Source organism: Lolium perenne, chromosome 3 (genome assembly GCF_019359855.2).
Source record: "Lolium perenne isolate Kyuss_39 chromosome 3, Kyuss_2.0, whole genome shotgun sequence".
Classification (NCBI taxonomy): domain Eukaryota; kingdom Viridiplantae; phylum Streptophyta; class Magnoliopsida; order Poales; family Poaceae; genus Lolium; species Lolium perenne.
The window spans coordinates 132,040,091-132,111,565 of NC_067246.2; the positions used below are offsets into that span (position 1 = coordinate 132,040,091).

Below are 71,475 nucleotides of genomic sequence, written 5' to 3' on the forward strand. Positions count from 1 at the left end.
GAATGATCATCACATGAATCATTCTGGTATATGCTCGTAACACTTTAGAGCATAGGACATCTTACGTACTCTGTACATATATATTATTCGTGATCTAAATCACTTCATGTGTTTTTACTCATTGAGTGTCAAATACACTCAAGTCTTGTTAAAACCTCCATATGGAAAAGAACACATTCTTGACATTTTCATATTGAACTACTTCAATATTTACTCTATGTACTTTGACTTAAACTTATTATGCGTTTCAATCTATCTTCATAGATCTTGACGCTAAATATGTTTCAGTCCATATCCTTTCATTGAAGTTAATTCTCAATGAAACCTTTTAATCACATCAAGTACATAATTACATCATTTATAATCAATGATATATCATCCACATATAATATTATAACTATGTCTCAGCGCTCCCACTTAATTTCTTGCAACTGCAAACATCTTCATCGTTTCTGATGAAATCAAAACTCTTTGATTATTTCATCTGGTGAATATTCCAACTTGATCAGTGATACTCACTTCATCCATTTGAAGTTTTTGTACCTATCTAGTATTCCACGGACCAGCAAAACTCTTGGTTGTATCTTGTATACATCCTCAATACACACTTCTGGTAAGCAATGTATTTCTGCCATCCTATATCTCATAAAATAAATATGTAGTGATTACTAGAATAATCCGTATAGACTATAAGCATCACTACAGAAGATCTAATCTTATCGTAGTCAACTGTTTGAACTTTGTCATAAACAACTTTTCGACAAGTCGATCTTCTTCAAGGATATTGTATCCAAGTCCATCAATTTTATAGATCCATTTACTTTCAAAAAGTATTCACCTATCTTGGATTCCTTGGCACTTAGCCATTTTAACGGAGTCAGGGCCCATCATAACTTCTTTGTATATAGTTGGTTTATTATTGTTCAAAATCAATCCTTTGTTTACAAATCATTTATTTGATCACAAAGTAAACCATATCTACAAGGTTCAATAGGTACTTCGATCTCCATGACTATAACACTTTGTAGACATGGGAGCCATGATCGTCGTGGCCGCTTCCGGAACCATTTCCGATGTTGCGCTACTCTGATCATAATGCTCAGGTTCATCAACCTTATCAAGTTCCATTGTCCTCCCACTCAAATACTTCGCTAAAACAATTTCTTGGAAATTAACATCGACAAAGACTTTTGCCTTTGACTCCATAGTGGAAAGAATTACCAACTAGTACTCTGGGACAACAACAAAGACATTCATCCGATTTTGGTTGTAAACTTATTTTACTTATGCTAAGCATACCAAAATTTTAAGAAAGGACTATCAGGGTTTATACCCATGCCATAACTCATATGGTGTCATTTCAACAGATTATGATGACGCTCTATTTAGTGTAAAAGCGGTATCTCTAAAGCATAATCCACAAAAATATAATGGCATCATTTTATTTATCTCATCATTAATCCAACAAGGTTTGGATACGTCTCTCGAATACTCTATCATCACTATGATATTCTAAGAAACGTGAATTGTAGAACAATTTCATAACTCTCTTCGATGTTCGCTAAAACTCGTAATTCAAATATTTCCACCATGATCCAATCATAGATATTTGACTTTCCTATTATGGTAATTTCCACTTCATGCTGAAATTTATTTGAATGCATTCAAATGTTTCAAACTTCTTCCTTATTGAATAAATATATCCTTATATATACACTCAATTCATTGTTGGAAGTTTTCATGAAGTAGAGGAATCTTCCGCACACAACTATGTTAGGAACCATATACATCAGCATATATGTTTCCACTAAGCTAGTTAACCGTTCAACTCTTGCCATACGAACGGTATTTTAGTCATTCTCTTTAGAAGAAATTTGCAAGCACCGAACGATTCAAAAATCGAATGACTCAAAAAAACCATTTGCATGGAGTTCCTTCATGCATTCCTTTCTAACATGACCTAAATGGCGGTTCCACTAATAAGTGGTGTTCACATCATTTTCCTTATGGCATTTTAGCGTCAGTGTTATGCATGTGTGTTTCACCATAAAGATTTATAATAACTTATCCATCGTACATGGAATACTATCATAATTTGAACAACTCATTATTTTCCTTTCACCAGAACAAAACAACAATTATCAAGTTCTTTATTATAAATCTGATGGGCTAGGTAGAATGCCAACGACGAACACGATGACACTTTATTTTGTTCCAGACGTGCATTCCTACCATATTCCTTGTCAGTCACTTAGGCCATTGTATTCTTGTATTGTGTTATTTTGTATGACACTTCATACCAACCAATATGGTACAGATACCCAAGAATTTCATTGTGTGACCAAAAAAAGAATACATTCATAACATTATATCATCTATATACACCTGAGCTATACTTTCTAGTCTTTTCTTTCTTTCTGCCAAAATCTTTTGTAGTTTCTCTTTTAGCTTTCCTCATTTTCAGAAAACACTTCACCATCAATAACTTCTAGGTCCGTTGGTCAAATACCAATAACCTTGAGGTTCTTACTTTGAAGTTGATCATCACACGGTAAGTGTTCCAGATTTCACTATTAGTAACTTTTTAATGTGATGAACAATTTCACTCATAATTTTATCCATCAAATCATGACGTCATTCCGAGACCATGTCTGTACATAGTAGGCTCGTCAAGTTTAACCTTAGTATTCGCATGCGCAAATCTGGCTTGCACCGTTGTATGCACACGTAGAATCTATATATAACACCCGATCATCACGTGATGCTTCGAAATGACGAGTCTTAGCAATGGTGCATACAAAGGACGACCACTTCATGGATATGCGAATATCGTTAGTGCCCAACTAGTTGGAGGATCGGGACGCCTAGCGTCTTCAACCTTCGTACATTCCCATAAAACTTATGGGTTTATGTAGTCTCACTAAATTATATTCTATCATCTTGCACTAAGGTCTTAGATATCACATATATCTCACACCTTGCTTATTTCTGAAAACTAAAATTTCAGCTCCTTACTTTTCAAACAGATTTGAACTTCAAGTTTTACGGAGACAAGATGATTTTAGGTACTAATTGAAACCATTGCTCTTTTGAATCAGCAATGTGAGGTTTACCAAAAGTTCGCAACAGGACTTAATCATTTCTTGATTCTTTAACAATACGGTACCAGTCCGTAAAGTTACTTGTCAGATTTAACAATATTTCTATCTCAATTACTAGACTAGCGCATGGTAGATAACATATGCCAATTCTACAGATAATTCAAAATACTATTCAGACTACGTTCATGATAATTAGTTCAAGTTTTAATCTAATTACTAATGAACTCCCACTTAATACAACATCCCTCATAGTTGTTTAGTGGCACACGATCCATATTCACTACACCAAGTCCGATCATCACGTGAGATTATGTAGCTTCAACGGTGAACATCAACATGTTGATCATATCATCCATATGACTCGTGTTCAACCTGTCGGTTTCCTGTGTTCCGAGACCATGTTTGTACATGCTAGGCTCGTCAAGCAAACCCAAGTATTTCCGCGTGTGCAACATGGCTTACACTCGTTGTATGTGAACGTAGAATCTATCACATCTGATCATCACGAGATGCTTCAAAATGACGAACTTTAGCAACGGTGCATACGAGGGGAGAACACTTTATTATCTTGATATTAATGTGAGGGATCATCTTATAATGCTAGCGTCGTGATCTAAGCAAGATAAGATGCATACATGATTAACATCACATGCAATTCATAATATGTGATATGATATGGCCTTTCTTCTTCTGCTTTTGATCTCCATCTCCAAAGCACACAAGCATGATCTCCATCATCACCAGCATTGCACCAAGTTCCATGGCGCCGCTTCATGGTTGTCCACCATCCATAGCAACTTTTACAACTACTAACTCATAGTAATGAAATAAAGCTATTACATGGTGAATAGACACGCATGTCTTAACAAATTTAAAGACAACCATTAGGCTCCTGCCGGTTGCCATAATACAATAATGATCATCTCATCCATATTCGTCATCACATCATGGCCATATCACATCACCAAACCCTGCAAAAACAAGTTAGACGCCTCTAATTTGGTTTGCATATTTTACGTGGTTTAGGGTTTTCGAGTAAGATCCAATCTACCTACGAACATGAACCACAACGGCGATACTAGTGTTGTCGATTGAAATAGTAAATTGAATCTTAACTATGGTGAGAGAGACAGACACCCGCAAAGCCACTTATGCAATACAAGTTGCATGTCAAGCGTGGACAAGTCTCATGAGACGTGGTCATGTAAAGTTAGCCCGGGCCGCTTGATCCCACCATCCCGCAAGATGAAAAGTACACATAACTAAAGACAACACAAGCATCAACGCCCACAAACCATTGTGTTCTACTTGTGCAACATATCTATGCATAGACACGACTCTGATACTACTGATGGGTTCGATGGAAAACAAAAAATTTCTACCGTGAACATGAACAAAACCAAGATCCAATCTAGGAAGAGGCAATATATAATCTATGAAGATCGAGGCAATGAGAGATATGAGAGACTTACCCTCGAAGATCCAAAGCCTTACGAGATCAGATCTTGTTGTTTATGTAGTCGATCGTCCTGGTGCTGCAATCCGGCAGCACTTCCGTACTCGATCGTGCGTACGGTGTTGATGAAGTCCTTCCTCTCCCCGTTCCAGCGGGCAGCGGAGGTGTGGTAGATCCCCTCGGGATCCCAGTAGCACGACAGCGTGGTGGTGGTGGTGGTGTAGGAGAAACTTTGCAGGGCTTCACCTAAGCCGGAGCAGAAGGTGCGGTGGAGGAGAGGGGGGCGGCCAGGGTTGAGGGATGAGGGAGGGCTGTGCCCCTGCCCCTCCCCTCTTTATATAGGGTGGATGGTCGGTTGGGGTGGCCCCCCACGCCCCAAACCCATCTAGGGCCGGCGGCCAAAGAGGGGGGGAGCTTTCTTCCTCCCAAGTCTTTCCCCTAGGGTTTTGGGGAAGCCCTAAACAGGGGCGGAGCTGGACTTTTTTCCACCCTGATGCATCTTCAAGCAACTCTTCCTTGGGCTGAGAAAAATGGGCTTTCCTGATGCACTCTTAGTGGGCTAAGGTGATGCACAGGGCCTTTTTTGGTCTCAAATACAAGCAAAAAAATTCTGGACCCTGATGCCTGTGCATCAGGGTGAGCCCATTGGGCTCTGCCCCTGGCCCTAAAGGGGTGGCTGGCCTGGGCCTTGAGGGCTTGGTGCGTGATGTCTACGCCCCCCTCCTTTTCCTGTAGACAGTGTTGGGCCTCCAAGAGCAGAGGTTTGTAGGACAGCAGCAAGTTTCCCTTAAGTGGATCACCCAAGGTTTATCGAACTCAGGGAGGAAGAGGTCAAAGATATCCCTCTCATGCAACCCTGCAACCACAAAGCAAGAAGTCTCTTGTGTCCCCAACACACCTAATAGGTGCACTAGTTCGGCGAAGAGATAGTGAAATACAGGTGGTATGAATAAGCAGTAGCAACGGCACCAGAAAAGTGCTTTGCCCAGGACAGTAAACAAGCAGTAGTAACGCAACAGTATTTAGGGACAAGGCCTAGGGATCATACTTTCACTAGTGGACACTCTCAACTTTGATCACATAACAGAATAGATAAATGCATACTCTACACTCTCTTGTTGGATGATGAACACATTGCGTAGGATTACACGAACCCTCAATGCCGGAGTTAACAAGCTCCACAATTCAATGTTCATATTTAAATAACCTTAGAGTGTAAGATAGATCAACACAACTAAACCAAGTACTAACGTAGCATGCACACTGTCACCTTCATGCTAAGAAAGGAGGCATAGATCACATCAATACTATCATAGCAATAGTTAACTTCATAATCTACAAGAGATCATAATCATAGCCTACGCCAAGTACTAACACGGATGCACACACTGTCACCATTACAACGTGCAGGAGGAATAAAACTACTTTAATAACATCACTAGAGTAGCACATAGATAAATTGTGATACAAAACACATTGCAATCATAAAGAGATATAAATAAGCACTTCACTATGCCATTCATAACAGTGAATAAGTATTCTGTGAAATATAGCCTAAGAGACCCACACGGTGCACACACTGTCACCTTTACACACGTGGGACAAGGAGTCTCCGGAGATCACATGAGTAAAATCCACTTGACTAGCATAATGACATCTAGATTACAAGCATCATCATATGAATCTCAATCATGTAAGGCAGCTCATGAGATTATTGTATTGAAGCACATAGGAGAGAGATGAACCACATAGCTACCGGTACAGCCCCGGGCCTCGATGGAGAACTACTCCCTCCTCATGGGAGACAGCAGCGGTGATGAAGATGGCGGTGGTGTCGATGGAGAAGCCTTCCGGGGGCACTTCCCCGTCCCGGCGGTGTGCCGGAACAGAGACTCCTGTCCCCCAGATCTTGGCTTCGTGATGGCGGCGGCTCTGGAAGGTTTCTCGTACCGTGGCTTTTCCGCATCGAGGTTTTAGGTTGAGGGGCTTCTTATAGGCGAAGAGGCGGCGTCAGAAGGTCAACGGGGCGATGACACCATAGGGGGGCGCGGGCCACCCCTAGGCCGCGCCAGCCTATGGTCTGGTGGGCCTGTGGCCCCCTCTGGCCTCTCTCGTGTGTTATGGATGCTTCCGGGGATTCTAAGATCTTCGGCGTTGATTTCGTCCGATTCCGAGAATATTTCCTTACTAGGATTTCTGAAACCAAAAACAGCAGAAAACAGCAACTGGCCCTTCGGCATCTCGTCAATAGGTTAGTTCCAGAAAATGCATAAATATGATGTAAAGTATGCATAAAACATGTAGATATCATCAATAATGTGGCATGGAACATAAGAAATTATCGATACGTCGGAGACGTATCAGTGCGCATGGCCCATTAGGGCAAGGCAACACCCCTCGGCCCATGTGGCCCCTCTTAGGGTCGTGGGCCCACTAGGGAACCCTTCCGGAACATTCTAGAACTTCTCGGTCTTTCACCGGAAAATCCCGAACCTTTTCCGAACCCCATAAATTAACTTCCCTTATATGAATCTTATTCTCCGGACCATTCCGTACCTCCTCGTGATGTCCTGGATCCCATCCGAGACTCCGAACAACATTCGGTCTCCAACTCATATGCCATATCTACTATACAACATCGAACCATAAGCGCGTCACCCTACGGTTCGTAAACTATGCGGACATGATCGAGACTCCTCTCCGATCAATAACCAATAGCGGTACCTGGAGATCCATAATGCCTCCCACACATTCAGTGATAACTTAGTGATCGATTGAATCATTAACATACGAGACCGATTCCCTTTGTCACGCGATACTTTACTTGTCCGAGGTTCGATCATCGGTATCTCCATACCTAGTTCAACCTCGTTACCGACAAGTACTCTTTACTCGTACGGTGGTATGTCATCTCTTGTGACCTTGTCACATGCTTGCAAGATAATTAGACGACATTCCACCGAGAGGGCCTAGAGTATATCTATCCGTCATCGGGATGGACAAATCCCACTCTTGATCCATATGCCTCAACTCATACTTTCCGAATACTCAATCCCATCTTTATAACCACCCATTTACGCAGTGGTGTTTGATGTATTCAAAGTACTCTTCCGGTGTAAGTGATTTACATGATCTCATGGTCGAAGGACTAGGTTACTATGTATCGAAAGCTTATAGCAAGATGAACTTAATGACTTGATGTTATGCTACGCTTATATGGGTGTGTGTCCATTATATCATACACCCAATGACATAACCTTGTTATTAAAAACATCCAATGTTCATGATCAGGAAACCATGATCATCTATTAATCAACAAGCTAGTTATACAAGAGGCTTACTAGGGACTCTGGTTGTTTACACAACACACATGTATTAATATTTCCGGTTAATACAATTATAGCATGGGATGCAAACATTTATCATGAATACTAAGATATAACAATAAACACTTTTATTATTACCTCTTGGGCATATCTCCAACAGTTTTCTTGAAGAGTGACAATAACTTCTAAGATTGTAGATGTGTTGGCCTTACCACTTGGCCACGCCCCATTTCGTTTTATGCGACACTAATAAACACTATTATGTTTATTTGTTATTCGTCAATCCCATTTCAATTATATAAAAAATGAGGAATATTCTCTTGCTAGTATTCTAGACATGCAGATAATATAGAATCAAAAAAATGCATTGATCATTACATGGAATTCTATTAAGATATTATATGAAAGTCGAATTTATTCCACTCACATTCGAGAGTGCGAATACAAGGAGGTATTTTGTGTTTGGGAAAGTACGAAGAAAAAAGATTTTGAATGCAAATTCTTCTACATTGAATGGATAGCTGCATCAATAAATTTTGATCAGCCTTTCTACCCTTCTGCACCTACGTTGAGCAGGTTTAGGTACCTACACAATACCTAACAATATTTTTTATATTGATAAGAGTGCTTATTATAAATGAATTCTTCCAAAAAAATTTTCAAGAATTCATTTTTGCATTTTGAACTATAAAAATAAAAAATAAACAAAATTCATCGTAGTGGATCCATGTGGTAAGGAAAAACTGGTAATCTATTCCTTAAAAAAAAATCTTGGAGATTATGTAATGCTTACTCTCAAACTTTTTGTTTATACAGTAGTAATATTTTTTGTTTCCCTATTTATCTTTGGATTCTTATCTAATGACCCAGGACGGAATCCTGGGCGCGAGGAGGTCTCTTTATCCTCCTACAAATTCTATTTGTTCAATAGACCTTTGTCAATGGAAATACAATGGTAAGAAAACAAATTAGATAGAAAAAGTAAATAAAATAGGGGCTTATATTGGATTGGCACGACATAAATCCAAATAGGACTAAGAAGGAGGTAAATTATGTCTAAATAATTAGAGAACGAGGAATACTAGTGATCTTCTTCTACTTTATTTATTCATTTAGTTCTTCAATAAACTCAAAGTTCTTTCTTTTTCTTTAAAGAATTCTGCCTTCCATAAAATATCATAAACAGTTCTTGTCGTTTGAGCACCCTTTTCAAGGAAATAGAGAATAGCTGGAACATTTAAACAAGTTTGATTCTATTGTTTACTTTACACACATTGCTTAATGCGATAATCTGTTGCTTGCAACTTAATACTGGAAGGGGTTCGGACAATAACCGGAAGGTGGATTATTAGTCATAGACGCAGTTGGATTACGGTCTATGTATTATGTTATAATGCCCAAACGAATCTCATAGTAATCATCTTGTCATGTATGGTCGATACTCTGTCAATTGCTCAGCTTAATTTGTTCACCCAATATTATTTATCTTTATGGAGAGACACCTCTAGTGAACTGTAGACCCCGGTCCTATTTTCTTTACACTGATAAATTCAACCACTGCAATCTTGCTCTTTTACTTACTGCAAAGCTTTGTTCTCTTTCATTACTGCAAACATCTTTTTCCACTCGATACGTCTAATCCTTTGTGTTCAGCAAACCGATGAGATTGACAACCTCACTGTAAGTTGGGACAAAGTATTTTGGTTGTGTTGTGTGCAGGTTCCACATTGTTGCTGATGCCGGTAGTGCGTCCTGCCACTAGTCAGCTAGCAACACCTTTAGAAGTCACGCTTTTATTCTACTAGTCGATTAAACCTTGATTAAAACTTGTTGTTGTGCTCATCACACCTTCCTCTTGGGGTTTTCCAACCGCTTCCACAACAACCGCCACCAAGATTGTCTGGCGCCATCACCAGAGCACCATCAGTCCCCCAAAGCGTCCCCTAAATGGCGCTGGATCGAGCGTTTGGGGGATGTGTTTTGTTCTTTCCGCGTTTGGGGGACGTCGCTCCCGAGCCGCGTCCCCCAAACACCGCCCCAAACTTTTTTTTAACATTAAAATACTATTGTTGTTTTTTTTTGCATTTTTATTTCAATAGAGAGAATGAACATTCCACAAACTAATACATAATTGCGAACATGGTTTTACACAAACTAAGACATAGTTTGGAACATGGTTTCTACAAACTAATACATAGTTAAAACATTGGAAAATGAGGAAATCTAACTAGTGTTGGCATCGCAGATTTTGTGTGTTCGCCGCCAAGAAAGAACACTCCCAGGCACTTCGAGTCACCCAAACTGGAAAATCTAGCTGGTGATAATAGCCATGTTGGTCCTTTCGAGGAAGAACATCCAGAAACCTCCATGCATATTTTCGCTGCGAAGAAACAACACTCGGCATGTTCAATCGTCCTCCTCATTGATGTCGCCGTGGTAGTGCCGGTGGCAGCGCGTGTCGTCGAACACCTTGACGCTCATATCCACGTCGCCAAGGTAGGAGAATGTGAGCACGCAGCCGGCTTCGAGGTCGTGGTAGCGCGCGAACTTCTCCCAGCCGGTGTGGAGGTACATCTTGCCGCGCCCGTCGAAGAGCACGTCCACCGGCAGCAGTCGCAGCCAGCCTCCCGCAGATGCAGAGCGATCGGCTCGTTGCCTGCGATGAAGTCGGCGAATTTGTCCGGCAGCCTCTGGATGCCGAGTGGGTCGCCCTTGGGGACGACGACGAACTCGAACAACACTTGGTCCTACTCCTGCAGGTCCGACGATGAAGACGACGACGTCGCAGGCGACAACGACCGTGCAGCTCTAACGCGGCCACGACCACGACCACAACCTCGGTCTCTGCCTCTGACTCTACCAGCCATGGCGTCGACTCTTGAGATGGTGGCGACTAGGGTTGGGAAGAGAGGTGCTAGGGTTTGTGTGTGAGGGACGATGCGAGAGCGTCCCTTTTTATAGGCCGGAGGGAGACGGTGACGCTCATTAACGCCGACACGCAGAGCTAGGCGCGACGAGACGCTTCGCTCCGTCTCTGCAGAAACTGCACCGTCACTGCGCGCCAATAACTTCCGTCGCGAGGTAGACGATGGTTAGGTTAAACTTGAATGTGTCGTTGACGCGTCGAGCCCGCGTCTCCTCGCCTCGCTTTTTATTGTATCCGGCGTGCCCGAAACATTCCCTGTGTAGCGGAAATGGGCTTGGGCGCCGGACATCGTATTAGGTCGATGTCTGACGGAAGAAAACTTTGAGACGGTTGGGACGAAATTTTATCGAGCGCGTCCTAAATTATTTTGAGGGCCCTTTGGGCGGCTGGAGATGCTCTTATCCCCCGACCGGAATAACCCAAAAACCCTCCCCTTCCATTCCGCCTCCCTTCTTTCGAATTATGGCAGCTGCCGCTGCCGCTGCTGCATCGGCCGCCGCCGCCGCCGCCGCGCCAGCCACCCATCACGCAGACCACCCCATGAACGCCCTCCGCTCTACCGCCCTCCGCCGCTCCACCTTGCACTGGGACGCAGCCGCCTCCTTCTTCTCCCCGCCCTTCCGCTCTCGCCGCTGCCGCTGCCGCGTCTTGGCCCCTCCGGCCGCGGCGCTGCCCGCCAAGTCCCGCTCCAGGGCCCGGGCCAAGCTCCTAGCGGACGTGGCGGCCGCGGACCCCTGGCTCGCCTCCCTCTCCCTACTCCCGGCCGACGACGGCAACGGCGACGCCGCCCCCGCCCCCACCGGCTGGGCGCTTGGGATCGATCCCGACACCCGAGGCGCCATCGCTGTCCTCTCGCCCAACGGATCCTCTCAGGTGAGGCCCGTAGATTTTTGCTGGATTTCAACTAGCATTTCCTGTCGGCAGGTGTGCTTAATCACACCGTTCACGTTTTCGCATCCTGTAGGTGTTCGATAACCCGTTCGTGCACATAATGGTGTCGGAGTTCACCCGGAAGCGCCTGGACACCAAGTCCATCATCCAACTTCTCCGTGGCCTTGATGCGCCTCCCGGTATGGCCACATGTCTGTAGTTGTGCACTCCGACCTATCTGGGGTGTTGCGTGCCTGAAGCCTTGAGTTCCTTGTGTGTTGAGCGCGAGTCCGTTACGGTCAGTTACAGTTTCTGGTGTCTGACCATGATCTGTGGTGCTTATGTTATATTTCAGGAACTACTGCGTATATTGAGAAATCAAGTCCATTTCCAACTGATGGGAAACTGGTTTGCTTCTTGCTTTTCCTCGAATAGCATTTAGCCGGTCACTAGAAACATCCGCATCGAGATTACTGCATACTGTTGTTCTGTGCATAACTTCTTAGAGAACTCATGTCTTTGGATAGTGCCTGCAATAAGATTAGTTTAGGATTACACTGCTGCATTGCAACTTATTACCATCCCGGGTGTACGATATTGTGCAATAAACTGCTGGTAGTAACACTAAGTCTGTGGGCATCTTGAGATCACATATTTCTGAAGATAGCCCATGCATAAGTCGAAGATAAAGTTATGCTCTAGGCAGTGGGATCTAGTTCAAACTTAGTTTGTAATCTGAACTTGAGTAAAACAGGATCTAGTTCACACCATATGAATATTTAAATTTCATGTGAAACATCTGGTATAATTCAAGTTCTATCAACAACCTTGGTTCTGTTAGTAACTTTTCCCTTTTGTTTTATGGTATACAGGGATGGTGGAGTACAGGTTTCTCGTATGGCTTGTGGATTGCTTCTCTAGTGGCATCTGGGTTTTCTGTTGTACCAGTCGCATCACAGACATGGAAAGCTTACTTTGGGCTAACTCGAAGTGAATCACCTAAGGTTTGTTACTCCTGCTATATATCCCTCTCATTTACAAAGAAAAATGGTACAAAGTTTAGATGTTTGTTGATACAAACTTAGGGTTGATGCTGCCATTTGAATAATGATGTCCTACCGGTGCTGCCATTTTGATTATCAGTAAGGTTGTGTAGTAAAATGTCTAGTTAATAGAAATAGGACAACCATGAGTAAGCCAACCTGGTTATGGAATAACTAGCCACTGGGAGAAATAATACAGTGTGCGAATGAAAAAAAGGAGATCAGGCTGGAAGCCTGATTAGTCCGTGGGGGAGTCCTCAAACTCGGGTTGGTGGGTTTAGTCCCCAAATGAACCAGTTTAATTGATTTTGAACTGCTTAGAGTGGAAATGTCTGGGTTGCAATAGTTTTAGACTTTAGATGTCATTGGATTAGATCGGGGGTGCTGTGATCCAAGCTAAATGCAGCAATGAATCAAATTTCAGTTCAACCAATTCGTTGCTGCAGTGGTAATACAAAGATGGCATTTCACTTTACCCAAAAACATTTGCCTCTCATCATCTCAATGTTTCTTTCTAGATCTTGTGTTATTCTAAAGGGTGTACCCAGTGCTGAAAGCTCCTACACACTGTGGGTCTGTGAAATTCAGTATCATATAATACTTATCTTATGATCCTTCTATGTCTGCCAGGATGATAGCAGACAAGCTGCTAGAATACTGTTCCCGGATATGGCTCTATCCCTGAAGTTGAAGAAACATCATGGTACGCATCTTACTACTTTGCAAGTCGCAACAGTAAGTAACTGCCCATAGCTTGGAGTGCCTTTTGTGCCCACATCCTAATATAGATGTAATATTTCCTGACTTTCGACACAACAATCTATGGGTAAGATCATTATCTTGCTTCTTTCTAGCTCGAGCTGATCAGTTGGAGGCATAAACACATGAATAAGCATGCAGTACACGATTCCTTTCTGTGTATTACCTGCCTTGCTTGCAAGATGCATACCAAATCCAATCATACAGATTCTGCTTTGCAGTGTGTGCAGCTACGCACTAGCTTGCACTTTGTTGCAAATTAAGATGTCACGTACTGCCCTAATATATTCAAGCCCACCCAAGCGAATTAAACATGTTTTGATCAGCATTGTTAGCTTAATCCATTAGTTAAAGCTCCGGCTAAAAGAGAGGTGGTGCATTTTCTTAGATAGTTAAACTGATGCGTTGACACTGATGCAGGGCGAGCAGAGGCTCTTCTGTTAGCCGCCTATGGAAAAGGACTCGTGCTACCACCAGACAAGTTCATCAAAACACAAAGAGTACTCAAGCATGAACCCAGCTTGACATTGACGGGGAGGACCGATTGAATTGTCAATTGTTACTGTTTTGTATTGGCAAGGAGCTGCAAATAATTTGATTATTCGGTAGGAGCTCAATCACGTACATAGAAACTCAGCGTACAACTGAACTAACTCCACTCAACTTCCCGGAAGGCCGTGCTGATTTACCGTCGTGTTGTCTAATGTAACAAGCCAGTGTAAATGGGTCATGAATATTGTGTGCCAGCTGAGACCACTGTGCTGATTTAATTGACGCCATTAATTTTGCTCATATTCTCAAATTATATAGAGTGGAAACTGGAAAGTAAGGTTTACTCGGAGAAGAGGTGGTTTTACTGGTCAGGCCGGTTAGACCTCGTCCAAATCACGCCAGCTCGAGATAATCTCACACATGCGGCATGCCACGCTACCAAAATGGGTCATGTAGGGTTAAATGGTACTCCCTCCATCACAACAAAAAATTATGAAATTGAGAAATTATGAAATTGAGAAATTATGAAATTGAGGGAGTAGTTACAAGGATACCACACCGGGCAGGCACCATTGAAATTATGACATTTTTCCTTGTATTTATGGGTAGCACAAGCAAAGACAGAGTATCTATGGATGACAATTTTACCCATGGGTACGAATACTCGCGGGTATCGTACCCGCATGGGCAGGTATGGGTACACTTTTATGCCCATGGGTAGTATCCATACCCTACCCGCTAAGTCATGGGTAGGGCACATGTATAGCCTTGTACCCATGGATATACCCATACCTTACCCGTTTACCCCTTTATTGTTATCTTCTTACGTGACACGTCTACTTTCATTTACTTATGAGTTAGAATATGAGAATATGATTTTTCTATTATGTTAATTGTTATGTACTCAACTACCTATTATTGAGTTGAGATAATTAATTTTTTAATCAATTTGTTATCGATAAATTTAAAATTGTGAGTGCCTTGTGTAAAATTTAACCTACCCACCGGGTACCCAATGGATACGGGTACCCCCTGGGTATGAGTATGGGTAAAGTTTTATACTCATGAGTACGTGTATGGGTAAAATTTTATACCCATTTACTATACGAGTATGGGTATGGTATTGGTATTGCTCTACCCTGTTCATACTCTACCCATTGCCAAGTATCCACCACAAAACTAAACCCGTGCACAAGCAAGGGGCATTTTTCCTTGTATTTATGCATACAACTTTTTATTGCATTATTATTGAACTGAGTTACATTATTCGTATGTTATATTCAGTTACCTTTAAGTAAGCAACCATGTCGAACCTAATCGAGCCATTGAAAACCATCGTTCGTTTTATGTTAGTGCATCTCCAACGGTGCGACGCTTTTCGGACACCCAAAATATCCGCGGGTGTCCGTTTCCGTCGCCTGGCGGACGCGCAAATGGTCGTGCCCATTTGCGTCTGGGGTTGGCTCCAGCGGGGCGACGCATTTTCGGCGCAGGCCCGATTTCAAAAAAAGAGATTATAGCCTTAAATTTGCACGAAATTACAGCCGCAAATTGAGGTTTGCAATATGTTCATCACACTTTGCACAAGGTACGGCGCAAAGTGGAGTAAAAGGGGGCACAACAAGGCTTGAACAACAATAAAAAAGTCCAAAAGGAGGCCAAGGTGTTGGGCGTATGGTGATGGCGATCAGGTGTCTCGCGCGCGGATTTCGGCGCACCTCTTCATGAACCATGTCCTGGTGTCGTCGTCGACGCCGCTCAAGTCGGCAAGCATGATCCTTGTGTCTTCTACATGGATCTTGGCCTCGGCGTCCATCCTCCTCGCCTCGGCGTCACGCAATTTGATTTCGGCGTCTGCCTTTTGGCCTTGACGTCCATCCTTTGGACCTCAATGACCTCCTTCGCGAGGTTGTGGTAAATGGCAGCTGCGGCCTCTTTTTCCTGACGCCTCTTCTCGTCCCTAGCAGCCAAGGCGGCAAGATTCCCGGCCATTATCTTCTCCATGCGCCGGCAGCGTCCCTTTAAGAGGCTCGGACGCCATCTCGCCTTCAATGGCCTGCCACTGCAACGCTGCCTAGCTGCGCACGCTCATGGAAGCCGAGGCGCGCCATTAACGCGGTCCTGCAAAGGCTGCAGCGCGCCGCCCGCAAGTAATGCCGCGGAAGACGAAGCAGTTGTGCCCCTGCCAGGAGGGCCCGCGCGAGGACCGAGCGGACACTTTGCGCGTCCGCGCAGCGTCCGCAGAGACACAAACCTGGCGCATATTTGGGTCAGGTTTGCGGGTCTCCGCGGACGGCCCGGTCACTTTGCGTCGCCCCGCTGGAGCAGAGGTCAGACGCATTTCCGGTCAAGGCGGATGCAAACGGTCGCTCAGCGTCCGTCCGCCGCTCGAGATGCCCTTACTCTGTTTTGGAGAAGCTTTCCGACAAGCTCGGGGACCTGGCCTACAACTGGGTAACAGTAGTAGTGTTGGACGTTGTTGGCGGACCTATGCAGCCCTGAAACTAGTAGCAGCATTTTCTTCGATTATAGTTTGGGCGTGACATTAAATTATGGATGACTTCAAATCTGTGAGAGGGATGATCCACTCCACAAATATCAAGCGAAACTACCCTTGTACAAGTATTCCATTTCATAAAGCACAACAATGGAAATGGGTAGTCAGCATTGGTATACGATCTATTCCCATGTTCCGATCTTTTCATTTTATGTACCCATTTGGTTATCTAGCTTTATTTTGTGGGCTAGTCCATACCAGTTCGCAAATTAGTGGACTAAACTGAACCCGCAAGACAAGTTGGTGTACTACCAGTGCAATTATCTCCCCCAAAAAAAGTCATAACAGTAACAAAAATGTGTACTCCTTTCGATCCATAATAAGTGTTGTGAGTACAAGAGATTTTACAGCTGAATCACACAGCCGAGAGAATGGCCGTAGGTAGATGATCAACAGAAAAAAAAGACACATTCTTTTATTCTTTTATACGTAATTTTATTTGTGTTGGTATTGTACATGTATATTCTGCAACAGGTGGTCACGAACAAACATTGCAGGAAAGGGTTTAGAATTAACAGGCATCGGATGAAGATGTTACAGAGTAACGACAGTAAGAGCAGCCTCATAGTCATAGTTTTGAGGCGCTGGCTGTAACCTTGCTCAGGGCGGTCGCTGCCTTGGACCCAGACTGGCGCCCCAGATGCTTGCAGATGAACTCGCCGGCTGCCATTACCTTGCCCAGATTGACGCCTGTCTTGATCCCCAACCCGTTTAGCATGTATACGACGTCCTCGGTGGCAACATTCCCTGATGCACCCTTCGCATAGGGGCAGCCACCAAGACCAGCGACAGAGGAGTCCACGACACTGACGCCCATCTGGTTGAGCAAAGAACACGGTTGATCTCATCTGGTGGATATAATAAGGTTTCCAAGCACCATTCTGGTTTTGCGTGATGGTTTATTCACAGTATTTCGTCAGATGATTACCTGGAGAGAGACGAGGATGTTCGAAAGAGACTGGCCATAGGTGTCATGGAAATGGACCGCAAGCTTTTCAACGGGAACAACCGACATAACTGCCTCAAGCATTGGAACAACCGTGCCTAAATACATGGAAGATGATGCGTGTCAACTGAGATATTCACAAAGCAACAGTTAGTTTATCTAGAAGAGGAAGGCTGCTCAAACTACATAATTAAGCATAATCTTTCATAAAAAGAAGAGTTAAGATTTAGTGAACTTGGTGATGTACCACTGGTGTAGAATTAGGGACAGTTTTCTTCTATGTTAGTTGTTGGACTTGTTGAGAAGATTAATGTCAGGAAAAAAATAGTTTGAAGATGACAAAAAAATCATCATTAATTTTAAGGAAACACGAAAACCAAATCAGGCCAAATATGCCAAAGCTGTGAGGACCTAGGTATGAAACTATCACCAAATATCATTGCTTAATTAAGTGTAGCAAACTGACGTCCTAAGAGTAGCAAAATATAGCTCCCGCATATTTAAACAAAAAATACGGGCAGTTAATAATGTAAGATAACCTGGAGTACCAACTCCAATTGTATCACCAAGTGAAACCTCGTAGCAGCCCATGTCATAAAGCTCTTTGGCAACATAGGCTACATTTGAAGGTGGTACTGAACCTTCTACTGGGCATCCAACCACGCAAGAAACATACCTACATTGTTGCAGAATAGAGCAACACAATATTAAGAGTCTCAAATATTAATTAGCATGTGTCGCACTAGAGAAACTGCACATATATGGAATCTACTGTCCATACTATATTTCAATCTAAAGGTAAGCCTCAAATATTCACAGTTTCAAATATGCTCCAATGTCACCAGCATAGGTAGTAGAACATCAAACATAGACCATCAATGTATCGCAAAGCTTTCGAAAGTTATGAAAACATTCATGAATATGGATGGTGCATACAATAACATGGGAACCTGCATAATTTATCCAAAATTATGACCACTTGTGGCTTCTGTACCACGGTGGGGTCAGGTGTCCATGCCAGGGGTTTTGGACTAGAGTGATTCAGTTATTCGAGTTAAAGGACCAGATATACATTTTCCTAGTTAATGGACTAAATTGTTCAGACGAGTTTATGGACCAATGGTGTCTTTCCTAAATGTTTTTTTGCATCATATATATATATCAAGCTAGAAAGTAAAATGAATTAGCAAAGCTCCCACCTTAAAAAGCTAGAAAATCAAATAACTCACCCTCGCACAGGAATTTCTTGTTTTTTTGCTGCAAGAGCAACATCATTATAGCGGGCAAGGCTCTCTTTAATTGAACAGTTTATATTTGACTTGGAAAATGCTTCAGAAGCTGATGCAAATATTGCAACTTCTTTTGCACCTGCTGCGGCAGCTGCTTGAAATCCCTGATGATATATGAGCAGAACAAATTATTAAAGGGGGTAAACCAACAATACAAAATCCAGTTGATTAGAAATAATTTACCTTAAGGTTTGGAGTCAATACAGGAAAGTTTACACCCGTAATATTCCGAACCACTTCCATAACATCCTTTGCATCAGCTAGCTACAATTATTAATTTCATATCATTCAGCAATGGGATGTCAAATACATGATTGGCAAGATGAACTCACGGACATGCAAAACAAAAAGTAGACTTGAAATAAGGGCCCGGTAGCATAACTTAAGAAGCATGCAAACCACACAAATTTGAGGCCACAAGATTATGAAGGCTGTTTCGCTAACAGTCATTTTTCTTTTATTCCTTTGTCAGATGAGAAGTTTTCAGTTAGACCATAACAGAATGTTACATATTTAGACCACAATGCTACGTAGACCATCCAGCAATTAAGTTTTCAGTAGGCACTCCTGTATAAGTTTCCTTCCCTCGCTTCATTGCTAGGTAGTACTCCTGCCAAAAATAAAAGGAGGATGACTCAAGTCTAGCATAATGTTACCCAGAGGCACATTTCAGTCCTTACTTGTTTCAATAAAAAAATGTTATTACAGTCCTTGCTCGGTGGGGTAATGTTAGGCACATTTCAGTCCTTACTGTTATTTGTGGCACTGGACCTGTATCAGTCTGGCTGAATCTTAATTGCAAGGACTATTTATTTGGCTGTAAAACCAATTATCAAAGGTCAATGGCAGTTCACATTTATACTTATTCACAGGTAAAAATTAAGAGCTTGTGCACTATTCGCCCCATCGGACACTAACTTCACGCAGATAACACTGCCAATATCCAGCAACCAGCATTGCGGCATATATACAGAGGCAACCAAATTGGAGAAACTCCAACCTTTGCATCAGAACCGTTATTCATTTGATGTAGGAGGAAACTTTAGTTCTGAAGCTACAAAGAAAACATCCAGAGGATCCACTGTACCACTCATGGCCAATCCAACACTTGACTCCCAACATTTAAACAATGGGCACATCCCTTGTTGGGTTCTGCAGCTTCCCAGGCTAAATATCATATGGTATGTATCTCTCTGGCCGTGGAAATATGTTAGGGTTACAAAACCAAACAAATTTCTGTGGTGGTGAAGCTCCACTTTTAATGCAAGGTAATGTTCACACTTCCATTGACCTGGCAAGAATCCTATACAAATGACTGCTCATAATGCGTAAAATTCCCAAGGTTTGGAAGAGATGATACAATTTATGCTGATGCTAAAAGATATTGTACTGTACCATATGGACACAAGCTAAGCATGCTAGCAACCAATGGGCCCAAAAGCTGCTGTTGTTCCATAATTTTGCAGTCTATAAATGTAACTAGCAGGTTTCAGTCATAAAATGTAACTACCAGCAAGTTTATTTTATAAATAGATAGATGGTAGAATTCTTCCAGATAGTGTGGATCAATAGATTTCGAAGATACAATAACAGGGTATCAGAGATCTTCCGAATTATCAACTCGTGTCATAAATGCATAAGGATCAAACTGGTAAACGGTGTTACCCTTATGGAAGAAAAAACATTAAGAAGTTTACCTGCGGCACCCATTTCGGGGAGACAAAACTCGTTGCCTCAACAACTGATAATCCAGAGGTTGCCAACCTCTTTATGAGCTCAATCTTTACAGGTGTGGGCACTGTATCTTTTTCGTTTTGCAGTCCATCTCGCGGTCCAACTTCTACAATTTTCACAAACCTTGGCAGATCATGTATAATCTGGAAAGAAAGAAGATGTTTGATCCAGTTAATGTGCAGGAAAACTTTGGTTTTATTCTACTTATGCAATGATGATTGCAATTCTTGGGATAAAGATGCCAAGCTGATTCATACATGCATACAAAGAAACATTAGAAAATGACATCCGAAGTTAACCAGAATGGTAAGTTAACAAATGAGGGTATAGATGGAAATACACACCCTGTTTACAATCATTCTCTCTTGGTCAGAAGAAGACGAATAGTATCTGCATCTCTGTTGGTTTTGTGGAAGATAACTTCCATACAGAACATGGTGGTTCCCTCCGATCAACTTGCCTCGATTAGGCAGTGGATGTCTTTGATTTGTTCGTCTGCTGCTGGCATGCTCTTCCCTATTATAAACACGGAATTTCAGCCAGAGCAAGTAATTATGAAAGAAGAGTGCCGAATTACAGAGTCAATTCATCTTCGCATGATGAAGGTAAGAAGTTCAATAATCATTATTCGCTGGAAACAATGATAACAGCGCAGTGAATCAGACGGTTCTTGCAGCAATAACCTAATCAGAATTCTGAGAATGTCACAAGTACATGCGACTGGAAAGTAACTGCATTCTCACGATGACATTATCCAGATTTTTTTCAGCTCGAGCAGTCGAGGTTCTTAATCCCGATGCCAGGCATGAGCATATTGCAGCTTCAAAGCAAATACATACACCGAAGGACATTCACCTAAAATCGCCTGAAGAAGAGCACGGCGGAGGCGGCGCATCGGCCGCGCGATCCCCCGTGCCAGCTAGACCGGGAGGCGCCTGCGATTTCGGAGAGACCTGCATCACGGACCTCTGCAGAAGGGAGCTCGCCGCCGCCGCTGCAGAGTGCGGGGAAACCGGCGAGGACGGCGACGCGGACCTAGACCAGACCCTGGACGCCGCCAGCATCCTTCGCGCCGCCGCGGAGGAAGCGGCAGGGATCAGCACGCCGCGTCGACCTGGGCTGGCTGGGCTGATGGAGCTGGAGCGGGGAGAGTGCTTCTAGAAGCTTCTACGGATATTGGGCGTGAAGCCTGGGGAGTCAGCAAGGAGCGGAGTGACAGGTTGCGTCCGGACACTGCGCACTCTTCCATCGCGGCATTCCAATCCCAATCTTCGGTCTACAAAGCGGAGTAGTCGGTTTCATCTACAGTAGTACCGCCACTATCGAGTTCGTCTAAGTTAAAATTTAGATAAATCTCCAACATTTTCTTATCAATAGATGAAGTATTGCGTTGGTGTTTTGGAGACCGAACTACATGTAGCTTTTCTTCAATACTTAAAATTTAAAAAAATTAAGACAAAATGGTAGCCATCGATAAATGCTACAATGGTGTAAAATCTCGATACATAATGGTTTGTATTTTAGGCTACACAAAATTAATAAAATCTGAGAAATTTTATAGTATTGAAATATTTTTTATGTAGTTTAGAATATGAACTAGCTTGTATTGAGATTGTACACCATATTATACATAATTAGTTATCTCTAGAATTTAAAACTTTAAAATACGAATTCTAAGTGTTTGTAAATAAAGGGTTATATGCAGGTCAGACTTTATTTTAAGTTTTCCAAGTGTACTTTCGTTTTCGGATAGAAGCAACCGAATTTACCAGAGAGGAACCGAACCAGGATTGACCGACTAATTGAAACCAAACTTCTCAGAAACAACATTTCTTCCTTTTCTGGACACGAAGAGCGCATTTTATTCCGATATAAGAGGAGTTACATCATTCAGTACATCAAATAAAACAGAATCAGGAGGATAATTCTCCCAATTAATAACATCATTTGAATCTAAACTCAGTCTGGCTAGATTGTGCGTTGCCTTGTTTGCCTCTCTAGGACAGAATTTGAAAGAGATTCTTCCAATACTATGAGTTATCTGGAAGCAGTCTGCTAATATAGCAGTGCAGGAACTCCAGAAACAACAGTGGTATGAGCAACAGGGGCGCATACGCTTGCTAAGGAACGAATGGGGGTCCTTGCCTCGTTGGTTAACATTTTTTTAAGTCCGAAATAAATTCGTCAGAAAATGGCTTGTGTTCCTCACAAGTCACATCTTAGTAAACGCACTACACTGGTAGATTTTATTATTTCAAAAGAAAGAAAGCATCGACCAACATGGGCAGGCAGCTAGTGAAACTGAAGAGTTCAGAATGTACAAGCCGGAATTCATCCTCTAGAATCGAGAGCATAAACCGTATATGACCAGCATTTTAAACTCAAATTCATTTAACTGTTTCAACTCCTACACAACAAATGAAGGGTGCCCATATATCTTGTGCGGTATGTAACAACTGCATGCTGCAACAAGTCATACAGCCATCGATGACGATGGGCTGTGGCCTGTAGTCTCACTCATTATACGATGTATCCAAACTTCCAAATACAGATGGCTTCATGTATCTTCTGTGAGGAATTCGTCCAGAAAAAATACCGCATCCTGTGAAAAGTAACAACCGAGGTGAAGGAACAGTTTTGCTCAAGGTATCTATAGTATCTAGCTTATGAGCCAGTATGATATAGCATTCAAGTTTTAGCAAGAACATTGTAATACCAACAGCGCACCTTGACTGAGCCTAACTGGGAGTCCACAGTTACTACCAAAATTTTAGGACCTGAACTTCACAAGTCATGCCGCTTCATCTATCATCATCATGCATTGTCCTAACTAAATTGAAATATATGCAACTCTCAGATGTTACCATTGTGTTACTCAATATTTTGGTTATTTGCCAAATACGTACAAAATTTCCACAGAAAAAATGGTGTTCTATTCAAATATTTTTGATAGCGCAGTTTCCCTCACACTTCTTGTGTTCACCATTTTTCTCATTCATCACCCAAACAAGTGCTCGACAAGGAAAAAAAGTGTTTCAAAAGTTTTGATGGTGCAAGTTCACAGTTATCGACATTTCCAAATGTGACGAGGTTATGAGCAAACAGTACAAAGTCCCATAGGTCCATGTGCAAACATTTTTTATATGTTCAACACATGTAACAAAACAAATTCTAAAAGGGGTAATCCCCGGCCTCGGTCAATGCGGAGAGCCAATTTAAAAATAAGCAAACGGTGCAAGTTCCACATGCAAGTGATATTATTACCTCTATAAACATGTTTCTTATTCTGCAGAATCAGAGTCGTCATCGGCATATTTGGGAGCTGAGTTTCTAGGCAGGAATTCTTCATTAGGATAAGTATCTGCGAATAACTGCAAGAAAAACAAGAGAAACTTGTAAGGTGAAGCATGTATGTATGCTGATATCTAGCTTTTTCTCTTGTTAAATCGCAATATATTATGCTAGACAGAGCTAGTGGCGTTACAAAATTATTGACGAGCTAACCTCCAAACCTACATGAAATACAATGTAAGACGAATCCACACCAGCACTACATACATATGCAAGTTACTGTTTCTTCCATTTGGAGCATGTTAATACTCGCTGCTGGCATGAACAGTTCATTTCTGAAGCTTCCATGATGAGCCAAAATTCTGGCCTGCTATTTCATGCACATGCAAAATTGAGAATAAAATGTATCATCACAGAATGTAATACCTTTTTTGTTGATTCCAGTGTATTCCTGTAGTCCAGATTTTCATCAGGCATGGGGCATGATAATACAGTACCAGATGTTCCCTGGAAGTGGAAGATAAGACAGCGGATGTTTTTAATACAAATACATAAATGTGCACGTGAGCAGCGCACACTTTTACCAGTGCTGGAATACACAACACAGTCATAGTGCTGATCAAATAAAGGCACACCTGTGTGATCTCTTGAACATACACACAATTCCAGATTAGCGTTGGCTTTGCATTCTCAATGTTTTCACTGGTTGTCTCCAAATGGCCTTCTGAATCATCTGAACCCTGAGCACCGAAAAGAACCTCTATTGCTTTGTTTATGCATTGTTTTCCCAAAAAGGCATCAGTACAGGGAGTAGACAGATATGCCATGAACCTGCAAGTGAGATAGCTTGTAAGCGAAGTTGCTTGCCTACATTATACGGTGATAATTTTAATTTTTAAATGCAGTGATTCCCAGGTTAGATGCAGCAAGTAAACACTAAAACTGGATATGTAAATGATAGGATATATAAATGTTTAACTTACATTCCGGGAGGGCATACTGCTACATTGCTGCTCAACTGAAGCACCCGAACAGCAGCCACCTGCTGCTCTTGTAGTGCTAAAATGAAGAAGACAAATGAGAAGAAAAAAAATCACCTATTCAAGCAATGTAAACATTATTGAGGGGAAACAACTGTTCTTACATTTTGGGGGGAAAACAACCAAAACACTTGATTTTCCCTGTTTAATAGAGCTGCTGGTTATGCATATTCCTCTAGCAACTTTTCTTGGCGAGTTTGAGTCTGAAACATCAGATGGGATGTCCAAGGAAGGAATTTTGAATGAAGGATCAAGAATCAACTGCTGGCACAAAATATCCTGACCAGATGCCAATCTGGTGCCAATATAACGCTTCTTTTCCTGATCAAGAGAAAGTTGATTGTCTGGTGCTAATCATAAATTATGGAATTGGTCGTGCAGATCCCTAACTAAAAGCATGCAACATCTCTCATAGACAAATAAACACATAAAACGATCACTGATTTACTGGTCCTGATGATTGATATGATTTATCAAAAATATGAAATGAGTCAGTACCATGATTAATGATTGATCTAATATATCAAAATATATAATGAGTCAGTGCCATGCTTATCGTAAGAAAAACAAGTTTCTCTCTTGCCTGTACTTAGAACAAGACCCTCAAATCCAGATGCAGATTGGACAAAACACTTTGGAGAATTGTTCTTGTTGAGCCCACAACTGATAGATGGATAACCTTTCTGGCTGCCAGACAAACTTTCGCCAACTAAAGATGCCAACAAAGAAAATAGGAATGTTTGGAGATTTTTTGCACAGGAGCACCTAAAGTATGGTAGCAGTAGAGTTTTGCCTATTCACTTTTTTTCTATCTTTTCTGAACCAAGTGGGTGTCAATGAACCTTATCCGAATTACGATTTTCCGAATTACGATTTGTTAGTACATGTTTGAACATGACAATGAAAGCTATAATGAAAAACAAATATTTAACAAGCAACAAACCAGAACAAATCATATTGTATAATTGACTATGTTAGATAAACAAACAATGGTGCAAACATGTCTGACACCGAGCTTAAATTTTATCATACCTGGTCCAGGAGAAGGGCTGTGACCGGCATCCGCAACACCTGATTGACAGAAGAGAGATATACAAGAGGCTAAGCATCAAAAGGTTCATAATAGACAATAGTTTGCAGGATAATTGACCAAGTTTTTTTCTTTATAAATGCAGGTCATTTCAGTAGAGAGGTGCCAAACCCTTGGCCTAGCACATCATCATTACCAAATGATTAGGATCCAATCAGGTGGAAGAGACACTTAGAAACCAACCATGGGGATAGAAAGAGGATGTAGCTACATGATTATCATTAAGACAAAGCTACAGGGTAAAACCAAAGCCAGATATACTTTGTGAATAAGATCTTACATATAGGGCACCTTTAACAGCAGCAAAGCGGCAGAAAGCTTGCGGCAGCTCGCCATGCCCATACATAGGATAGATGAAAGCACCTTCTGCATTAGCGAACCTGTTAGAGAAAAAAATAAGCACATGTCAAAAATTTAGACCACATGAAGGCATTTATATAACAAAATCACAACCACAAGCTAGACAAAAGTAAATAGATTACTGAACAAGGTATACACATGATAGAAAATACATCTTCCGAAAGAGGACCAAAAAGGTTGAAGCGAGCAAAGTGACCTCTTAATAGACGACAAATAAAGAGCTATGCTCTTGATTCCATCTCTCGTCGTTAATAATTTCTCACAGGAGTCCGCGGCATCTTGATCATAATCTGCCATGGCAATGGCATATAACATAACCCTGCAAACAAGACACAGAAGCCCGCATCAGTCACATTGCTAAAAATAGACTACAGCTAGACCAGTTGAGAACGCTCTTACGCGCTTATCTTCGGTGGAAGCCTCTGTTTCTTGAGGAATTCAACGAAGGGGAGGTCCAGGTCCTCCTCGGATATCTTACCCGAGGCCTCTCCCTCCCCCTCCTCCTCATCGCCAGAGGACGACGCGGCAATGTGCGACTCGACAAGCTTGAAGAAGCTGAACAGGAGGGTCTTCATGCCAGGCTTAAGCGTGCTGTCCATGAAGATGGCCCCCTTGGAGTCCGGCACCGGGTAGAGGGCGCCGTCCCAGTAGAGGAGGCTGCCCCCCTCCACGCTCTTGAACTCCACATGGTTGTTCCCACCTGATCTGAGAAGAAGGTCCACGGCCTCGTCGGCGCAGTACAGCACCCTGGGACCCACCAGGTCGACCGTGAAGCGGCCGGACGGTTCGGGAACCGTCCCCGAGGTCTCAACCTCCGAGTACAGACAGCGGCGGTCGAGATGGACGGCGGTTTGTGAAGCGGAGGAGGAGGTTGCGGTTGAGGGAGGCGGGACGGGGGCGGAGGAGCCGGGGGAGAGGAAGGAGGGGAGGGACGGGAGCGGGACGGAGGAGTAGAGGGAGCCGTAGAAGGGGTTGGGGTCGACGTGGAGGACGGTCTTCCCGGCGGCGGCGCAGGCGGCGGCGAGGATGGACTCCGGGAGCCCGGTGCCGCAGACGACCACGTCGAATGAGGTGGGGTCGATTGTGGGGTAGTCGTCCGGGAAGCCGCCGGCGGAGGCGTCCGCCATGGTCAGCGGCGAGTCGCTTAATCAGATGGAGATCAGCAGCAGCACCTGGAAAGGGGAAATTCCACACGATTTAGCTGCGCATTCACGCAAACACGTTGGAGGCACAGCTCAGCTCGATTCAGGTCAGAGAGGGAGCGGCAGCTCACCGTGCGTGTGCGTCCGCTCCAGCCGACGCCGGCCACCGACCCCCGGCGAGACTCCCGGCGAGCTGTCAGCCGCCCTGGCGCCCTGCAAAGTACAAACTGTGGCGGAGGCGCGAGAGCGAGAGACCGTAGAGCGTGCGTTGGTGTGGGAAGAGGAGAGAGATCGCCGCCGCGACTTGGATTTGGAGGAGTGCGATGCGGACGCCTCCTATACAATTTCGTTGTCGTAGCTAAGTCTATTTATCTTTTCAAACGTCGTAGCTAAGTCAAAATGAACATGATTTCCAAGGGAAGAGTTTGAAGGAGGATCTTATTCGTTAGCAACCATGAAAAAAGTACAGATTGTAGCATCCATTTGACGAAGTGCAGATTTTGGGAGGCTGAGAGAGAGAGAGAAGAACCTCTCTTGAGGTACTAAGTGTCAAATCAGTCAAGCACCTGAGTTTGTATCTAGTGCAAATGTGTTGCACTAAACCAGAAAATAAAATGCTTTACAGAAACCATAGTTCTGAACTATAAACTTTACGGTGGTCCCTTTTTTTGACAATTAATACCACATATATTCATAGTAACAGATAGTATACGGTAGAGATACACGAGCTGACTCTAACGATTAAAAAATAAATTTTAAAAGATACTAACAAATTTTCGAGATCTTCGAAAATTTTCTTTTTCCGGACACAATCTTCTACTCTTTTAAAGGTAGCCAAAGATAAATAACGAACCATAGACCTATAAATATCGACGGAGGTTTTCCTATCATTTGAATTTGAGCTGCAATGTCGAAGATGTGTGCACTCGCGCAACTATTAAAGTAATCAATCAACATCGGCAAGACTATTAACACTAGAATCTCAGAAAATAACAACCGACCAACCTTATCGACGTCGCTGGAGAGCCGAGAGTATGAATCACCACTGTCGAGGACGTAGCAGCCGGGACAAAAACTGCGAGGATAATTCTCCTCGCGGCAACCATGAGAAAAGATCCAAAATCGATCTAGCGAAGCAAGACCTGAAAAAACCAAACCTAGAGAATTGTAATCTTTCAACATCACTGTTGATGTCGGGAAGGAGATCTCATCGTCGAACCATAGGTCAAAGATCACTTATTGCATACGATACCATCTCAATTGCGGGGAAACTAAGAAGAAGAAGGCTACCAAAATCGTAACATAATATACTGGAAACACTGCTTTTATTGGAAACTACACGCATAGATCGGGTTCCCCACTCGACCCAACGACGGCGAAGCTGACCGGAGGAGAGGAAACCGTGATCTATGGAGGAGGCTGAAGTGAAGGCGGCTAGGATTCCAAGTGGCGGCTAAAAAATGTAGAGGAGATTTTACAGTGTTCCCCTTCTAGTTTGCATGGTAGTTGTTAAACACATATCATCTAAAACAGGCTACATCATGCTATTTACAAACTACATTGACCTCTTCGTCCTCTCATGAGCCGCTGAAGTAACTCTTCAGTGACAAAATCTTCGACGACAGCGTTCTGATCCCATTTCCTCGTACTCTGATTTCGTGACACACATCGATTCAAAATCAGGGCTGGACGCCAAGATAGATCCTCCTCTTCAGGCACCAAGAATTGGCCTAGACAAAGTAGCAAAACATTAGTATAGCGTCCATGCACACGAGGCAAGGGAGATTGGGAGAGAGACAGAGGCAAAGAGAGCTACATACTTCTCTTGAGGAATTATCTTCACCTGATACTCCCCAGGCACAATAGGTCGAAGTTCTCTTTGCCTGTTGACACAAATAACATGATCTAGGTGAACTCGGTGCAATGGGAGATAATCATATGCTAACGAAACAACTTACAGTCTTTCAGCAAAGCGAGGGAACAATGTGCTTCCGCCTGTCAAGATAATGCTGGAAACAATCCAACACATGTGAACAAGAGTCATGCAATCAAATATTAACATAGGCTCAGATGCCAGCATTACTGATACCTTTCAAAAAGCACTGGTTGAATATATGGATGGCAGGCTTGCACAGCACGAACTATACACTCAGCAAGGCCAGCTTGATCCATACCTACAAACAAAACATTAGTAACTCCAGTTTCTTACCCTTGCAAAAGAGAATGGGGTAAGGAAGACATGTACCACTTGAAGAAAGAAAAAGTGGTAAGAAAGTTATTCACCAAGCAGAAGAGGAATTAATGAAGATATGAAGCAATAGGTCAATAGATTTTCTGCAGCTTAGTGCCAGAGTTATCCTAAAATCATTGAGCTTAAATTTTCTACAGGTGCTGCCTTTTCTTTGTGGTAATAGAACAAATCTACACACCTGATCCAAAAGGCACTAAGGCTTTATTGAGTGGAGAAGGTGGAAACAGAAGGATGTACAACTATCCTGGTGGTAATGATTTCCCGAAATAAACAGAAAATAAGAAAATAAAAGGTTAAAAAAACTGACTGATTTAATCTCCACACATAGTATTTTGCTGTCCAGAAATTTTGAGAAACCAATGTGGCTGTAGTTCCTGTTAGGCTGTGGCCGTAGACTCTGTGTTTTTACTTTTTTGAACCATAGATAGTTATCTAGCATCAGAAAGGTAATATCTGATATGTCTGGTTGAGAAATCATTTTCATGAAGGACGAGAATTTAAAATTAGGTTATCATCATTTCTGGTAGCCAGGAAGGTTAGCACAAGGGTATGTTCTCGCATATATCAGATTAGCAGGAGTGGAGTACAGATGAAGAAAATATATGAAACTGTTACAAGCGACACTAACCCAGATCAATTGGATGAAAAAGCATCTCCGGGACAAGGAACCTCTCATTGGTCAAAGCAAATTCCTGCCGAATAAAATTTTCATTAGATGGCACCAAGTAACATTTGACATGCATAAAAAACACAGGATGTTACATTTTGACCTAATTCAGCCTTTTTCCGATCATCGAACTTGTTTATGTCAGTATCACCAGGCAGAGAACAGTATCGACGTGCTTCATCCAAGTCTTTAACAAACCCTTTCTTGTACATTATGCCATCAGGGAGAATGTATGAACATCTAAAAGGGTTCTCTTTAAGAGATAACCTGAAATAATTGCAGACCATGCTGTTCAGAGATCGGAGCAACTAATAGACCGAGGTAGTGTTTGAGCAACTGATCAACGAGACGGTTAAAAGGTGGTTGAAAACACAATGACATGATGGCATGCACATTTCCTCACACAAGAAAGGATTCAAAAAGACAGAGCCCATGCTAGGATAGATGACCGGACATCCACATGCGTATTCAGCCAATTAACCAACTAGTAAGTCTATATATAACCATCGGAGCTCGGTAGGGATATTCTTATTCGACTTTAATAATGAATAAGAATATCCCTACCGAGCTCCGATGGTTAAATTTGGAAAGTCAAGCCTTCCTCAAATTTGATTTGCTAGAATCACAGACCCCAGCATTCAATAACTATGTCTTTGCTCGTCATCTCTTCTCAACTGAACATAACCAAATACCTGACCATTCAACTATGCCCTAGTCAAGTTCAAACTCTAAATATGATGACCTTGCAGTTGCTTAATGTTTGGTCTTCTTCCAGGGAGATATGACCTATGCCCCCAGGCAACTGAAACTAACACATGTCATGGTATCTGTTTAGGTCGAGGACAACATTTATAAGAGTGTTCAAAATATCGGTTGATTCAGCGATTAATCACTACTTGGTGAGTGAAGGGCAAGCTGATTAACTGATTTATCAGGCGATTTGCCTATTAATCACTAATCACCAGCCGATCGAGAAGTAACCGGTAAACGATTTCCTCGACATTGTTTATAAATATACTTTCCCAACATAGTTTAACCTTGTGATTGTGATTACATAGTGTACAGTAGGATACAGATGTTAAGACAGAGTATTTGTTTGAAGCTTTCAAAACCATGACCATTCTACATTTTGAAGATACAGCATTTACCATTTTAGCTACATCGATACCAGATCAGCACATCTGGTTAAATTGCTTCTCTCAACAGTTAAAATTACAAAAGGTGACATTCCTAGCTGAACTTTCCAGATAAAGGTGTCAATTTAACTTTCAACTAAACCTAAAATTTGGTTGCAGTCCGACCTTACGCAAACAAAATAAAAGGCCAGAGTTTAATATGTTCTTATCAAGATCGATGAGGGAGGCAGCAGACCTAGCGAGTTGAAGATCACAAGGGACATCAAGGGACACAAAGCATAGCTTTTCCTTTGTATCATCAATGAGCAGGGTCTCATCCATGACATTAAGGGAACGGTATGAAACGATCTCCTTGAGATAGTTCGTGAGGGCCTTGCCACCAAGGTCCATGCGCCGCACAGCATAATTCAGGGTAAAGTTCTGAAGGACCGGGCATGCATGGGTGAAGGAGAAGCCACAGTCAACAACAAGACTGCATTGGGATTTCAAGAGCGATGGCTGGCGACTAGCCTCATAAAGGTGGACAAGGGAGGAAGAGTCTGCAACACAAAGAGATTTGAACGCAAACTCCTCAAACACCAGTTCGTCAGTAGCATGCTGCAGTCCTGGAGGGTTGAACTGTGGCTCCACCAATAGCAAGGATGAATTTGTAGGATCCACTTGGAGCAGGTTGCGCAGAACCCGTTCCCACACCTCCCGCTGCACCTCTGTATTGATAAGATAGCCACGATCAACAGGACGCCTCAATGTCATACCAGTCACATCAATATCTTGTGCCTGCAGTTGGTCAGCCGCTAGCCATTTCTTTGAATTTGTGCTGGAACCAGGGGACTTTGCTATACAGTTGGGGACAACAGCAATTGGATCCTTGTCCCCACCAAAACCAGCCTTCAGAAGACCACCCCCATTGTCTAGCACCACCACACCTGATCCGCCCGTCATTCAAGATCCCTCCACTTCTCCCTTATTATTCAAGCCTCACCCTTTAGAGCTGAAAACCAAGACGATTACTTGAATTTAAGAGGGATCCTATATGGAGAAGAAACAAGGAATAGAAATGTTAAATTGCTCGAAACTGTGGACAAATCTTCTCATGTAATGTCATATAGACATAATACATAAAATGACTTAGGTAGCTGCGGCTCAAGTTCAACGTGGAAAAGAAAAACAGGCTAGCGCAACTTCCCACTCATTACACACTCATTACAAGACACTGGATCCATAAACATCTACAATTTTTTTCAACATGAGTTACATCGCAAGCAAGGAAAAAGACCCTTCTAGGGGTAACAGATAGTACATTTGTAGTCTGAACCCTAGAACCCAAATCTTTAATAAGCGGGCCTTCATTTCAGCAACTGATTCCAAATAAGCCATGCAGCTAAAAATACCAAAGAATGTTCGTTTTTGACGCAAATGGTTGACGAGACAAACATCTATACTTTTTCTTCAACGTGAGTTACATAGCAAGCAAGGAAAAAAAACCCTTCTAGAAGTAACAGATAGTACATTTGCAGTCTGAACACTAGACCTAATCTTCAATAAGTTCTTTTTTAGAACTTCGGAAGGGGTTTCCCCGTACCTGAGGCAGCTCAACGTTTTTACAATAAATTTGAAGGAGCTAAGGCAGCTCAACGTTTTTACATGCAAGAGGGTACAAGGTGGGAAAACAACTAGGAAAAAGTACAACACAAACAATGAGTGGAGATTTATACAGGACAATCTGAAATACATTGCTGAATACCAGATTTCTCCTCTTTTTTGGCCCTATGAGCCCAATGTTTGCAGGTGTCCATGCATTGTTTGTCCACTATACGAACTGGGATTTCCACATCACCAAACACGTTCCTGTTTCTTGCCAACCAAGTGCTCTACAAAGCAGCGGTAATGACTAAATCGCAGGCATTTTTTTTTCTGGACCGGGCATTTCTCTCTTGGTAGCGTCGTAGATATATTTGTAAGCTCTTCACAACTGGTTAAGTTAATCCCTAAAAGCGCAAGTATCTTCAATAAGTGAGTATTCATTTCAGCATCTGATTCCAAATAAGCCATGCAGCTACATATACACCAGGGAATTCGATTTTTACGCAAATGGTTGACGAGATAAGCAATATGTGCAAGAAATTCCGGCTGCTGCTTCGACATACATACATACGTTCCATGGGTTCAGTAATACTTCTTCAGATTGTAAGTTACAGTGTTACACGCAGGGCCGGCTCTGGCCCAGGGCAAGAGGTGCGACGGCCCGGGGCCCATCCAATACAGGGGCCCATATCTGCTACGTATTAGGTACAGTGTATAGTAGATGGTAAAAAGGTCCATTTCTTATACGTATCGCACACAACAAGGCCAGCCGTCCAGGAAACGAAACATACTCATTGATCGCGATTGACGACTCCTTTCCCTCGATCGAATCATCGCACGGAGTTCAACATCGTCTGTCGTCTCGCCTCCCTCGCCCCACCCCTGAAATCCCTAGTCCCTGTTTTGCTAATCACATACCGCCATAGATAGTCTGAGACGGAAGCACGGGATTGCTGGAGAGTTCAAGATCGGCAAGTAAATCTCGATTCGAAAACTCAACAAGACGCAGCTGGCCAGCTATAGTTTTTGTGCTGATCCAAATTATCAATCTGTGACAGCTTGTTCTTTCTTTGTACAACAATAGCAGGCTACAACTGCTTCCGTTCAGCAGTCCATTCCTTTCAGCTCATTTGTGGAGGTAACAACCTTGCTGTGTCAACAAATGCACCGACGTAAGTCTAGTTTCTCATGATTACTCGAGGTTTGAAGGTTTGTTGGCACAATTTTCTCTTTTTTATTCACTGTAGCATCTATGAACATTGTTTGAAACAAAGGCGTATCAGATTTTTTATACGACCGAAGAATGATCAGTGTTAATTAGTTCACACAAAAATTATCTGTCCATGTATAGCAATCGATTTTTTTCTCCGCTGGGCCCACTGATAGAGTTTGCCCTGGGGCCTTCGAAATCTTTGAGCCGGCCCTGGTTACACGGGCAAAGTATAAGCATGGGCATATCAAATTGCCCCGAGAATAGCCCTTCTATGCAGTGAAATGCCGCAATGTATTGACTTAACCCGAACTAAACAAGGAAAAAACAACGCACGACCTAACCAGCAAAAAGGCAGCTCGACATTACCTCCGTGGTGCTTGATGCGGCCGGCGAGAGGCCGCGGGGGCTGGGCGGGCGGTGGATCTCGGGTGGAGGACTGGAGCCGAGAGAGAAGGAGCGGGCCGGAGGGAGACCCGAGGGGGCAGCGCCGACGGCGGAAGAGGAAGCGGAGAGGAGATGCCTGTCGAGAGTGTTGACTGTCGTTCTCGTGGAGAAGATGCTACAGTTTTTATTCCTATAAACCACGTCAAAATAAACATGGAAATAAGTCCTGAAATTTTGCGGTAGAAAAAAAATACATAACTACTTTTAGGGTTTCTTTCACCAGCCACCGTTAAACTCCGACACCAACTTCACGCGTATTGGAAGAGACGTCGAATCTTCACCATTGGCAAATCGAAAAGAGCAATATCGTCAAAGAGATTTTGTGAATCAACATATGTCGCTGTCGTACGTTTCCCTGCTTTCTTTTGGACCAAGATCAACCGCATAATCGGAGAATAACCACAGCGATCAACTCAGGACTAACATTTTGCTCCAAAGCATCCACCTCGTCCCGTCCTCAACGTCGTTATAGACAACGGACATAGAGAAATAATTCTCGCCGGATCTAAGAATAGCGAAAACAACAAGCTGCTGATATGAAAGATCGACAACCAATCATAATTCAACTTACAAAAGGAAGTAAAAATGAAGCTAAGAAAATTATTTAGAATTCGTTACCGGATGAAGTATCTTACTATTTAGATTAGTTAATACATCTAAGTCAGAGACCTTTGTGGCCTGTGCCACGTAAATAAATAAACTAGGGAAATTGTAAAACATTACACCCTCCAATCCCAAATCAATACATCTGCTCCCTCCTTCCGTGTTTTTGGTATATCTAAATTTGTATGGAATGTATGGAGTAGATTTTTTGAAAAATAATAATGATTAAACCTACACATTAAAATATGTCTAGATGCATGTGTATTTAGATTAGTAAATCTAACCAATGCTGCGTTGGAATTGTAAAATTTTAGACCCTCCAAATCCAAATCAGTACATCTGCTCCCTCCTTCCGTTTTTTGGTATATCTAAATTTTTGTGTCATGAATTATGAAATGAACGGAGTAGATTTTAAAAATAATAATAATGATTAAACCTACACATTAAAATATGTCTAGATGCATGCGTATTTAGATTAAATCTAACCAATGCTGGCGTATTTAGATTAAATCCAACCAATGCTGCGTTAGCTAGCTTGGAAGGAACTAAGGGCATGTATAATGGTGATGAATCAGCTATCTGTAAGAGGTAGTTATAGGTGATTTTGGTGATGTGGAGGAAAGAGAATGAGGAGAGAGAAGGAGCTTCTTACGGACAGCTTACGGACACCATTTTTGTTGTTGTATGAAGGATGCCTATAATTTATACTCACATATAGCTATGGCTAAAAATAGACAACTTACAGACAAACTATTGTATACACTGTCTATATCATTATCTATAGATGATATGGAGTAGTACTACAGACACCATCAGTCTAAACCAATGTACATGCCCTAAGGAAGACAGTACCCAAAGTTGATCAATCCTCCCTTTTTATACTAGTTGTCTCTATAGGCTATCAATTGTATAAATTTCACTCATGCAACTGAATCACGTGGGCCTCACGAAAGAAAACGTAATACCAAAGCAAAGTCAATTGTCAATGTTCCTTGTACTGGTGAGTGGTGGCCGGCAACGTATATCAAAATAATTTTCTTAACTTCTAATACTTCTGCTTCCTCGTAAGCTAAGAACATTATGTAGAATATGTTGCTAGAGGGAGTATTTTACTTCCTTGGTTTTAGATTAGTTTAATGCACTCAAATTAGTGATAACAAATATAAAACAAAGGAGCATAAAACAAATCACTAGAACGATCTCAAATAACTTAATGTTGTTATTTTGTATCACACAGGTCATATGTGGTCATTTCAACAAGAAAAACACTCCCACTGTCCATAAACGATGTTTTATACTTGTCTAAATTTAGATGTATCTGCAGTGTCTAGCTTTTGCTTCGGTGTTTTTCCCTTTTCAAACTTTAGTCCAATGTGAAAGCTATGATCTACTAATACCTCTTCCTGGACTAACGTACATTTTCAACTTTAGTGGTTGGAAGGGAGAGCGAGGACACCATAGCGCACTTATAGTGTCTACATAAATCTAACTATAGAAAAATATAAGATATTTTTTATAGATAGAGTGAGTGCTATAATTTGTATTTGTTCTGGTACTGAAACACGATAAGGCCACAACAATGACGATGTAAAACACAAAACACTATCCCGGTTCAAACGGTGGAATTTTTAAATGGGCATGCCGAGTTTTATGGTGGTTTTGCTACCAGGCATAGAAAAAAAAGAGCAATATTAGTCAAAAGGAGATAATACAATTAAGCCGGAGCACAACTTTTTAGTTGAAACTATAACCACATAATTGTTTTATCATGATCAAAACCCATCGATGTCATAGCTGCCTAGGAGCAAATGAACGGCAACATAATGGAGTCGGTTTGTGTTCTGCCTATTGGGAACTTTAGTACTCCTAATTGATTCTAAATGCGAGTTAAATACAAAACCTCTTGAAAGTTATACAAAAGCGAAGAACCCTAAGCTGTCAGCCAAACAACCCCAAGGCTACATGTTGATTCTTTCCTTAGTCAAAGAGAAAATAAGTCGTCCAGAACGTCCTCTCAACCATTGAAGACAATCACACATAGGCAAGGAACCGATAACATACAGAGGTGTATAGAAAGCAAAAGCTTAGCATAGCTATCACACAACACTTCCAAGTAACCGAAGACCTGTGCTTGTCATATTTCAGTAGCCAACAGTGCCCTTAAGGAGTTACAAGATTAGTTGCATATTCCAACATCGACACAACAACCAAACAAGGTTTCAGATAGTTAGGAATAGAGCTCCAGTCGTGCCGCATTCAACAACCAAGCCCGTGCAGAGACAAGTTTACTGTTTATTACTTCACACAAACTACATTACTATGAGCTTGACATGTCAGACTTCACTGGCTGCTAGATTCATCATGCTCTGGCTGCATCTGGCTCAGCACAAAAGCTCCCTCAAGGTTCTTATGGACCTCAGCTTTCATTTTCTCCTCCTTGGTCCCTCTCTTCAGTTTCATGAGGATGTCAAACTTCGCGAAGTCCTCAACAACCTGATAAATGGAAGAATAGGAAATACGACCTGAGATGAACATATTATACTCTCAGAAATAACAGAGGAGAGTTAAAACACAATTACAAAGAACAAACCTCTGCCTTTGCATGAATGATTTCAAGAAGTTCATATGGGAAAAGGGAGTTCGACCTCTGCTGGATTGTTTTCACAGCATGGTCTGCAGCATCTTTGACTACAGGGTCATGTACAGGCACATCACGCCATCCAGGCTCATGGTCCCCTGAAATATGGCTAACTTAAATATATGTACCAAACTGCAGAAAGCTAAATTATAAGATCTAACATGTAACACAAGTTCATGTCCACTTATTATCACACATACAATATGCAACATCTAATACTCAGTGACTCCCTAATGTGTTCACTGGGCATCAGTTTTCATCTAGTTTCCCGTTATAAGTACCAAATAGAAAAGGCGAACATATGAAGGGAATGGGCTGGTATGCTTTCAGAAAGAATATATGAATTTTTTACAGAAACTAGAAGATAATCAAAACATGTCACAGTTACATTATCATACTTTCCTGATTATTCATAAACCATGTAGGGATGCAGAAAATAGGGAGAACATATGAAACAAGTGCAATAATGTGAAGCATGTGCCAAGATACTATAAGTTAATATAACAAAAGTTAGCATCGAGTTATATGATGCAACATAACTTCTATATTCATCCCATCTATCATGCTACACCAGCACATCTTCACTATCCGAAATGAACATTGTTTCAATGCTGATGTAGGACTACGAACTTGTGTGAACACCCACAATTAGTGCTGTAGTGGCAAAATTTACAGTTATGTGAGAATCCATGCCAATTACTTGGATTTCATTTGGCGCCCCAGAGATATAACACCAACTAAACTACATGATGATAGTGCAACTATTACATACTCAGTTACAGCAGCTCACTAAGTTCTTGGGAAGAAAACATTTTCTACTGCAGGATTGTACAAAAGCAACTAAGAGGATGATAAATAGAAGAATTAAATACATTGATCATATATCCCTTGGGGAAACCATCATGCAAACACAAGATAGGTGTTATGGTGCTGCTAGAGGGATGGCGCGAGAGGGCCGGCCGGGGGCCTTGCCCACGGCCGGTGGCAAGAGGGAAGGGATTTCCTTCTTAATTCTTGCTTGATTAGATTGATACGTCTCCTCTCCTTATATAGAGAGGTTTACTTAACCCCTAAGAAAACGACCCTTATCTCGAATTAACCCTAAGACTAATGGACTATAGCGTCAGCCCAAGCCCATTACGTACTCTAACACTACACCCCACGTGGACAGTCAGCTCATCCTCGAGCTGCAACCTAAACAAACCATGACTTGACGCAACACAAACCTAACACCTAAAAACGAGCCTTTTACATCTCAGCTTATTTTATTACTCTCAACCTGGGACGCTTTATTGTTGACCCCTGAACATAAAGTGGACACCATCCGCTCGTCAGACGTGCTGTACAGCCACCTGGATCTCATGGAAACCAGAGGGACAAAAGGAGCCCGCGCGACGACCGGCGGCGAAATGCAGTGGTGCTACGCGGTGCGCTCCTGTCGGTGACACCATGCCTTCTCCCCGCCGAATGACTGTCGATGGCGCAGACTTTGAGGTCGCTGCCCGCGGGAAAAACAACATGTCCACCGCCCGTTGGGGGGGGGGGGGGGACCGTACGCCCAAAATCCCCGACGCAGCGGACGAGATCGAGATCCGTTGCGCAATGAAGCGCAACTTGAAGGAGCTGCAGCTGCAGATCACGCATCTCCCGCACACGCCGACGCACTAGGAGGCCGCGCGCAGCAGCTTGCAGCCTCACCGACACGTGGCGGATAGCGATTCAAGCTGGAAGCAGTGACGGCGACGGAGGGAAACAGACCTGGTGGAAGGGCAACCCGGACGGTGTCGATGTAGAGCCCGGGGCCAAGGTCGCTCCCACACCGCCGAAAGGCAGGGACAGCGTCGGGGGCGGCAGCAGCCGCTGCTGCGGTGTTGGTGGCGACGGCAGCAGCTGCTGCTGTTGCAGTTGCCCACCGAACGACAGGGACAGCGTCAGTGAGGACAGCAGCTGCAGCGGTGGCGTTGGTGGCGGCGGCAGCTGCTAGCGTCTCGGTGGGGAAGAAGGCGGCCGACTGCTGGAGAAGAGGGACCCCGGCGCCGAGGTATGGCCCGGCCGGAGATGATGGACAGCGGCAGAGGGGACTGCAGCAGCCCGACGTTGGGTGGCGGCGACGACAGCAGCAGCGTCGGCTGCCACGGCAGCAGCGCTGCCGGCGGCGGCGGCCCGTAGGGACCGGCCAGGAAGAGGCGGATCTCCTGGACAGCAGTGGTGAGATCGCGGAGGGCTGCGGTGATCTCCGCCGGGGAGAGAACGGCAGGGACTTCGCATGCGGCGGACGGCGGGTGGGAAGAACTCGGTGGAGGACTGGACATGATCGAACCCGGGAAAGCTGATACCAAGTGTTATGGTGCTGCTAGAGGGATGGCGCGAGAGGGCCGGCCGGGGGCAAGAGGGAAGGGATTTCCTTCTTAATTCTTACTTCATTAGATTGATACGTCTCCTCTCCTTATATAGAGAGGTTTACTTGACCCCTCTCCTTATATAGAGAGGTTTACTTGACCCCTAAGAAAGTGACCCTTATCTCTAATTAACCCTAAGACTAATGGGCTATAGCGCCAGCCCAAGCCCATTACGTACTGTAACACTACACCCCACCTGGACGAGCTGCAACCTAAACAAACCAAGCAATCAATCAAATTAGCTAAACAATAGGTGCCTAGGGACAGAAGTGACACTGAATTTGCAGATGAAATGCCGTCTAAACTGTACCATCAATCAAATTACCAGTGGCATGGAGGTATAATAGTCCTCATTTTCTCTAAGGCGCGAGTGGAAGAGTCAAGAAGAGTCGTGAGGATTGTGGTGTAGGTGCAGCAAACGTTGAGCAAAGTCAGCACTCATGTGACAGTAATAACAATTTAATGGTTATGTGGTGTTAGGTAGTAAGTAGTAACTGAGTCTGCTGCAGCTAGATGAGGCATAAGTTTCTGGAAACCATGAAACAGTATGAAGAAAAAACTGGAGATCAACAAGTGGCACAGCGTTCTGAAGCTTAGGAGCAGCAACTATGCTGGTTTCAGCTTCCCAAGGATATGATCAAATGTATAGCTGTAATCCAACTATGACCGATCCAGGTCAAGTAACTTACTAAGCTGAAGGAGACAGATGCTGCTATAATAATCAACTAAAAGAGAAATACCCATTCACAGATCACAACTAGCGAGGCCGCATATCAAACCGAAAGTCCTGATCATGAGAACTTATGTTCATCTCACTTAACTTAACAAGTAGCACTTTGTTGACCATGCATTCCACAACTATCGAAGTTAGGAATATGAGTAGGTACCATTTAACTGAAAGGATTTACAATCCATATTCACAGCTACCACTAACGCCTGCTCAAGGAATTTGTGAGAAACATAACTGTCGAATTTAGGAATATGAGTAACTATACTGTTCCATCTAACTGAAGGAATTACCATCCCACATTTCCAAGCTATCACTGACGCCCACTACAGGGTTGGTGATAAAGCAAATCAATGCTATGTATAATGCAAGATCGTTGGATCAGCCAAGAAATCTCAAACACTAGAGCAAATGGTTAACAGCTTCTCGTGCAAATTAGTGAGTTCGTACTTTCATCCACCACACGAGGCATAAGTTTGTCGAAACCATGAAAAAGTAGGAAGAAAAAATAGCTGTCAGCCTGTACTCCAACTGTAACCGATCCAGGTCAAGTAACTTACTAAGCTGAAGGAGACAGATGCTGCTATAATCAACTAAAAGAGAAACACCCATTCACAGATCACAACTCACGTGCCCACATATCAAATCGAATGTCCTGATCATGAGAACTTTATGTTCATTTTAAATAACTTAACAAGTAGCACTTCGTTGACCATGTGTACCATAACTGTCAAATTTAGGAATATGAGTAAGTAGCATTTAACTGAAGGAATTACAATCCCATATTCCCAGCTACTCATGCTCAAGGAATTTATGTGAAAGCCTGCCATAACTGTCAAATTTAGGAATACGAGTAACTATACTACTCCCACATTTCTAGCATTCCACCTAACTGAAGGAATTACAATCCCATATTTCCAAGCTATTGTTAATGCCCACTACAGGGTTGGTGGTAAAGCAGATCGATGTTATGTATGATGCAAGTTCGTTGGATCAGCCAGGTAATCTCAAACACACGAGCAAAAGGCAAACAGCTTCTGGTGCGAATTCGAATACTAGGCAGCAGGCATTTCTACAAACACCTACCGGTCACAGCATCACAGGTATTTATTTTCAGTCATATAGGAGATCTCAAACACAAGAGCAAAAGGTAAACAGCTTCTCGTGCAATTTAGTGAGTCCATACTTTCATCCAACATCCCACCCACCTCTATTGGGTGACCTAGAACACTGATTTTTGCAGCCAAACATTCTGAACGGCAAAAACGGAATAGAATTCGAATACTAGGCAACAGGCATTTCTACAAACAACTACCGGCCAAAGCATCACAGGTATTTTCTGTCACATACGACACGAGCAAGCAAGCAACGTACAACAGATCGCGCCGATCGGACTTGAGCGGTGGGCATATACCTTTCTTGGCGCCGAGGTCGGAGGCGGTGAAGGAGGTTGCGTCCCCGGTGTGGACGAACTCCTGCAGCTCCTTGAAGTTGAGCCATGGCTTGACCCAGACCTTAGCCTCGTAGACCTTCTTGCTGCCGGCCTCGAGCGCCTCGAGCGTGAGGTGGTGCACGGTGCCGGCCACCACCTGCTCCTTGGCCTCGACGACCCGCACGAACTCCAGCAGCGCGTTCTGCAGCACGCCCAACTCGGAAATCAGAACCCCGATCGACCGCCAAATTCATCGCGGTAGAAGGAAATAGAGCGCCAGAGAAGGGAAACGGGAGGGGAGGGGGGACGAAATCGCGTGACCTGGCGCTTGTTGTGCTCGTCGACGGCGAAGCGGGCGAGGCCGTCGGTGTCGAGGCTGTTGGCGGCGGCGGGGGTGTCGGTCTTGCCGCCGAGGACGTGGCCCGCCATGGCTCCGGCCGCGAGGGAGGCGGAGCCGGCGAGGAGGAGGATGGCTAGGGCGGCGAGGACGGGAGCGGAGGAGACGGGCCGGGTTGGGGTTGCAGCAACGCGCATGCTCTGGAGGTTGCGGTTTTGCTTTCCTTGGTGACTGCCTGCGTGTGGCGTGTGCGTGGGTTGGGGTTTAGATTCTGCGGAGAGGAAACGGAACGTGGAGATGGGCTTCGTCGGTTCGTCGGCACGGTGGTTGCGGGGACGTGTCGGGACGCGTGGTGATCCACGGATGGGGTGGACGGTTGGTGCACGTTGCTTAGCATGTAAGCGATGCAAGAATTAAATTCGATTTAGCTTGTGGGCGGCGTTCGTTGCCAAGGCCCATTTTGGTGCACTCGTCTCGTCTCTGGACTGCACACAAGATTACAGCGGCCTGGTAAGTATGTTTTCCGGGCCTCAAAGTCCTCCAATTAGAGCGGCCATGCAAGGATTCTGGGCTGGGCCAGCTAAGTCTTCATTGGATCCTGTTTTTTCAAAAGGCCGTCTATCTGACTGGATCTCATACAAACTCATGTCAAGTGGGCTTTCTTTTTCATCTCAAAAAGACACATGGGTACCTTTCTTTTAGTAAAAAAAAGTCATGCGATATTTTTATAGAAGGCCGCAAAACAAGTATAAGACAGCTACAGCTTTCTGCGAATGACAAACATGGCATCAACTTCACATCGGCTAGTCTGAAACTCCGAATATAAGCCACCACCGACGTTACAACTCCAAAGCAAAGGAGGCTATCCTAAGCCACGGGAGGATCCAATGCATTGGCCAGGGGCAGCTGTCCCCCACTCAAATCTACAATCCCTTTGTAAAATAAAGCTTAAAGAGTGGTTTACCTCCACTTAATAACATGAATAAGTTCTCAATTCTAATACTAGGTGGAGAGTATGGAGCTGCTTCTTTGGACATGCATCAAGATAGAACTATGAGCTTTTACTATAACTATACCATAGGATACTAAGAGATGGTTGTGGCACCGCGCGTCGAGGAGAACTAAGCTAGGGAACATTGGCAGTCCGTCATCACCATGTCATCAAGATGGAGGGTTGGTTTCGTGGCCTTGATGGGATGGTGCGTGCTGGTGGTGTCGGCAGGGCCGCCATCGTCGAGCCATGCCTAGCGCACGCCCGGCGCTGGAGTATTAGGTAAGCGCTGATCCCAACATGCTAGTGTCTTTGTAATCTGGTTGTGTTCCGTTCGAGTTCGAGTCACTTCCATTAAGTTCATGATCCATCCAAACCGCGCTACAAATGGGGTGTTTCTACGAATTGTTTTGCCATGCATAGCGAAGCAGTGCAGTGTATGAGAGAAACATCTAAAGATTGATTTTGAGGATGTTTTAGATGTTTGCGCGTCTTATGATCTACTACCTCCGTTTCAAGGAATAAGGCACCCTTGTTTTACGAGCTTTTTGTTTGACCAAGAACTACTTTAAATAGATAACGGTCGTTTATATGAAATTAGCATCATTAAAAAGTGATTTTCAATACGAATCCAACGATACTATATACATATAATATAATTAAGATTGTGTTGCTCAACTTTTATGGTCAAAATTCGCCTTGCAATACGTGTGCGCCTTGAAACGGAGGTAATATTTCTTTAGAGTAAAATACATGGATGTGCGCCACTGTTCATTCCTTTAGAGAATATGCCCTCATAGTACGATTACCTATCTAAACCTGGCTAACAAGTTTGCAAAATATAACACCATGCAGGTGCTCATACTTCTCCACCGGATCATACATTCTCCCATCCTCAGGAGCAGAATCCGCTCCAATCTAATCTGACCCAATGCAAGGGGAAGCTGAAGACATGTTCCGAAAAAGTTGACGACCTAGAGGTAACAAATAAAATAGTGGGCATTGTTGCCAGAATTACTGGCACAATCGTTGCAACGACCACAGGGATATATCATATATGGCTTTGTAAAATGGTACGGCCGGATTGGAAAAAAGGACGAAGAGAGCCATGTCGTGAAGGACCAACTTTTTGTGATGAATTGTGAGTGTAATTTTTCTTTTTTTTTGCGTTGTATTTTATTTTACTCCATGGGTATTTTACTATATGTTGTAGATATCTATGATGGAGAACAGTGGCGGAGACAGGACATCAACCATGTGTTGTCAGCATAATGTTGTGTAGTCAAATACATGTATTTATATGATTTTTTAGTATTTTTTTACACACTTTTAACTTGTTTTGTCAAAAAACTGTGTAGTCATTTGACTACACAGCCTAGGCTTGGCTCCGCCACTGATGGAGAAGGCAGAGCGGGAGGCATCCACCCTCAGCGTGGACCATGTTGCCGCCTGCAGGAACTGGATGAAAAATCACCGGTAGCATGTGCGCAAGGACATGATGAGGTAACCACCAATCTTAAGCCATGGAGGATCCAATTCATTGGCAAGGGGCAACTGCCCCCCCCCCCCCACCCACCCACTCAAATCTACAATCACTTTGTAAAATCAAGCTTTACCTCCACTTAACAAAGAATAATTTCACATTCTTGCCCCCGCTCAAGTTCTGAATTCTAATGCTAGGTGGAGAGCATGGAGCTGCTAATAGCACAGATTTCTGGACTGCTTTGTTTGGACATGCGTCAGGTCAAGACGAGGACGAAGGGGAGATCACCGTCGTCTGTGAGACTGTAGAACCTTCAAACAAGGCTGGCAACGCCGGCGGTAGGGTTCGAGTTCGCTAAAGCTCGGTCAACAATGCATCTTTGTAGTGAGCAACCAAGGCCATGTAGAAAAGTGTTTGGTTTGAAGTCCACAAGTCACATGTCAAACTAATATGCTCAACATTTCTAGGACTCGTCTTAAGAAGTTCCTTTTCATATTCACAAACCTTTATGCACTCATTTCTAATTGTCTTTCTACCAATGAACTTGTATTTTTGATTCATATGCTTCATCAAGATATTAAATCATTCTAAAAGGATAATCATGCACAATTACCATCTTAGCAATGATAGTGTGGGTTTCCTCATGATTACATTTAGTACTAACAGAAGCAAGTGATGAACCTGAGGCTGAAAGCTTAGTGTACCTTGATCTTGGATATGCCCCTTCAGTAAATCTTTGTAATCTTGACATAATTTGTTATGCCTATTCATACTAGTTGTTTGCTGGCCTTCCTTGTAAAGAATTAAATCCCCACAATAGTTGCACTTGGCCTTTGGTAAAGGCTCCCCTTCAACTTCGGTCAGTAAAATGCTGCCAACATTTGGAAGTTTTACCCCAGTCGTGTCTCTCAACATGATGCTCCCAGCGAATTGATGACATCGAGGATGCCATCATTAGGCTTATCTAACTTCGTAACTAGGCTTTCGTCCAGTGCCGAACTGAAGTGAGAGCGAGGGAAATGCCAACGCATTTCCGGTTTCGCCTACAAGGAGGGAAACGACACCACGGGCTTTGTCGCCGCCGGCACCATCTGAAGAAGGGCGAGACTTTCGTTCGTACCGCCGCACACCCCGCTCACTTCTCACAGGAATGTGGCAACCATCCCTGTTGTTCACCTCGCTGCCACTTGAATGCCAAGGTCATGGTCAGAGCCCGCCTTTCTTCCATCTCTAATATGTCGCAATTTGCAGGAAAGTCACCTCTCATTAAAGAATATTCCACGTTTACGAAACGCTAAATTGAATCTTAAGGCTTGATCTCTGTTGGATTGAGAAGTCATTGCTCTCAGAAAAATCCAACCATAAGTTGGTTAAAAGCTGATACAGATCTGAATAATTTGTGTGCCACTATGCGTGGTCAAGTTCACGTGCTGGCTGCAGAAACGATATTTACCCAAACCCGGCAAGCACTGACGACAGCACGCGGTGATCGCTGCCGGTTAAGTCCAAAACACCATGGTTTTAGCCAATAGCAAAGCTCCTTGGTACAGAAGTACAGAGCATAATATTTCAGCTGCAACGAGCCTCGTGCTAATTCCAAAGATCGATGTTCAGTTCTCCATGACAGCTCGTACGATAAGCTGGACGGATCGCGTCTGATCCTGCACGCACTTTACGTTAAGCCAAGGAAAACGCAACGGCGATGCTGTGTCACCTATACCTGCGCGGCTACGGCTACGCCTAGCTGAGCTGACTGAACTTGATCTATCACCAATAAATATCAGGCTCCGTTTGGAGTTAGCGTAAGGCCAGTCTTTGGAAGAGTTTGTTAGTATTAACTCGGAGACTGTATGTGAACTCCCCAAGATGTTCTGTTCCACCAAAAGTGTCTTCGACAACTAGACATTCCTCTAAACGGAATGAAGGCCCAACTAATCAAGGCCACGTTCAGTTGTTCTCTTTTTGTTTTGCTCGCCAATCCTACGTGACAATCTTATTAGTAGTACTCCTCGGATTCCTTGGTCCGGACTCATCAGCCACCGTGGCTGCAGATCAAGCAATATGTATTTTGTTCAGGAATATTACAGTTATTAGATCTCTCTGTCTTCTGGCTGAACATGCTCCTCCGCCGCATGATCCCTCGCCGACAACTGTCTGCAATCAAACCATCAGGCACAGTAATACTGTAAGCAATACTGTATTAGACGATTACATAATAATCATGTCAAGGACAGCAGGTCAGGCAAGCAAAGTCCTGGCTCCACGAGGACCTGCCAATTAGAGTACCTAATCCGGCCTTTATCAATCATAAATTCATAATACGTCGCGCATAATCAGCGGAATCTTGGACTAGTGTCGCCTGATGCACAGCACAGCATTAGTCGATCTGCAGGTGCCGTTGCACATGGACCAACAGCGGGTAGGGCACAGGATGATATGCTGCATATGCCTTGTGTGTGTGTGTGAGAGCGGTCCAACCAACTCTGCATTCATGTGTTGAAGCCACGCAATCTCTCTTCAACTTTTTCAGGAACAAGCTAAGCTAATACTATGAATACATGATGCATGCATGGACCCAGCTAGCGCAACTTGGGTTTGTTATTAACGGGAAGCGCTGGACGGTTCAATGCGATCATAGCTGGGGCTTCTGGAGCAGGTCCATTTAGTCAAACCAGCGTAGCTAACTTGACGTACTCATTGACCTCGACTGACTTAAACAAGCTGTCTTAAGGGAAGTTCACGTGGGGAAGATACGTATTGCTCATGTAAAATGCCAGCTAGCTACAATGCGACGAATCTATCTACGCAACAACAAACTGCTAAATTGGCTAAACACGTAAGCCTATAGCCCAGTCCCCATCGACCCAGGGCGGCGACAAGGGGCAACCCTAGCCACCAGCATCTATTACGTGTTTGGTGGTCTAGGCTAATTTTAGGGCTCATTTGGAACATGTTCTAAGGTTTTAAGCCCGTTTAGAACGAGCCACGGGTCATAATTGACGTGTTCGATTGGCAAAAATACTTCCGGTGTTTGGTTGCATGTAGCCAAGCCCAAATCGCGACGGAGATGCGACTTCACTTGTTTGGTACAATCCAGGCAAAGGTTGCGGCGGCCTCTTCTCTTGACTGGTGATCTTACCATATTATCACCACCATCACACACAAAGAAGCTACCAGTTCATCAGTTCAAACCTAACAGTACGATAGTTCATAAGCAGATTCCCTAGCTACTACGAATGGCAGTTCATAAGCATAGTCCCTAGCTACTATGAATGAGGGTTTAACATTAGAGTAGGACGGTAATCAAAATGGTAGTTCAACGAGAGGGATCAAAGGGAAGTTCATGAAAGAGGTTCTTCTTCTTCTCGAGTCTGTTGTCCTTTGAGGCTTCATTGTCGCTTGCCTTCACGCCATGGCCAGTCTCGCCTCCATCAAGAACAACAATTACTTCGAAGTACGCATCCTCGCCCCAACCTAAGGGGCTATTTAGATTGTGGCCACCGGTTGCCATACCAAAATTTGGGCGTTGACTAGTATCATGGGCTAGCATTTGGATTGAAGCCGGTCCTATATCAGCCACGCCAAAATTTTGGTCCCTACACTAGTTTCTGCGCTCCCACGCTGGCAAAAGTGGGGCGGGCGAATCCTTCGCCAATATTTTGGCATGCCCTTGATTTGGCGTGGCTGGCGGAGGCACAAACCAAACAGACCCTAAAATCCAGTTGTGAATAATGCAGCAAGCAAGAACCAGCTAAACTTGAGCGTCGTACTTGTGGAAGCGTTTCTGGTAAAGAACCTGAAACCTATTCTTCAGAGCTACAAATGCCCTCTCAATGCTGACTCTAAGGTTTAAGTGTCTGAGATTGAACAACTCTTTCGCATTTTGCGATCTTTTCCTTGCACTGAACTCATTGAGGTGATACCTTGTTTTTCTGAAGGGTGGTAGAATCTTAGGTCGGCATGCATGTCCAGCATCTCCTAGGCAGAACTTGGCATCAGGGATTTTCAGCCCATCATGCCTGAACAAGCTGTCAGCAAGGATGCTTGCGTGAGGAACTGAACCCTCCCAACCAGCAAGCACATATGTGAACCTAAGATCAAAATCCAAAAGAGCTAGGACATTCTGGACGGTGTAGTTCTTCTTTCTTCGGAATGTTGAAGATTCTGCTTTGGGCACCATTGTGGTCACATGAGCACCATCAATATTCTCAATACAATTATGTGAAGTAGCGGATAGATAATCATGTTTGTGACCATACGACGCGTGTGATGAATTGAACGAACATGAATTGTGCTAACCCTGAAATACAAGAACCACCTATAGATGTGCTTGATCTTGGATGGTGTGTTGTTTGATGGTGGCTTGATCATTTCGGCTCTGAGCTCCCTGATACGTCTCCAGCGTATCTATAATTTCTTATGTTCCATGCTACTTTTATGATGATATACACATGTTTTATACACACTTTATGTCATTATTATGCATTTTTTGGAACTAACCTATTGACAAGATGCCGAAGTGCCAATTCCTGTTTTCTGCTGTTTTTGGTTTCAGAAATCCTAGTAAGGCAATATTCTCGGAATTGGACGAAATCAAGGCCCACGATCTTATATTTCCACGAAGCTTCCAGAACACCGAAGAGGGACCAGAAGGGAGGCCCAGGGCCCCCACACGTGGTGGCAGCGCGGCCAGAGGGGGGGCGCCCCTGGTGTGTGGAGCCCCCAAACCCCTTCCGACTCCGTTTCTTCGCCTATATAAGTCGTCGTGACCTAAATCTTCGACACGGATTGACGAAACTCCAGAAAACCTTCCAGAGCCGCCGCCATCGCGAAACTCCAATTCGGGGGACAGAAGTCTCTGTTCCGGCACCCTGCCGGGACGTGGAATTGCCCCCGGAAGGCATCTCCATCGACACCATAGCCATCTTCTTCACCGCCATCGCTGTCTCCCATGATGAGGAGGGAGTAGTTCTCCCCCGAGGTTGAGGGCTCTACCGTAGCTATGTGGTTCATCTCTCTCTTTGTGATCTAGTTGAATATCATCTATGTGCTACTCTAGTGATGTTATTAAAGTAGTCTATTCCTCCTCCATGATGTAATGTTGACAGTGTGTGCATCATGTAGTACTTGGTATAAGCTATGATTGTGATCTCTTGTAGATTATGAAGTTAACTATTACTATGATAGTATCGATGTGATCTATTCCCCCTTTCATAGCTATTGTTGATAGTGTGTATGCTATGTTAGTACTCGGTCTAAATTGCGTTGGTCTATCATGCACTCTAAGGTTACTTAAATATGAAAATCGAATGTTGTGGAGCTTGTTAACTCCGGCATTGAGGTGCTCTTGTAGCCCTACACAATGAATGGTGTTTGTTATCCAACAAGAGAGTGTAGAGTAGTTTCAGTTATGTGATCAATGTTGAGAGTGTCCACTAGTGAAAGTATGATCCCTAGGCCTTATTTCCAAACATTGAATCTCTGTTTATTTACTGTTCTGTTGCATGTTTACTCGCTGCCATATTTATTTCAGATTGCTATTACCACTCATATTCATCCATATTACTTGTATTTCACTATCTCTTCGCCGAACTAGTGCACCTATACATCTGACAAGTGTATTAGGTGTGTTGGGGACACAAGAGACTTCTTGTATCGTGGTTGCAGGGTTGCTTGAGAGGGATATCTTTGACCTCTTCCTCCCTGAGTTCGATAAACCTTGGGTGATTCACTTAAGGAAAACTTGCTGCTGTTCTACAAACCTCTGCTCTTGGAGGCCCAACACTGTCTACAGAAAAAGAAGCGTGAGTAGACATCAAGCTATTTTCTAGCGCCGTTGCCGGGGAGGTAAGGTAAAAGGTATTCACATCCTCCGACTACTAAGCTATTTCTTAGCACTGTTGCCGGTGTGTGAGTGCTCGAAGCTATTTCCTTTAGATCCTGCAATTGCATCTTTTTGTTTCTTGTTTTTATTTTCACTAGTTAGGCTTAATGGAAAACAACAAAAAAATTAGTGAGCTTTTTAATTTATTTCCTAAGTTAAGACATGAATTGTGTGATGCGAAAATTAAAAAACCTATGGAACCTTATTTGCATGCTAGTAGCAATGTTATTAGTATGAACGCAATCACTGCTAATGCTATGGAGAAGTCTAACCTTGGGGAAGCTAGTTTTTATGATCTTTTTAGCTTCCCATCTTTAGGGGAGAAAATTTGCTCTGATAATACTTTATCTCCCATATGCGATAACTCTAATGATGCTTGTGATATTTTAAATCCACCTACTGCAAGTACTGCTTTCAAGATACCCATGAAAATTATTGAACGTGTTATGGATAACCGCTATGAAGGGGATGGAACTGTCCATCCTGGAGATCATTTACTGTTTTTGCATGAATTATGCGGGTTATTCAAGTGTGCAGGTATCTATATGGATGAAGTGAAGAAGAAACTATTCTCTATTTCGCTGTCCGGTAAAGCGGCGCATTGGTATAAATTGTTGAAGAATAATCATTCTCTTGGTTGGGAGGAAATTGTACCTCTCTTTTATTTTAAATTTTATCCTCCTCATGAAGTGCATACTGATAGAAATTACATTTATAACTTTTATCCTCGTGATGGAGAGAGTATTTCCCAAGCATGGGGGAGATTGAAGTCACTAATGCTCAAATGTCCCATTCATGATCTCCCCCGTAATGTTATTATTAATAATTTTTATGCAAGGCTTTCAGGACACCACAAGGACTATCTAGATGCCTGTTTGGAGGGATCTTTCACAAGCAAGGAGGTTGAAGCTAGGTGGGATCTTCTTGATCGGATTGAGGAGAACGCTGAAGATTGGGAGAACGACAAAGGTAAAGAGTCAGGTATAAATTATGATTATGAATGCATTGAAACTTTTATGGATACTGATAAAATTCGAAATATGAGTGCTACTTATGGTCTTGACTCTCAAGTTGTTGCAAATCTTTATAAAGCTTTTGCCTCTCATTTTGAATTACCTAAGAAGAATTTTGATAAGTATCATGAACCTTTTAAAGATGCTTGCATGAAGGATGAAATTGTTGTTAATGATTGCAATAAACATGCTCAAACTCCTAAGAATGCTATTTCCTATAAGCATGTTAATTTTTGTGGAATGCATAGACCTTGTGGAATTAATCAAATCGAAGATGAATATTGTATCCATCATATTAATGAAAAAACTCGAAAGTGGTCTAGGGCTCTAGATGATCTTGGTAAAAAAGCTTGTGCCATCTATCCTTTTATTTGTGAACTTTGCCATAGAGTGGGTCATTTTAATTTTCAATGCTCCTCCAATGATAATTCGAACCCCATGAGTGCTGCAAAATTGTATTGTGATGATGAAATTACTCCTAATCAGCATGATGAACTTACTTTATTTTTGTGGTGTGAAGAGTTATAAAGAAAAATCTCTTTGTTACATATGAGTGATCTTGATATTGATGATGTCCTGCATGGGTGTCTTTCTTATTGCATTAATAATTGCCATACAAATGCTTACATACAAAATATTTTAGAAGATGACACTTTGCCAAAATATGATAGGACCGCTGTGTGTTTTGAACTTATTAATGAAAAGGAATCCTCCCAAGTTTCTTCTATTGTTTCTGGAAATAAATCAGGTTATGTGGAGGAGCCTCCCATCAAGCCTCTCCCTCCTAAAGAAGGGAACAAGGAGAATGAGAAGAAAAAGAAGGGAATGAAGAAGAAGAAGAAGAAGGGGAATAAGAAGAAGATTTCTTGCTGTCACGAATTTGGGCAGGGATCTCTGTAGGTAACTCAGAAAAATCTTCCAATTTACGTTCTTGATCCTCAGATATGTACGCAACTTTCATTAGTTTTGAGTTTTCTCATCTGAGCAAGTTTAGTGCCCCAGAAAAATTCGTATTTACGGACTGTTCTGTTTTGACAGATTCGGCCTTTTATTTTGCATTGCCTCTTTTGCTGTGTTGGATGGATTTCTTTGTTCCATTAACTTTCAGAAGCTTTGGGCAATGTCCAGAAGTGTTAAGAATGATTGTGTCACCTCTGAACATGTGAATTTTTGATTATGCACTAACCCTCTAATGAGTTTGTTTTGAGTTTGGTGTGGAGGAAGTTTTCAAGGGTCAAGAGAGGAGGATGATATATGATCAAGAAGAGTGAAAAGTCTAAGCTTGGGGATGCCCCCGTGGTTCATCCCTGCATATTTCAAGATGACTCAAGCGTCTAAGCTTGGGGATTCCCAAGGCATCCCTGTAATGTCCCAGGTTTAGAGACGATCGAGGGGTAGATTTTAGAAAGGGATGTGCATTGCATAGTAAATTCTGGGGAAATTTCGCGCTTTTAAACAAAAACTGCATCGAAAGGGGACAAGTTTCTCTCTTGACACCTTACAGGGTTAGGGTTTCGAGAGTGCGACAAACTTGCATCTCACTCAACTAGTTTAGGGTTTGGAGAAGAGAGGGGAGAGTTTGCATGATTGAATTATTTATAAAGAGACATGGTTGAATTCAAACCAATGTTGGATTTGAATTTCAAATTCAAACATTAAATACTTAACCTAAATAATTCAATTGTGAGGAAATTCATTAAGTATATAATCAATAATAAACAATATGAACAATTATAATAAAGTAAAGCTCATTAGGGAAAACTTTGAGCTTTATTGATTAACACACAAGATACATTGTCTTTACAATATTCATAATGGAAATAAATGAATATTACAACACATCACAAGAATTGGTGAAATTGAAAAATAAAAGAAAATAAAAAGAAAAGTACAAGGATGTATCCTAGTCTAAATACTACAAGATCATCTTCACTTGATTCTGGATTGGATGACCTCCATGTCTATTTTGATCAATTGTTGATCCCTGCACAAAATCACAACAAAAAGAAGTTATGCCATAGCCACTTGGCAGGTTAGAAATCAAATGAAAATATGAAATGAGCAGATAGGACCAAAGTGGCCGAGCTGATCCATGCCATAGTCAAGTTCCAGGTCCAGGTGCACAAAGACTGCTGTCTACACACACACACGGCTGCTCACATGGCTGTGTGCATGCAGCACACACACACAGTGAGTCACCAAAGTGACCAAGCAAGAGCTGTCGACCAGGGATGCAATGGCTGGCCACATATAACCTTTTCCCAGCCAAAACCCTAGTCATATGCTTCATCCATCGACAGGCAGCAGTGGTAAGCCACCAAGAACAGCAAGAATAGCTCAAGAACACCAAGAACAGATGAACAGCTAAAGCTGTTTTATCCACTCCACAATCACCAGAAATTAAACCAAGACCACAAGCTTGCTAGGAGGAGCAGGGCAAGCAAAAGATCATCACTAAAGCAAATCCTCTACACCAACAAATCATCTAGGAGCTGGAGTGAGGTATAAACAAGATCAACCTGAGCAAAACTCTGTTTTGCTCATAAATAAGCATGTGCATAACATATACACAAGCCAGAGGGTGTGGTTACCCTGTGTGCATCATCATTTGGTGATCAAACTATTTGATGCTGGCAAAAAGGGAATTAAGCCAGAAGAAATCATCCCAATGAAGAAATGGTTAAGCCCATTGTGTTAACACTGGGGTAAACCAAAGAATCCAGCAAGGGAAAGATTCACAGCTAGCCTACCCAACTCACCTAGCACTACATGGTTTGCTAACCATCAGATAGATAGGCACTTGTGCCTATTCTAGTTTGTCAACAGCAAAGAGCACTTGGAAAACCAACATGGTTTCTTCCGGTGAGATATTCACCAAATCACGACCAGCCAACAAAGGTGGGAGCTACTCTAACAGCAAAGCTTTGCTGTCAGGGCCACCTCAACCACTTCACCAAATCCCACAGAGAAGCCATGCACAAATATCATCACCCAGATGGGTTCAAAAAGGAGCTAGGGTTCCCAATAGATGTTGGCATCCCTCTAGCTCAATCTTATTAATATTAAGATGATCATTACTGATAAATAGCTCACATCATTTATCTATTTAGCCAAGCAAAGAATTACAGATAAATGAAACAGACCAGTAACCAAGCCCCAACTCCTTGCCAGTGAACCAATGGCTCACTGCAAGCATCATATGATGCTTGAGCAAGCATTACCATTCACTAGCACAAGTGTATGCATCACACAGACACTAGGAGAGCACAAGCTTAACATAAGCATGAAACATCAGTCAGTCACCAAGCATCTGATGATTATAAGGTCATCAGAGCTTGGCAGAGCATGCTAGAGCCAAGCCTAGCATCAACACATGCACACTATAAATTAATTGGTCACAGAACAGGAATAATGGCCTAAGCAGACAATCAAATACATGTTATATAAATGTATACAGAAGCAAATCATCAAGGGATGGTGTGGTTTAGCCACAGGCATGCTCAAGTGAGCAAGACTATGAATGATAGCACACTGAAGAGCACCCATGTGCACTGGTTCTTGCAAATTTGCAAGAAATTGTACAATATAATCAAGCCAGGGACAGAATTAAGCACACACAGTATGCCCAAGTGACAGTAAAAATAATAGGAGCCAGCCAGTAAGCCATGAGCATCACTGGATGCTCATAAGCAATCACAGGAGGGCCACAGCCGGAGATTACCATGAACAGAAATAGCTAGGAAGCACAGAAGCATGGTAGTAACAGCACAGTAAGCAGCATACGCATAGCTGTAGAGCAAGCACACTAGCTAGGAGCCATGGCGCATGTAGGCAGCAGCCGTGAGCACATCCACAGAGCAGCACAGGCACAAGGAACAGCAAGCAGTGGCCAGAGCTAGCTTAGAAGGAAAGGAAGAAAGGAAGAACAAGCAGTAGAGCAGTAGGGAGGCGGTGCGAGCTTACCAGTTAGACGGAGAAGGGCATGGCCATGGCGGCATGGCGGCACACGCCGGTCGAACGGCGGCGCCAGGCCATGGACACGCCAAGCCAGCTCGTTGCCAGGCGCACGGGTCCTCAGCAGCATCACGACGAGGCACCCGGCCGCGCCAAGTCACCAGGAGCAACGGCGGCGACGAGGTCGCCGTGGATCCACCGACTAGATCACAGAGGGCTTGGGGAAGGACAGCAGCGGCGAGGAAAAGTAGATCGACGCGGATCAATCGAAGCGCCGTCAAACGGCTGTTCGATTGATACCCATCTCACCGCCGGCGATGGCCGGAGTTGGCCGGAGAAAATCGGCGAAGGCGGCGGCGACGCGGGAGTCGCCAGAGCTCAGAGGGGTTAGGGTTAGCGCGTGCGTGAGAGGAAGGGGACGGGTGCGTCCGACCGAGCCGGACGAGCGGCTCGGGTTAGGGTTAACCCGCTGGGCCACCCTGACAGGTGGGCCCAGGGGCAAAAAGGACTTTTCATAATTCAATAAAAACATGAAACTTTGAAATTCAATAGAAAATTATTAAAAGCTCTTAAAAATAAATTAAAAATATGAAAAAGGATCAGCATAAAATTCTCTATTTAAATAAAATATCAAAAAGAATTTTTGAAGACAATTAAGAATAAGTCCTATTTTAAAGATTTAAATAATGATTTAAATCACATATTATTTTCAATAATAAAAATAAGTCCATCAATGCAATTGGACTTTCAAAACACCTTGACAATATTTCAAGGTTGAATTTTACTTTAAAGCAAGTATCCCCAAATTATTCTTAGTATCAACCTCTTACATGAAATAAAAACAACATCGGAAGGGGGGAACAAACTCTAAAATTGGAATCATGCATAATTGCTTCTTTAACCATTGCCCTTATCGGACAATGATGCTATTTTTCAGAGACCGAGGACAAGGGTCAGTCCACACCTTCCAACTGCAAAACTTTGCAGTGTTCAGGCAAGTTCATCACTTGCTCATGTCATTTGAGTATTTTTATCAAATTACTTGCAAAGTATTATGGTTATCACTATTGCACAAAAATCAAAACCACTACTTTCATAACTATGAATATGACTATGTGGTGGGCAATGGAACCATGGATTGTGTTGATATGGTGGAGGTTCCATTGCACGGGTTTATATCCATCTAGGATTAAACAACAAATGTCGCCAGTGATTCTTGTGCCGTAATACCCGTGTTAACCATAAGATCCGGAGTGGGACGGAATAGTCAAAAGTGTTTCCACCTCTCGTTCATCAACGGATGCTCATTACCGGGTGCTCATGATCTTGCGAGACTTGATGCAGGGGTGGGAACCCGTAGAAGTCCCAACGGTAATGAGGTCTATGATGGGTTGCATCTGCCGGCGTAGGAATGTATGGTAGAGCCCTGCATTGACGTCGTGGTCGGAGTCCACCCTGAAATATATGGGAATAATGGGGCCGGCGTGGACCCAGGGTCGGAGTATGCAACAAAGGGTGGGTGTTCGAGGTAGCAGAGGAACATGATTGGCTAGACCTTATACCGGGCCTCACACCTAAGGAAGTGTGGACGGGAAAGCTGCCCGGTTGGCACCAAGGTTAAGATCTCTTATGGGTAAAGCAACACACCTCTGCAGAGTGTAAAGAATTGTGACCTGTCACTCCCTGTTCCGGGATGAGGAACTGCGAACGCGGCCGGAAAGGAGCTCTATGAAGTTCTAGTAAACCGGTGAAGGCTGACGGACATAGCTCTTTGAAATAAAAGCAATCTCTTGAAGAAATGTTTATCAAAACTTGCATTGGTATTAGACTTTCTGGTCTAATATCGTAGCTAGTGCATTAAACACCTCTTATCTATAATGAACTTGTTGAGTACGCTCGTACTCATACCACTCTTAAATCCCATGCTTAGATTGTCTGAATCATCTGGAGGAGGACTACAACAACAATGAAGGAGCCGAGATCATCGGCTACGAGGAACCAGACCTCTCAGGAGGTGTTGAAGGCGTAGACTATCTCATAGTCTACGGATCCGGGGAGGCTTCCGGAGGAGATCAAGCCTAGAGATATCCGATAATAGTAGTAACCGAGCAGCCCGAACTCTTAGTATTTAGCTGCTCGATGAAATAAATGTTTAGTTTAATGAGACTCTTGTATTGTAAGTTAAGTTGGGTTCGCCTCGAACCCAGGAGTATTCCTCTTAGGACCCAAGAGGAGCTCCAAGATGACATGTGTATGTTAATTGTAATAATAAGTGAATGAGTTATGGACCCTGCTATGTTCTGTTGTACTACTCTGAGGGATGTAATATTTGCGGAATGGTACTTCGTGAATGTTATATCAACGACTGGCATACTACAACATGCAGTGGTATGCAGGGTCACCACAGTTGGTATCAGAGCAAAAGCTTTGACCTTAGGTTGGAACCTAGTAAATGGGACCAAACGTTAGGAGTCAAATAGGACTAGTAAAGAATTCTCTAAAAATATGGTGTATATTCAATTGAGAATATAACAATCATATCTTTTAGTGCGATAATTCTTTATTATCTCTATTATGATGCATTATTACTAATCTTATAATCTTTCTATTTCTACAGCCAACATGGCAAGTTCACGACCGGGAAGAAACATGAAAGTAATGGATTCCACACTAAGCGAATACCAAGGAGGACTTGCAGACATCTTACGAGCCATGTTACTTGAATTTGGGTGCGATCCCCAAATTCCAGTAAAGAAATACATGTTCTATGATGGTCCGGTATTGGCCAAGTGCAGAGTAGGACTGCGACTTCCCGAATCTTTGGGAATGAGCATAGTCATGCCAGCAGGGGAAGCTAGGACAACCAACACAGCCTACCATATAGCTGTTATGAGAGCCATAACCGACATACGGGAACATAAGACGAAGGAGCTTATGGATTCCGAGTTCTCCCATATTCCTCATAATCAGGAGGAAGAAGATCCCATGCTCAACCACTACAAATATGCCAAACGCAAACCCATAGCAGCGGCAAAATATATGGATAATAGTCGCAACTTCATATCATTACTCTTTCAGTTGAACCATCATCTGATAGGAGCTATTGATACGATGCTAGAGGAATTTACTGAACCCAAGGAGGAGAGTAGGGGGAAAGAACCTATGGAGAATGTGGTGCACACACCAGTTTACTCAGCTGGTGATTACATCAGTATTGATCCACTTGAGTGTGAACCTACACCTGTTACTCCTGGGAACTATCTAGGTAGTTCCTATGGGGGATACGAGGGTGGAGAGGAATCCGGAAACAATCAGCGTTCCGAGACTCCTATCGAGAATTCCACGGGTTGGCGTTGGGGATCTGATACTGGAACCCATAGTACTTCTGTGTATTATGATGGGGATATGAATGATGATGCAACAACCCAGAACCAGAGCTATCCTAGTAATGAAGGAGTTGATGGAGGGTATCCGACACAGGTTGAGTCGGGTATGAGTTTTGGTAATACCTATAGTGGAGCTACAGGGGAATACACCCGATGGGTGGACTATGATGCACTTAACGATCAGTTTGTAAACACTGATTTCTCCCTAGGATCATCATCGGATTCGGATTACCAGCCAACGGGGAGACCTTATGTTCCAGGGTCTATCAGGAGGACGACACGTTCGACCGGATGGAAGCCTGGAATGTACCGGGAGTGAAGATCGACTAGAGTCCACCAAGGGAGGCGAGGCTATAATACACAAGTACCACGTGTATTATAGTATGTAATATTTGTATAAATTTGTACATATACTTTAATAAGTGAGTTGCATACTCACATCGACTTGAGTATTGTAATAAGACCACTTAAGTATGTATATACATGATATATGTTTTGTATGATTTGGATTTGCTTCTTGATTTCCATTGCGTGACTAGTTCTGTGCACAAAGTTGAGCTCAGAAAACTTGCGCATGGAGTAATTATGAGTATCATCTTGTGTTGCAGAACTAGGGGGTTATGTCGGGAACGTTAGGAGAGGAGACCGAAGCGCAGCGCATGGAGCGCGAAGCAAAACAAAGGGAAGAGGCTGAGGGAGCAGCCAGAGATCAGTTTCCACCACCACCACCACCCATGACGCAGCAAAATTTTATCCAGTACATGCAGCTGGTAGAGGAGCGACAGCGTGTAACACTGGAGCAGCAGAACAAATTCTTTCAGGATTTGATGCAGCAAAACAGGGTGGAGAGACCTGAGAACCCGGGAGTCACATTAGCAGACTTCCAAAACACCAAGCCTATATCTTTCGCATACGCGCCCGAGCCAATGGACGCGGAAGATTGGCTGATGGATAGTGAGCGAAAGCTCAACACCGTTGGATGTAACGACCAAGAGAAGGTTCGTTATGCTACCCATCTGTTGTGTGGACCTGCCGCATCATGGTGGGACAATATTGTAGCCGTTTATCCGGCTGGAAAGGTATTTACCTGGGAGGAATTCACGAGGAAGTTCAGGGAATCCAATGTCCCTGAAAGTATTGTGGAGCTGAAGCGTCGAGAATTTGAATGTCTCGAGCAGAAGGACAAGGCAATCCTGACCTATGTCAGGGAGTTCTCTAAACTGTCCCGGTACACTGTTGAAGAAGTCAACACCGAGGACAAGAAGAAAAAGAGATTTCTGAGGGGTTTAAGTCCCCAGTTCAAGGTTCAGCTCCGTATGATGAGAGCGACAGAGTTTCAAGAGTTGGTGGATGCAGCCATCACTCTAGAAGATGATTTCAAGCAATTGCAGGAGGAGAAGAGGAAAAAGGCCAAGTTTGAGCCTAAGAGGTTTGTTAGTAACAAGCCTAATACCAGCTTGAGTTTCAAGCCCAGATACAACAACAACAACAACAACAACAACAACAACAACAACAACAACAACAACAACAACAACAACAACAACAACAACAACAACTACTACGGTAGTAGGAAGAACCAAGCATTCCAAACTGCAAATCAAATAGTTTGCAGAAGCTGTGGAGGTACGGGGCATTTCTCCAAGGACTGTAAGAAACCCAGGATCATATGCTTCGGGTGCTGTGAGGAAGGACACATGCTTAGGGATTGCCCTAAGAATAGGAATAAAGGAGGACAGTCTGGAGGAGGTGGAGGCCGAGGAGGAAACACCGGAGGCAACTGGAAGAATAAGAAGCCCTTCGGCAAGCTGAACTGTACCAGTCTGGAGGAGGTGGTCAACTCTGACCAGGCGGTGATAGGTACGCACCAGATACTCACTCATCCTGGCAAAGTACTTTTTGATACTGGTGCAACTACATCATTCATTTCTCAACAATTCATCACCAAACATGGGATTAGTTGCACTAAGTTAGATACACCCATAACCATACTTTCTGCGGGGGGAACGATAGTAGTAACCCATACCAAACAAAAACAAGTCATCATGATCAATAAGTGCGCATTTGACGCGGACCTGTTCATTTTACCGATGAAGGACATTGATGTCATTCTTGGTATGAACTGGTTGGAAGCTAATGGAGCATTGATCGACTGTGTGAACAAAACGGTGTCTTTGAAAAGCCCCTATGGAAGTAGAATGATCTACCAAGGCGACAAACATACACAAATTGAAGTTGAGCTACAGCTAAACAGCATGAAGGAGGTGAAGTTAGAAGATATACCTGTAGTAAACGAATTCTAGGATGTGTTTCCTGCGGAATTACCCGGTATGCCACCAGATAGGGAGATAGAATTCACTATCGACCTAATTCCAGGAACAGCTCCGATTGCTAAGGCACCATACAAGATGGGGCCCAAGGAGTTGAAAGAACTTAAGGAGCAACTGGATGACTTGGAACAAAAGGGATTCATTCAAGAGAGTGTTTCACCATGGGGATCACCTGTGATCTTCGTGGATAAAAGAGATGGAGGAAGAAGGATGTGCGGAGACTACAGGAATCTGAACAACGTCACAATCAAGAACAAGTACCCACTTCCAAGAATACAAGATCTATTTGATCAAGTAAGAGGCGCGGGAGTCTTTTCCAAGATTGATCTAAGATCCGGTTATCACCAGATAAAGATCAAGAAGGAAGACGTTAGAAAGCGCCTTTGTCTCAAGGTATGGACACCATGAATACCTTGTAGTACCTTTTGGATTGACCAATGCCCCAGCAATATTCATGAATCCCATGAATAAGATATTCATGCCATATCTAGACAAGTTTGTCATCGTATTTATCGATGATATCTTGATATATTCCAAGAACAAGGCTGAACATGCCGAACATCTAAGGTTAGTGTTGCAAACACTAAGAGAACATCAACTCTACGCCAAATTCAGCAAATGTGAATTTTGGCTAGATCAAGTGGAATTTCTTGGTCATGTCATTAGCAAAGATGGAATCGCTGTTAACCCGAGTAAGGTAGCAGCAGTTCTAGAATGGGAAGCACCCAAGACCGTCAAGGAAATCCGAGGATTCCTAGGAATGGCAGGATATTATCGGAGATTCATTGAAGGATTCTCTAAGATAGCAGGACCAATGACAAAGCTGTTAAGGAAGAACATACCATTCGTGTGGTCAGAGGAGTGTGAGAAGAGTTTTCAAACTCTGAAGGAGAAACTCACCACGGCACCGGTGTTAGCAGTTCCAGAAGTTGGCAAGGATTACACCGTGTACTGTGACGCATCCAAGCATGGATTGGGTTGCGTACTCATGCAAGATCGGAAAGTGATATCTTATGGATCAAGGCAACTCAGACCTCATGAAGTGAATTATCCAACACATGACTTGGAATTAGCAGCAGTCGTATTTGCACTCAAAACTTGGAGACATTTTCTCTATGGAGCTAAGTGTGAGCTCTATACAGATCATAAAAGCCTCAAATATTTCTTCACTCAGAAGGAACTCAACATGAGGCAGAAAAGATGGCTAGAATTGATCAAGGATTATGACCTGACAATCAATTACACACCAGGGAAGGCTAATGTTGTAGCAGATGCCCTGAGTAGGAAGAGTACCGGAGGAGTGGAACAAGAAATATCACCGGAATTGAGGAAGGAAATAAGTCAAGCCCAAATACAACTTTGGGAGAAGGAAGCTCATGAAGGACTATCAGCGTTACAAGTAGCCGATGAGCTAAATGTCAACCTGAAGAATGAGATAATGATGGGTCAGCTGGACGATCCATTCATCGTGGAGGAGATGAGAAGAATAGATGAGGGAAGACCATCAGAATTTCACCGCGGAGAATCTGGATCATTATGGTTCCAGAAAAGAATTTGCGTTCCGGATATTGCTGAAATTAAGGAAGTAATACTCCGGGAAGCTCATCAAACACCATATTCCATACATCCGGGAAGTACAAAGATGTACATGGACTTAAAGGAACTATTCTGGTGGAATAACATGAAGAGAGAGATAGCACAATATGTGGCGGAATGCCATACCTGCCAGAGAGTGAAGGCTGAACACCAGAGTCCGGCAGGGAAGTTACAACCTTTACCTATTCCAGAGTGGAAATGGGAGGAAATAGGGATGGATTTCATCACCGGACTACCCATGACCAATAAAAAGAAGGACATGATATGGGTAATCGTGGACCGGTTGACGAAAAGTGCACACTTTTTAGCGGTAAACCAGCAAGATAAAGGAGAGAAACTCATCGATCTTTACATCAAAGAGATCGTGAGTAAGCATGGAGTGCCTAAGAAGATCGTGTCGGATCGAGGATCCGTGTTCACATCAGCATTCTGGAAGCAACTTCACGAAGCTTTAGGATCCAAGTTGGACTATAGTACCGCTTATCATCCCCAAACAGGTGGACAAACCGAGAGAACCAACCAGATCTTAGAAGATATGCTTAGGGCTTGTGCCCTAGACTTCGGAGGATCATGGGAAGAACACTTACCACTAGCAGAGTTTTCATACAATAATAGCTATCAAAGCAGCATCAAGATGGCACCATTTGAAGCTCTGTATGGAAGAAAGTGTAGATCACCGATATGTTGGTATGAAGCCGGAGCAAGCAAAGAGTTTAACCCTGATTATGTCAAGGAAAAACAACAAATCATTGACATTATCAGAGATAGGCTCAACATAGCCCAAAGTCGGCAAAAGAGTTATGCCGATCAGAAGAGGAGAACATGGGAGCCACGAGTTGGAGACATGGTTTATCTTAAGGTAAGCCCGATGAAAGGACTCCAGAGGTTTGGAGTAAAAGGAAAGCTCAGTCCTAGATATATAGGACCTTTCAAGATACTGAGTCAGAACCGAGGTTTAGCCTTTGAATTGGATCTACCGGGAAGGTTAGCTCAAGTTCACAATGTTTTCCATGTGTCACAACTTCGGAAGTGTTTGAAGACCCCAGATGAACCAATATCACATGATGAGCTCGAGTTACAACCAGACTTGACATACATCGAGAAGCCAGCCAAGATTCTCGAGGAGAGCTGGAAACAACTCAGAAATAAAGCTATCAAGTATTGCAAGATACAATGGAAGCATCACCCCGAGAGGGAAGCCACCTGGGAAAAAGAGGAAGACCTGAGGAAAACATACCCCGAGCTGTTCAGGTATTACAACCACAACTTCGGGACGAAGTTTTCTTTAAGGGGGAAAGGCTGTAATGTCCCAGGTTTAGAGACGATCGAGGGGTAGATTTTAGAAAGGGGTGTGCATTGCATAGTAAATTCTGGGGAAATTTCGCGCTTTTAAACAAAAATTGCATCGAAAGGGGACAAGTTTCTCTCTCGACACCTTACAGGGTTAGGGTTTCGAGAGTGCGACAAACTTGCATCTCACTCAACTAGTTTAGGGTTTGGAGAAGAGAGGGGAGAGTTTGCATGATTGAATTATTTATAAAGAGACATGGTTGAATTCAAACCAATGTTGGATTTGAATTTCAAATTCAAACATTAAATACTTAACCTAAATAATTCAATTGTGAGGAAATTCATTAAGTATATAATCAATAATAAACAATATGAACAATTATAATAAAGTAAAGCTCATTAGGGAAAACTTTGAGCTTTATTGATTAACACACAAGATACATTGTCTTTACAATATTCATAATGGAAATAAATGAATATTACAACACATCACAAGAATTGGTGAAATTGAAAAATAAAAGAAAATAAAAAGAAAAGTACAAGGATGTATCCTAGTCTAAATACTACAAGATCATCTTCACTTGATTCTGGATTGGATGACCTCCATGTCTATTTTGATCAATTGTTGATCCCTGCACAAAATCACAACAAAAAAAAGTTATGCCATAGCCACTTGGCAGGTTAGAAATCAAATGAAAATATGAAATGAGCAGATAGGACCAAAGTGGCCGAGCTGATCCATGCCATAGTCAAGTTCCAGGTCCAGGTGCACAAAGACTGCCTACACACACACACAGCCTGCTCACATGGCTGTGTGCATGCAGCACACACACACAGTGAGTCACCAAAGTGACCAAGCAAGAGCTGTCGACCAGGGATGCAATGGCTGGCCACATATAACCTTTTCCCAGCCAAAACCCTAGTCATATGCTTCATCCATCGACAGGCAGCAGTGGTAAGCCACCAAGAACAGCAAGAATAGCTCAAGAACACCAAGAACAGATGAACAGCTAAAGCTGTTTTATCCACTCCACAATCACCAGAAATTAAACCAAGACCACAAGCTTGCTAGGAGGAGCAGAGCAAGCAAAAGATCATCACTGAAGCAAATCCTCTACACCAACAAATCATCTAGGAGCTGGAGTGAGGTATAAACAAGATCAACCTGAGCAAAACTCTGTTTTGCTCATAAATAAGCATGTGCATAACATATACACAAGCCAGAGGGTGTGGTTACCCTGTGTGCATCATCATTTGGTGATCAAACTATTTGATGCTGGCAAAAAGGGAATTAAGCCAGAAGAAATCATCCCAGGGAAGAAATGGTTAAGCCCATTGTGTTAACACTGGGGTAAACCAAAGAATCCAGCAAGGAAAAGATTCACAGCTAGCCTACCCAACTCACCTAGCACTACATGGTTTGCTAACCATCAGATAGATAGGCACTTGTGCCTATTCTAGTTTGTCAACAGCAAAGAGCACTGGAAAACCAACATGGTTTCTTCCAGTGAGATATTCACCAAATCACAGCCAGCCAACAAAGGTGGGAGCTACTCTAACAGCAAAGCTTTGCTGTCAGGGCCACCTCAACCACTTCACCAAATCCCACAGAGAAGCCATGCACAAATATCATCACCCAGATGGGTTCAAAAAGGAGCTAGGGTTCCCAATAGATGTTGGCATCCCTCTAGCTCAATCTTATTAATATTAAGATGATCATTACTGATAAATAGCTCACATCATTTATCTATTTAGCCAAGCAAAGAATTACAGATAAATGAAACAGACCAGTAACCAAGCCCCAACTCCTTGCCAGTGAACCAATGGCTCACTTCAAGCATCATATGATGCTTGAGCAAGCATTACCATTCACTAGCACAAGTGTATGCATCACACAGACACTAGGAGAGCACAAGCTTAACATAAGCATGAAACATCAGTCAGTCACCAAGCATCTGATGATTATAAGGTCATCAGAGCTTGGCAGAGCATGCTAGAGCCAAGCCTAGCATCAACACATGCACACTATAAATTAATTGGTCACGTAAGCAGGGAATAATGGCCTACAGGACAATCAAATACATGTTATATAAATGTATACGAAGCAAATCATCAAGGGATGGTGTGGTTTAGCTACGGCATGCTCAAGTGAGCAAGACTATGAATGATAGCACACTGAAGAGCACCCATGTGCACTGGTTCTTGCAAATTTGCAAGAAATTGTACAATATAATCAAGCCAGGGACAGAATTAAGCACACACAGTATGCCCAAGTGACAGTAAAAATAATAGGAGCCAGCCAGTAAGCCATGAGCATCACTGGATGCTCATAAGCAATCACAGGAGGGCCACAGCCGGAGATTACCATGAACAGAAATAGCTAGGAAGCACAGAAGCATGGTAGTAACAGCACAGTAAGCAGCATACGCATAGCTGTAGAGCAAGCACACTAGCTAGGAGCCATGGCGCATGTAGGCAGCAGCCGTGAGCACATCCACAGAGCAGCACAGGCACAAGGAATAGCAAGCAGTGGCCAGAGCTAGCTTAGAAGGAAAGGAAGAAAGGAAGAACAAGCAGTAGAGCAGTAGGGAGGCGGTGCGAGCTTACCAGTTAGACGGAGAAGGGCACGGCCATGGCGGCATGGCGGCACACGCCGGTCGAACGGCGGCGCCAGGCCATGGACACGCCAAGCCAGCTCGTTGCCAGGCGCACGGGTCCTTAGCAGCATCACGACGAGGCACCCGGCCGCGCCAAGTCACCAGGAGCAACGGCGGCGACGAGGTCGCCGTGGATCCACCGACTAGATCACAGAGGGCTTGGGGAAGGACAGCAGCGGCGAGGAAAAGCAGATCGACGCGGATCAATCGAAGCGCCGTCGAACGGCGGTTCGATTGATACCCATCTCACCGCCGGCGATGGCCGGAGTTGGCCGGAGAAAATCGGCGAAGGCGGCGGCGACGCGGGAGTCGCCAGAGCTCAGAGGGGTTAGGGTTAGCGCGTGCGTGAGAGGAAGGGGACGGGTGCGTCCGACCGAGCCGGACGAGCAGCTCGGGTTAGGGTTAACCCGCTGGGCCACCCTGACAGGTGGGCCAAGGGGCAAAAAGGACTTTTCATAATTCAATAAAAACATGAAACTTTGAAATTCAATAGAAAATTATTAAAAGCTCTTAAAAATAAATTAAAAATATGAAAAAGGATCAGCATAAAATTCTCTATTTAAATAAAATATCAAAAAGAATTTTTGAAGACAATTAGGAATAAGTCCTATTTTAAAGATTTAAATAATGATTTAAATCACATATTATTTTCAATAATAAAAATAAGTCCATCAATGCAATTGGACTTTCAAAACACCTTGACAATATTTCAAGGTTGAATTTTACTTTAAAGCAAGTATCCCCAAATTATTCTTAGTATCAACCTCTTACATGAAATAAAAACAACATCGGAAGGGGGGAACAAACCCTAAAATTGGAATCATGCATAATTGCTTCTTTAACCATTGCCCTTATCGGACAATGATGCTATTTTTCAGAGACCGAGGACAAGGGTCAGTCCACACCTTCCAACTGCAAAACTTTGCAGTGTTCAGGCAAGTTCATCACTTGCTCATGTCATTTGAGTATTTTTATCAAATTACTTGCAAAGTATTATGGTTATCACTATTGCACAAAAATCAAAACCACTACTTTCATAACTATGAATATGACTATGTGGTGGGCAATGGAACCATGGATTGTGTTGATATGGTGGAGGTTCCATTGCACGGGTTTATATCCATCTAGGATTAAACAACAAATGTCGCCAGTGATTCTTGTGCCGTAATACCCGTGTTAACCATAAGATCCGGAGTGGGACGGAATAGTCAAAAGTGTTTCCACCTCTCGTTCATCAACGGATGCTCATTACCGGGTGCTCATGATCTTGCGAGACTTGATGCAGGGGTGGGAACCCGTAGAAGTCCCAACGGTAATGAGGTCTATGATGGGTTGCATCTGCCGGCGTAGGAATGTATGGTAGAGCCCTGCATTGACGTCGTGGTCGGAGTCCACCCTGAAATATATGGGAATAATGGGGCCGGCGTGGACCCAGGGTCGGAGTATGCAACAAAGGGTGGGTGTTCGAGGTAGCGGAGGAACATGATTGGCTGGACCTTATACCGGGCCTCACACCTAAGGAAGTGTGGACGGGAAAGCTGCCCGGTTGGCACCAAGGTTAAGATCTCTTATGGGTAAAGCAACACACCTCTGCAGAGTGTAAAGAATTGTGACCTATCACTCCCTGTTCCGGGATGAGGAACTGCGAACGCGGCCGGAAAGGAGCTCTATGAAGTTCTAGTAAACCGGTGAAGGCTGACGGACATAGCTCTTTGAAATAAAAGCAATCTCTTGAAGAAATGTTTATCAAAACTTGCATTGGTATTAGACTTTCTGGTCTAATATCGTAGCTAGTGCATTAAACACCTCTTATCTATAATGAACTTGTTGAGTACGCTCGTACTCATACCACTCTTAAATCCCATGCTTAGATTGTCTGAATCATCTGGAGGAGGACTACAACAACAATGAAGGAGCCGAGATCATCAGCTACGAGGAACCAGACCTCTCAGGAGGTGTTGAAGGCGTAGACTATCTCATAGTCTACGGATCCGGGGAGGCTTCCGGAGGAGATCAAGCCTAGAGATATCCGATAATAGTAGTAACCGAGCAGCCCGAACTCTTAGTATTTAGCTGCTCGATGAAATAAATGTTTAGTTTAATGAGACTCTTGTATTGTAAGTTAAGTTGGGTTCGCCTCGAACCCAGGAGTATTCCTCTTAGGACCCAAGAGGAGCTCCAAGATGACATGTGTATGTTAATTGTAATAATAAGTGAATGAGTTATGGACCCTGCTATGTTCTGTTGTACTACTCTGAGGGATGTAATATTTGCAGAATGGTACTTCGTGAATGTTATATCAACGACTGGCATACTACAACATGCAGTGGTATGCAGGGTCACCACAATCCCCTTCTTCATCAAAAATTTATCAGATTTCTTCTATTGAAACTATATTTTTATTCCGTCACATCTTATGTACTTTACTTGAAGCGTCTGTGTGCTTTTATTTTCGTTTTTGTTATTTTCATTCTCTGAATAAATTCATGCTTGTGTGGGAGAGAGACACGCTCCGCTTGTTCATATGAAAACTGGTGTTCTTAGCTTTTAATGTTCATGGCAAAGGTTGAAACTGCTTCGTTAATTGTTATATGGTTGGAAACAGAAAATGCTACATGTGGTAATTGGTATAATGTTTTGAATAATTTGATACTTGGAAATTGTTTTGAGCTCTCAAGTAGATCATGATTAAGCTCATGCACCATGTAGTTTAAACCTATTAGTGGAGAACTACCGTAGAGCTTGTTGAAATTGGTTTGCATGATTGGTCTCTCTAAGGTCTAGATATTTTCTGGTAAAAGTGTTTGAGCAACAAGGAAGACAGTGTAGAGTCTTATAATGCTTGCAATATGTTCTTATGTGAGTTTTGCTGTATCGGTTCATACTTGTGTTTGCTTCAAATAACCTTGCTAGCCAAAGCCTTGTACTGAGAGGGATTTCTTCTCGTGCATCCAAAATCCATGAGCCAAAAACTATGCCATTTGTGTCCACCATACCTACCTACTACATGGTATTTTCTGCCATTCCAAGTAAATACTTCGTGTGCTACCTTTAAACAATTCAAAATTTATTACCTCTTATTTGTGTCAATGTTTTATAGCTCATGAGGAAGTATGTGGTGTTTATCTTTCAATCTTGTTGGGCAACTTTCACCAATGGACTAGTGGCTTTATCCGCTTATCCAATAATTTTGCAAAAAGAGCTGGCAATGGGGTTCCCAGCCCCAATTAATTAACCTTCATAATTTTACAAAAAGACACTCCTCCATGGTATGTGATTGTTGGAAGGCACCCGAGGATTCGGTTAGCCATGGCTTGAGAAAGCAAAGATGGGGACGAGTGTCATCTAAATAAAACTAAAATAAATAGACACTCCTTCATGGTATGAGATTGATGGAAGGCACCCGAGGATTCGGTTAGCCATGGTTTGTGAAAGCAAAGGTTGGAAGGAGTGTCACCCAAAAATAAAAATTTCATGGGATCCGCTCTTCGGAAGTCTGTCTGACAAGGGGGTTAGAGTGCCCACTACCATTCGTTGACAACAACAAACACCTCTCAAAACTTTACTTTTATTCTCTCTTTATGATTTCAAAACTTGAAAAGCTCTAGCACATGATTTATCCCTGCTTCCCTCTGCGAAGGGCCTTTCTTCTACTTTTATGTTGAGTCAGTTTAACTATTTCCTTCCATCTTAGAAGCAAACACTTGTGTCAACTGTGCATTGATTCTTACATACTTGCTTATTTGCATTCATCATATTACTTTGCGTTGACAATTATCCATGAGATATACATGTTGAAGGTTGAAAGCAACTGCTGAAACTTGTATCTTCCTTTGTGTTACTCCAATGCCTTTACTTTGAATTTATTGCTTTATGAGTTAACTCTTATGCAAGACTTTTGATGCTTGTCTTGAAAGTACTATTCATGAATTTTTTTGCTATATGTTATCTATTTGTTAGCAACTATAGATCATTGCCTTGAGTCACTTCATTCATCTCATATGCTTTACAGTAGTATGATCAAGATTATGTAAGTAGCAT

General features: G+C 43.1%; 6 protein-coding genes and 1 non-coding gene across 7 annotated transcripts; 1 reads left to right on the plus strand and 6 right to left on the minus strand.

Moving 5' to 3' along the window:
• Positions 1-11,231: 11,231 nt before the first annotated feature.
• On the plus strand, positions 11,232-14,273 carry LOC127342454 (Holliday junction resolvase MOC1, chloroplastic). The gene is made up of 6 exons (XM_051368412.2): positions 11,232-11,682; positions 11,774-11,879; positions 12,035-12,087; positions 12,552-12,683; positions 13,353-13,425; positions 13,902-14,273. Exons 1-6 carry the CDS (start codon positions 11,272-11,274, stop codon positions 14,027-14,029), a joined length of 903 nt encoding a protein of 300 aa, XP_051224372.1. The 5' UTR covers positions 11,232-11,271; the 3' UTR covers positions 14,030-14,273.
• A 2,539-nt stretch (positions 14,274-16,812) lies between these two features.
• On the minus strand, positions 16,813-21,781 carry LOC127342455 (uncharacterized). Its single transcript, XM_051368413.2, has 8 exons — positions 21,355-21,781; positions 20,844-21,015; positions 20,463-20,642; positions 18,949-19,029; positions 18,706-18,869; positions 18,016-18,152; positions 17,459-17,574; positions 16,813-17,347 (listed from the first exon to the last, which is right to left on the minus strand). Exons 1-8 carry the CDS (start codon positions 21,561-21,563, stop codon positions 17,099-17,101), a joined length of 1,308 nt encoding a protein of 435 aa, XP_051224373.1. The 5' UTR covers positions 21,564-21,781; the 3' UTR covers positions 16,813-17,098.
• A 937-nt stretch (positions 21,782-22,718) lies between these two features.
• On the minus strand, positions 22,719-27,451 carry LOC127342456 (rab escort protein 1). Its single transcript, XM_051368414.2, has 10 exons — positions 26,680-27,451; positions 26,477-26,599; positions 26,201-26,300; positions 25,863-25,901; positions 24,935-25,151; positions 24,774-24,849; positions 24,426-24,621; positions 24,217-24,297; positions 23,764-23,870; positions 22,719-23,101 (listed from the first exon to the last, which is right to left on the minus strand). The coding sequence occupies exons 1-9, from the start codon at positions 27,405-27,407 to the stop codon at positions 23,781-23,783; spliced, it is 1,650 nt and encodes a 549-aa protein (XP_051224374.1). The 5' UTR covers positions 27,408-27,451; the 3' UTR covers positions 22,719-23,101; positions 23,764-23,780.
• Positions 27,452-29,203: 1,752 nt separating this feature from the next.
• Positions 29,204-30,479, minus strand: LOC127342457 (uncharacterized). Its single transcript, XR_011755411.1, has 4 exons — positions 30,302-30,479; positions 29,512-29,596; positions 29,381-29,431; positions 29,204-29,305 (listed from the first exon to the last, which is right to left on the minus strand). It is a non-coding gene; the product is annotated as an uncharacterized protein (transcript).
• Positions 30,480-31,608: 1,129 nt separating this feature from the next.
• Positions 31,609-32,501, minus strand: LOC139830091 (actin-related protein 6-like). The gene has a single exon (XM_071827344.1). The coding sequence runs from the start codon at positions 32,416-32,418 to the stop codon at positions 31,609-31,611; it is 810 nt and encodes a 269-aa protein (XP_071683445.1). The 5' UTR covers positions 32,419-32,501.
• Positions 32,502-37,434: 4,933 nt separating this feature from the next.
• LOC127342458 (cysteine proteinase inhibitor 12) lies at positions 37,435-43,110 on the minus strand. The gene is made up of 4 exons (XM_051368417.2): positions 42,838-43,110; positions 42,499-42,718; positions 37,911-38,056; positions 37,435-37,813 (listed from the first exon to the last, which is right to left on the minus strand). The coding sequence occupies exons 1-4, from the start codon at positions 43,048-43,050 to the stop codon at positions 37,661-37,663; spliced, it is 732 nt and encodes a 243-aa protein (XP_051224377.1). The 5' UTR covers positions 43,051-43,110; the 3' UTR covers positions 37,435-37,660.
• A 5,968-nt stretch (positions 43,111-49,078) lies between these two features.
• On the minus strand, positions 49,079-49,507 carry LOC139837996 (uncharacterized). Its single transcript, XM_071827345.1, has one exon. It carries the CDS (start codon positions 49,505-49,507, stop codon positions 49,079-49,081), a length of 429 nt encoding a protein of 142 aa, XP_071683446.1.
• Positions 49,508-71,475: the final 21,968 nt, after the last annotated feature.

Bases quoted from the DNA above. Each gene is read 5' to 3' on its own strand.
- LOC127342454 (XM_051368412.2), top strand. From the start codon at position 11,272: ATGGCAGCTGCCGCTGCCGCTGCTGCATCGGCCGCCGCCGCCGCCGCC. The intron at 11,683-11,773 runs GTGAGGCCCGTA...CGCATCCTGTAG, and splicing joins CGCCCAACGGATCCTCTCAG to GTGTTCGATAACCCGTTCGT. The intron at 12,684-13,352 runs GTTTGTTACTCC...TATGTCTGCCAG, and splicing joins CTCGAAGTGAATCACCTAAG to GATGATAGCAGACAAGCTGC.
- LOC127342455 (XM_051368413.2), bottom strand. From the start codon at position 21,563: ATGCTGGCGGCGTCCAGGGTCTGGTCTAGGTCCGCGTCGCCGTCCTCG. The intron at 21,016-21,354 runs GTGAATGTCCTT...TGTTTATAATAG, and splicing joins TCTTCTTCAGGCGATTTTAG to GGAAGAGCATGCCAGCAGCA. The intron at 17,575-18,015 runs GTTATCTTACAT...CCATGTATTTAG, and splicing joins AATTGGAGTTGGTACTCCAG to GCACGGTTGTTCCAATGCTT.
- LOC127342456 (XM_051368414.2), bottom strand. From the start codon at position 27,407: ATGGCGGACGCCTCCGCCGGCGGCTTCCCGGACGACTACCCCACAATC. The intron at 25,152-25,862 runs GTATGATAAAAT...TCTCTTGATCAG, and splicing joins CAGCCCTTCTCCTGGACCAG to GAAAAGAAGCGTTATATTGG. The intron at 24,850-24,934 runs GTAAGAACAGTT...TCTTCATTTTAG, and splicing joins GGTTGTTTTCCCCCCAAAAT to CACTACAAGAGCAGCAGGTG.
- LOC139830091 (XM_071827344.1), bottom strand. From the start codon at position 32,418: ATGACGGGCGGATCAGGTGTGGTGGTGCTAGACAATGGGGGTGGTCTT.
- LOC127342458 (XM_051368417.2), bottom strand. From the start codon at position 43,050: ATGCGCGTTGCTGCAACCCCAACCCGGCCCGTCTCCTCCGCTCCCGTC. The intron at 42,719-42,837 runs GTCACGCGATTT...GGCGTGCTGCAG, and splicing joins ACGAGCACAACAAGCGCCAG to AACGCGCTGCTGGAGTTCGT. The intron at 37,814-37,910 runs GTTTGTTCTTTG...TCCATTTATCAG, and splicing joins TCATTCATGCAAAGGCAGAG to GTTGTTGAGGACTTCGCGAA.
- LOC139837996 (XM_071827345.1), bottom strand. From the start codon at position 49,507: ATGGTGCCCAAAGCAGAATCTTCAACATTCCGAAGAAAGAAGAACTAC.